Here is a 56,653-nt window from a genome sequence, read left to right as displayed (position 1 = left end):
ACTGGCATGCACAAAGGTAGGTCTCATAGCACAGATTAAACAGAGACAGACAAAAAAAAAAAAAGATAGATAGACAGATACCTAGATAGACGTGTGACAGTAAGGCAGATAGATGGGCGAATTTTTCTGCACTGAGTGTCACACGTATCCATGGAAACTGTCACAGCACCTCTCGTCTTCATCTCTTGTTAGCGCTGCAATGAGAGATCATGGAGACAGGCAAGCAAACGCAGTCACTGCACGTACACTGTGAACCAAAATGCTTTTGTGCGGCAGTATGCTTGTGGCAAAACAAAACAAAACAAAAAAAACTATGGGATGCCTATTTAAAAATGTACTGAGATTGCTGAGGTTTGTAAACATGTTTGTTTTGTTTTTTTTACAACAGGAAGAACTGTATACAGGTGTGATTAAAAGGTTTTAAATATCTTGTATATATAGTTAAAAACCTTTAATTATACTACTGATTAGGCTTTAAATAGGTTCTAACGGTAATTAACTTTGAATACCACAGATACCCCCCTCCCTCTCTCTCTCTCTCTCTCACACACACACACACACACACACACACACATGCACACGCTGACTGACCTGGGGTCCTGTGTGCTATGAACCAGATTAGCCTGTATGCTCCAATCAGTGTAATGGGCCTGTAAGCCGCGGTGACACAAGGGAAAGAATCTGTTGTTTTGAGAATCCCCACGGCCTCAGTAAGCCCCTCTTAAAAGCAATGAGATGGACCATAAGTTGCACGTGTGTCTACGTGGGTGTGTGTTGTGTACTTTCCTGTGTGCCAGTGTATACGTCTTTTCGTTCCTTGTATTTTTTCATCTTATGGAATTACGTTAAGTCATTACAAATTCTTCAGATGTACACTTGTTTATTTACTCTGAACCTACTTTAGTCTGTCTTGTCTGTCTGTCTGTCTGTCTGTCTGAGATGTCACTGGGATGCTAACCTGCTGCTAATCTCGTTGTCTTAGTGCTGGTGACAGGTGTAGTACACGGCTCTGGCCAGCCAGCTCTACTACCTACCCTTCCCTCACACATACAGACACAGGTACAGCACATAGGAAAAAGAAGGGAGTGTATTTGGAGTGATCGTGAGGCATGCATAGTGGTTGGTATAGGGCAGGAACCTGACAGTGACGAGCCTGTAAGCCCTTGTTAGACCTGCGCACACGTCTTTGGTGCTGTCATGTGTGCTGACTCGTGCCGTGCCGTTCTGAAATGTGCCGTGCCATCGTGGAGTGTCCTTCTCTGCTCTAGAGTACATCATTATGGTGTTGTCAAGTATAGTTACTGTACAGTGCATGATTATCCGTATTTTTAATTGTTTCACACAGTTATCCTTATTCAGAATAGCCGACGAGTAATCAGGGAAGGCATTGGAAAAGGAAACATTTATGTGGTTTATGGCAGTGTGTGTGTCTGTATGACAGTTTGTGTGTTCGTAGCAGGGTAATACAGAGACAGAGATAGAGAATGACAAATATGAGCGCCATTCACTGACCTTTTCCACCGTTATTCCTCTCCCCCTCTTTTCCTCTTTCTCTGCCTCGTTCTGTCTGGCAGGATGTGCATTTCTGACGTACTGTGCGAGAGAGTCGGCACTGAAAGCCCAGAGCGCTCTTCATGAGCAGAAAACACTACCAGGGGTAAGTGCACATCACAGACATAAACACAAACATCCCTAGACAGTACACACTTCACACTTATGCAACAGCACACACAAAATTGCACGTACGTTCATATTGCAGAGCCCACCCTCCTATCTACATGCAGGCGCTGCCATCCACCTTTGATACGCACACACAAGTCGGCTCACATCAGTGTGTGATTTGAGGTTCAGCTCCCATTAGTAACATTGTGACATAACTCAGCAGTCAGCAGGTGTCTCACTGCTCAGGACAAACACTCCTTCTCACTGCAGACGCATTAGTTACTCCCCGAGCATCATCATCTCCATTTCTTTCTCACTCTGTCCATCTCTCTGTCAGTCCCTCCATTTGCCTGCGGTGATAGCTCCCGCCTAGAGAATGTCTGTGTAATTAATGTGGCCATTCCCCTTTGTCTCATCCCAGTCTCCCTACAGTCTCTCTAGTGAGATATTGCGCGCTACTCCTGTGCTGGGGTAGGACAATGTTCATTATGGATGGGGCACTGTGCGAGAGCGGTGTCTGTCTCATAGACTGTACCTCTCTGTCACTCCCTCTCTTTCCTCTTTCTCTCTGACCTGGTTTCCGCTGCAGTCAAAAACGGATTTTACAGTATCTGTTTTGGAACAATTTGCATTTGCACAACTGTTCAGCTCAGACTGCGTGCTCTGAAAATGTAGGGTTTTTTAGTAAATAACATCTTCCTAAGCCTTATCAGAATTCAGATTTGCAGCAGTTATAATAACAGAATAGTAAGTGTACCTCTGCCAGCTCTGAACCTTTCTCTGTCTCATTCTTTCTTTGTCGCCTTGCAACTGATCAGAGTTTCAGTTCCTGCACCTTCTCTGCGAGCTGGAGTGGTGATAAGATCTCAGTGAGAAAATTGTTGAAGGAGAGCATGAAGAAAAGGCACTGGGGGAGGGGAAATGTTCTAACACACACAAGCACAAATCCCTGCATACATATTGTGGTCTTCTTTTTCGTGTAACAGGGGAATGCCTCTGCATTCACACTGACACAGCCACCTACGAAAAGACGACATGTTAATATTGACATTAATCCAATTAGGGACTTCTAAGGAGTCTGACCTTTCTGCATAAAATCACCTTTCCGCCTACTGCTGTGTCTCCCTTTTCTCTCTTGTGTTGCCCTTTGTCCTTTGACTCATCCTATAACCTTCTCCTCTGTTTTACTTCATTCTTTAATGTTTGTGACATCAATATTAGGCTCATTGCAGAAGGGAAAAACTATCCATCGCTTTACAAATGGATAGTTGCATTAAATTCCCAGAAAAATTGTGATAAATATTCTGTGCACACAAAGGAAACATTTGCAGAGTGGATACTTATTAGCGGTGGAGATTTACTAAAGAGCCAGCGTACAACAATCAGAAGCACCACTCCCTTGAGGAAAAGTCCTAAGACAAGGGTGTGGCTGGTTGATGAAATGCGTTTCATGCAAGTGGATTTTCTCAGTTTGGAGCATCTCGCTTTCCACTTTTTTTTTTTTTTTTGAAAATTATAACATTAAACCATTCTGTCTTGTTCGAGTCTTCAGAGTAAAATATAAACCTTATTCTACCATGTTTGTGTGAGCACAGTGAAGTGATTCATGAGTAACAGTAAATGGGAGCTATGTACAGGGCTTGCCACCAACACTTTCTTTTACTCAAAATACTCTCAGGTGTTTCATTTGCAGTAAAAATCTTGTGAATGATACGTTGTCTTGAGTTTGAAAGAGTTTGGTATAATTTTTAAAGCCTGAATCAATTATTTTGGTGACTATAACTTGGCTTAAAGGCCACTACATAGTCCAGTACCTTTATTTGCCCCCTATCTTTGCTAAGGTTAAGCTCTACTATCACCTTCCCCTAACCAGCTATACCTTTTCTCTATCCTGTGTGTCTCCCTTCTCCTTCCTCCCCCTTTCTGCCTATTTTGCCTTCATTGACAGGACTTAAAAATGACTTAAGTAGATTTCTTCATCTCTCACACATATTCCAATTGTCCCAGCCTTTTCTCTCCCTAAGAAATGCTTTTTCATCTCTTTCCTGTTCTTGCTTCTCTTTTCCCCAACCCTCTGTACGTGCTTCCTCACACCACTTTATCTCCTTTTTCTCCTCAAATCCCCTCTGTCGTGTGTCCCCTTACGTCTTCCAGTTTCTCTGCACCAGTAGAATATTACAGAATCTTCTCTTGACTACTTTCAACTCTTACATTTCATATTAACCCTCTCTCATCCCCCCTTTCCTTCACTGCTGTCTCTTACTCATTTTTTTTTTCTCTCACTGCACACTAGCGCTTCCTCTTTGGATTCTCATTTCACAGTCATTTATGGTAACCCTTCTAAGCCCCCCTCTCAAACGCTGTCCCTCTCTCTTTCTCTATCTCCCTCCTTCACACCCTCCCTCTCGCAGTTCCCCTCGTCTCATTTCCCCTCCTCTTGATTAGTTGACCCTTTTGACCGTTTCACCCCCCCCCCCCCCCCCATCTCCTCCTTCCCCTTCTCCTCTTCTTCCCTTGCTCTACTTGTTAAGCCGCATGATGAGTTTATCACAAACTCATTTCCATAGTCAGATCCCAGGCTCACTGTGGGGCAAGAGGTGGGTGCATGTGCGTATTTGTGTGTGTGCAGGGTAGTCTTGCTTGAGTAGGATTTGAATCCTGGGATCACTCTAATAAATTGCAGGCAGTGGTAGAACCTCATACAACTTTAATGGAACTGAAGCACCACACACTCATAAACATGGGTTTCTTTTATATGCATGGCCAAGCAATTAAAGATTTGGTGACAAGTCAAATGTTACGGACTTTTACTGCTCCTATGTGTCACTCACTGGTGGGTGAGCTCCAGCTAGCCGGTTGCACAATGAAACGAAGAAAACACATTCTGAGAAATTATTTCAAATCTCCTCGCGAGCTTCAGCAGTGGCAAAAGACTGTCAGATTGGAAACTGAAAAAAAAAAGTACAGAGGGATTGAGAGAGAGAGAGAGCGAGAGATGAACAGATGGCCTTATCAGAGTGTCCTGCGCCTTGTGTTTAATTTGGACACAGACAGGGAGAAAGAGAAGCAAAGAGGAAATATGGCATGAGGAAAGAGAGAGAGTTACACCATTAGTCATGGTTGAAGAATTTTAACAGTGTAATCACTAGTAAATCTCACTGTATTAGATGTGTTATACAAATTCTCCCTGGACTACATCTAGGAGAAAGAGTTCCTGTTTAGCTGTGAGATATTTGTGGTTATTTATACTTGAAAGTTTAATTACCTAGTGTATGCAGGGATTTTTACCAGATTGAAATAATGGAGAAATGCATATGCCTCTCATTCAGGCATTCATTTTTAATTATTTTAGGAGTATTTCATCTTTACCACTGTCAGAGAGGCCATGTGATATAGAAGCTCATGTTTATGCTAATAATGATTATACCTAATACCTACACAAATGGCAGTGGTACATTCTTCCAACTGGCAGTCTGCTGGCTGCTGGTTTTTGTGTCTCGTTAGTCCAGAGAAATTGTGGCAGTAGGGTGACAGCGTGTGTCTGAGGTCAGAGGTCAGGGCTCAGCTTCGAGCAAACAAATGCAAGGGGGGCTGGTCTCTGAGCTGTAAAACTTTCCTTCCAGGAGATCCATTAGAAGGACATGACATCCCCCGTGAGTGTTTGGACAGCAACAATTGAGCACAATGCATTGAATAAAACAGCAGCATATTCTATCAACCTAAATAATTATCATGGATCAAACCTGTTTATCAGTAACTACATATTCAGTAACATAATGCTGCCTTGTTAGTAGCTTTAATACTATGTTTCTTCACATCTCAAGCTTCTATCATTGATGAGTTGAAAGGTTGTATTGTAATCTGTAATCTGTAGACAGATGGATAACTGGGAAAGATTTTGCTTACATGCTCACAAAGACCTTTTAAATGTACATGTCACCACACGTGCTCATGCAAACAGGAAAGAGTTATCCCGCATACAACACTGCCCTTGCCTCATCTCCATCCCGCATACAACACTGCCCTCCCTCTTTCTCTTTTCATCAGGCCACATTTCCCTCTCAGCCTGGTTAGATTTTAACCTCATATCTCCCTCTGCTTACTATCTTTTTCTCTATCTCTCTATCCCGAGCCTCCTGCTGCCGTATTTCCTACCCTATCTTTCCTCTTATCTGCTTCTTTTGTTCTTTGCTGTCGATATCTCTCCCTCCATTTAATCTGCACTCTCTTCTATTTGTGTTTATCGCTCCCTTCATCTTCGTACTACCTGAAACACAACTGTTTGTACACACACATACATGAACACACACTTGTACACACACACATGCGTACACACACACCACACACACACACACACACACACACACACATCTGTTTGGTCACGCTGGCATCCGCAGATCTCAGTGTAGGTGAAATTAAAGTGTGATAAGCAGCTTACCAGGTGTGTGTTGTCATGCTTCACTGCTCTCCAGGCAGCACTCTGCTCCCTGTTCTTTGATTAGAGCCAAACTGAAGCTATCACACACACACACACACACACACACACACACACACACACACACACACACACACACGCATATATTGTAGTTCCTGAGATACGCTGTATGCCTAATGAATTATTAAAAAGGCAGAAGAAGCACCACAGGACAAGTAGTTAACAATAAGTGATACAGCAGAGGATCGATACCACTATTAAAAAAATATTAAAAGTTTGTAGCTGTGTTATTGATTAAACACATATGGTTTGACAATGTTCTTAAGCTGATCAATCAAAATACCGCAGTTCTAAGGATACCTCTGGATCATGCAAACACAACAGGAGATGTGCCTAGAGTGCATGTATTTGTGTTCCAAGCTGAAAAAGCGACACTTTATGTGCGTTCAGTATGGACTTGCATGACTATTGATGCTGCTTCTTTTCAGGTAGCGTTACTCAACTTCATGGTTTTAGTTTGCATGATGAGACTGGGACAATAGGCACTATCTTCCCACGTGTCCATCATCCAGTACCTGTAGTTTATGGTTATCAGATCCATTCGGGGAGTGTGTCTGTTGTGTATGTTATGTGTGTGTTTCCATGTGGAATCTAAGAGACCTGGCAGGCAACCTCCCTATGGGGCAAAGCTATGATGAGCAATTATCCACTAGGGCGACTTTGTAGGCTAATTTAGCATATTTATGTGGTCAGCAGCACTGTTTACTATTCCCCTTCACTGCTTACTGCTGCACTTTCAATTTAGAACAGACCCCAGATCCTTCTCTCCATCTCTTCCTCCTCTGCCTCTATCTCTCCCCTCCTGATGGGGTTTGTGATGTGTATCACTCCCCCCTCCCTCATGCTGTTTCTCTATTTTTATCCCCACTGTGTGTGGGATGGAAAGGGAGTAGAGGGACAGGTGTAGAATCGAGTGTGTGTTTGTGTTGTGTGCAAGAAGTAGAGAGAAAGAGGAGGAGCCAGAGAGAATGATACAGAGGAGGCATGTGGAGCGGAGGGGCGTTTGTGTGGGGTGGTGTTCGGCTAATACTGAGAAGGATTTAGCTTGTTTGTTTAAAATAAAGGTCTTGGTGTGTCTGTGCTTGCGATGTATGTGTGTGCGTGTATGAGTGTGAGCATGTGGGTACATTTGTGCATGTGACACGGAGAGAGAAAGAGTGCCTGCCTCATATTTCACCACAAAATTGAGGCAGAATCTAATCATAGCCTCATAAAAGCCTGACCCTGGAGAGCGCCTGCCTCTTTAAGGCCTAACACACATGCACACACGCATGCACGCACACACACACACACACACACACACACAGGCAGAGAGAGGAACATTTATGTCCTGGCCAGTTTTAAGAATTATGTTTGTGTGGACACATGATTACCAGGGTGTGTGATTGTTCACTGCCAAATCAGTGTCTCTCAGATGCTACGCTCTAAAGTAGCCCAAAGTCCATATCACACACCATCTGCTTTGTAAATCCTGCCAGCTTCCGCGGGGTCTGGTTTCCACAATCATCAAGTGAAAAGAACTGTCTAGTTGCAATTATCAGTCATCAATATTGCAGATGCTGCGCTGATGTGTGTTTTGTTGCTTGGTTGAACTTAAAGTTTGCTTCAAACTTTGAGAAACACATAGCATAGACAGCTTTAGTTTTCCCAATTAAATCGTGGATCCAACCACTGGCTCACTGAAAGCTACACCCTTGTTGAATTCAGAAATATACTGACTTACTGCAAAACTGGAAATACAATTGCGAGCACACTAGAGAAGTATCTTTCACTTTTGTTTGTGTTTTCAACTTTTTTTTCAAGGAAGAAATGTTCTAGAAAGAAGGGTATGCCAAAAAATCACTTAACCCGTGACCTTAACAGACGCCCAGATCCAAGCGTTGTACTTGGAAAGGGCTTTGATCATTGAGCAGTGTCACTGATGTCCAGTGCCAGATAATATAGCAAACATCTCTCCCTCTTTACATCAGCTACTATATCAGTCACTCTGTCATTCCATATTCAAGCACAACCAAAACTTTATTGTGCATCTTCCTGTATTGTGGGAGCTCTCAAAGTATGTACTACTACTCTTAGAGTCTATGCATGTTTTACAAATATTTAATTGAGAAACGAGGCAGATGTAGTCAGATTCAGTCCTTCTATGGGCAGACTTAACCAATGGAAAGAACAAAAAGACCCAGGTTATGTTTCAGTTGGTCCTGGACTCAGGCAATACATTTAATTAGATTGTTTTAACTATAGGAAACATTTTTTGCAATTTAACTATTATTTACATGAAATTTACATCCATTCCACATTTAGGAGTTCACATTAAGGCCCAACACACACACACAGGCAATGCTCAACATACATTTTAAAATGAAGAATGCCACTGGCATTAGTTGGCATCTATTGTTCTGTCCATCATTCAAACTATCAATCTAAAACCTGCAGCCTGCAATCCAGACACCTTGTCTGAGCATGTAATATTTATGTGTCTGCGCTGAGATCGACATATAGAACAGGCCCATGCAAGGCAGCTGAATGAATGTGTGAATTTGTGTGAATGAAAAGAGGGGGGCTGAGAGAAGTGGAGGAGGGCCATGAAGAGGTTTGGCATGAATAGGACCGTATAGTCAGGGAGGGGGTAGGGTGAGACAGGGGAGGAGTAGAGGAGGTCGGGTTAGAGAGAAGGAGGAAACAAGACAAAAGTTTTTCATAATGAGCGTGGAGGAAGGGGCAGGCGGGTGGTGTGTGGAAGAAAGGGGTTTTTCTGGGTGGTGGAGGAGTGGGAGGGAGTCAGGGCGCACTTCTGTCAATTTAAACAGAGACATCTGTCAGAGGGGGCCGCTGGTGTGTGTGTGTCTGCATATGTGTGTATATTATTAGGCAAGCGAGGGGATGACAGGACTTTAGTTGCACCTGGGGTGTGACCTCTGCTCCGAGGTTCCCTCTCTAACCACACTTCAACCTGCTATCTAAATAAAGGCCTTTTCACTCTGACCACAGGGCAAAGCTACAGCTTTATACCACTAAATTAGACTGGCGTAGATCACCACACTTCACAATGCTCTGTTCAGCAGCAGAAGACTGTGAGAATGGACAACAGGGCTTATCACTCTGTGAGCTTGTTAATGTGTGACAGGAGGCAAAGTGAACTGAACAATCCCAGGTTTTGTTCAGTTCATGAGGATTTTTGAGATTTTAAGCTACTGGATATAAGAGTGTCTACACTTGTAATCATCACTAATTGACATTTATACACTCACCAGCCAAAACACAGCTAGGCAAAGGTACATGCATTGTAATATAACAGTCCTCCACTCAAGAGCTCATTCAGTTCTTATAAACAAATGCCAAATCTGACCTTCATGAACCTAAGATTTAGTGGAGGTCTGTTATATTATATATATTTATTAGTGTACATCACAGTAGTGTGTAATGAACTGGCAGGTGACTGCAGATCATCATTTGTAGGAACACGTTGTTCAAAAGATTCCAGTTTGGATTTAAATTGGATTAAAATCGATAAACTTGAAATGTATCCTCTAAATTTATACACCATAGACTGATGTACTGTGGCATGGACTACTGTAATTTATTTCTATCTTTACAGTGTTTTCGATCTTAATACTTAAATGACATATTTTCTCCATTCCAAGTCACTTTTTTCTGATCCGATATAAAATCTTAAAAAAGACAAATTTAACTGAACAAAATAGATAAGCATCACTTTGCTAGATTAAGACATTGCAGTAATCTTACATTTTTTGTCTTAAATTGAACTATCACTCAAATAGTCAAACGTTAAACTCAGTACATTATACATTTTACAACTGATCAATAGGCCTCAATAGCTTCTGCTGTGAAATAGAAGCAAGTCATTTAAGATAAAATGAAGAAAAAACACCTACTAAAAACGTAGAAGTTAATATTAAAGTATTTCTCCAGTTTGGCTGTTATAGAATATACAGGCCATGTGCATATCTGTCTTGCCTACTAGGATCGTGACACTTTAACTATCTGAGCATTCATAAAATGTGTCACTGGCTCTGTGTTGAATGTAATCTCAATGAATATGAGGTTTTTATAATCATGAGTTTGTATGGCTTTGAGCAGCCTTTTTAATTCACCAGCTCATTTCCCAAAGGACTTACACTCCCTAAAATAGAAAGAAGGTCCAAGTGCATAGGTCTAAGAGTTATCCGCTATAGTGCTGTTGGATTATGTTGGACTAAATCCAAAGGATCAAATTTCAGTGAGTGCTCCACTGCTGCGTGCAGAATGTTCTCATTGGGGTTTGACAAAAACAGCATACTATTATAGGGATCAACAGGGAAGTTAGTTCTGCTTTATGCATGCTTTGATGCCATTACTATGGAGGGTGATGAAGAAAAAAGAGAGGGAGAGAGAAGAGAGTTGCTAATCCATGCTCCAATAAGGAGGCTGATGAAGGGTTAACTGCTAGATAAGGAGGGCAGGCTTCTCAGGTGTGAAGAATGGAATGAGAGAGAGAAACAGGAGAAGGAGGGATGGGAGCAGGGGGATGGGCTGCTCAGGAGCTTGTATTATGGTTGCAGGCCCCCGTTGCCTGGCAACCGAGCTGAGCAAGATGCCAAGTTGCTAGGTAACCTGGGGGATGCAAAGCCTAACGTGGTGTGATAGAGAGATGGAAGCAAGATGGGGTGGAGTTATGCTGCTGGGCTGCTCCACCTTTCCGCTAACTCTTTCTGTGTCTCGCATTATAATGTTTTCATCCAGCTGTGAATGAGAGGCATGAACTCACTTTCATCAGGGAGCCTAGGTGTTATATTTACATTAACACGGTAACATTGTTAAACATGAAAAGCAATCCTAAGAGATGATACGCAATAATGCTGAGTGATGAACGAGTGATAATGTGATTTAATACACATTTTACTTATCATGATATGTAGTATCTTTCTGCCTTTTAATGGAGAGAGTATGAATTAGATACTGAAACTGGGCCTAATTTATATTCATTATTTATATCCACTTACCAGATCATCAAATGCACTATTGAAAATGAATGCATTCTAATATAACTTGAATGAACATGAATTACGGTATTCAGCATTTGTTTAAAATAAATAAGAGACCTGTTAATTCGTTTTGGAGGCTGTGTGTTTGTAGTACTATTGCACTGTATTGTGCTACAATTGAATTATCACCTTTCTGTTGCTGGCTCAACTTAAACTGAACATTATGACAGTCATGAAAAGGGATTTAGAGCAGGACTGGTGTGTTAGAATGTATTTGTTTTTACCAGCGTCCCTAATGAATTGGCAAGTGAATGTATTTCCATTAGGAAGAAAGTGTAGCTATACAGGAAGAGAGAGGGGAATTGAAATTAATTTAAACTGGAATGAAATGTTCGACATTGTAGTTATTCTGAATGTGCTTGTATGGTGAGACTGAAACCAGACATGCATTTATATATTTATTTATTTATTTGACATTTCTGCTTTAAAAATGACTCAAGCTTTTGCTAAAATAAATGCAATGATTTTCCACTCATTGAATGATGAGCCAGTTAGAAGTGTTTGAAATTCAAAATACATATATCCATTTTAGATAAAGTAAAATTCACTTAGATAAATTATGGCACAAAGCAAAGTAATGTCCAGCTCTGCATTAAACAAAGTCATTGAGTTTGAACAGGTTTCTGCCAAATCAACAAAAGGGTTTGGTAAACTGATGATGAGGAGAGAGAGAGTGCGGGAGAAGCGAGAGGAGCAATACGAGTGCAGTGAACAAGATATAGACAGAAGGGGAGCGAGAGAAAGGATAGGAAAAGATAAAAAAGCTGTGAAGCCCGTGTCATCAGTCAGGGTATGGAGGGATTATGGAACTGAGAGTAGAAAGAAGGGAATCGAGGATTGGCGAGAGGAAGAGGCAGAAATAATGCTAGATCGTGGAGAAGGGATAAAAATAGTTTTCCTTTCTTGTGCACTCTGGAAAATGGGCATCTGAAATTGTGTGGATGGAGTGTTCCAGCGGGAGATTGGAGGGGGAAGGGTGTGTGAGGGAGAGAGATATGAAGGGAGAGTGTTTGTGTGCCTGTACATATAAACACGCACACACTCGCATGTTGTCATGCTGTGCACTGTAATCAGTTTTATATTACTGTTTGCCAGAACATTTCATTCTTGTTGTGGCGTATTGGCCTACAGTGATTTGATGAAAAATAATAATCAAAACAACATTTATTCTAGTTTAATAGTGCATGTACACACATTTACATAGTCACACGACCCCCTTCCCTCATTCCCTCATAACATGGCGCAATGGTTTATTCCGCTGATTTTGTGTGGATGGGGGAGGGGGTAGAATACGATTTGATTGGATAATCCAAGGATTTAATATCCCCTAATCCTGGCACAATCCTCTCTGCTTTACTGCAGGGAGTAAGATTAACTGTATGCGTGTAGTATGTGTTTGTTTCTCTGTGCGCAAAAGGGCGGATGCTCTGGGAGAGAGGAAAAGTCTACTGTACTCTGTATGCACATGTGAGTGACATGTACTGTGTGTCCGCGCGTATATAGGCACTGTAACTATAGCATGCAAACGGAGCAGTGTTTGCATGCAGGGTTTGTTCATGCGTGTATGAGCGAACGTGCCTCCACTGAATGCCCATGCAGGCTCTCACACACGATCATATATCACATATCTCGCTGTCATGCATCGCCTCATTTATGAATGCACTTTCCTCACAGGTACAGAAACTCTGCCTTTCGGCGCGGGCTTCTTAGTATGCAGCAGGGTGTATCAAACCACCCTCCAGTTTGAAGCCAGCTCCTTGTACGTGCGCACGTTTGCAGATGGTTACTGTTAATTAAGCCTTAATTGGAACGTGAGTAATTAGAGGATAATTTGACTTGAAAGCCGCGCGTGGCTGTTCATGTGTGTTTCATTAAAGGAGAGAAAGACAGCGTGGACTAGCAGGGACTATACTTTGCATTTTTCTTTGAGGTTCAAGGGAATTTTTAATTACTCTAATATACTACATACTACTATACTACTATACTAATATAGATTTATTTCCCACACCTTCTCGCACGCATTTAGTCATATCATATGTCTTAATTTTTCTCATGAATTTTCTGTCTTGTTGTCATACATTTCTACTTGGCGCTAATTTTTCCCTTGTTTATTTTATGACAACTCACAGGGAGATATAAATGTGCCGAGGAAGATACTATAAAACCACCAAACCGTCCTCCTGCACAAATTCTTTGTTTACCCAAAGAGCACAGCAGTCACCCTTGGCAACCAGCATCCTTGTTTACCTACCCAGTGTGCCGTCATACAATTACCATGACAACGAGCTGGTTGCCATGCCAATTTTCCGATGCCATTGTGTTGTCTTTGTGGCAGCCGTGTGCACCTCTCACCTCCTGCTTTTCTCCATCTCTTCTGATTCCTCCTCTCGCGTTTTTCTATACATCGTGTCAAAGTTGTAGTACATGATTTCTTTAAAATATCCAAAGGTTAAAACACTTAAAACAAAGACATATACTCATAAAAGATTAAGTAGTTGTGATTTAAAAGCCTTAGTTTGGAAACATTTAGCATTTCTGTTCATTTTGTTTTATGGTGAGCAAGGATGAGCTTGAATGGGCCTAATGAAGCAAAAGATGGAAGAGGTGATGGATGGATACAAGTATAGACAAAGGGTTAGTGGACACAAATCTTGCTACAATCAGCCTGCTCTACAACACAATCCGAAATCAATGGACAAGACGGGACTGATCGATGAGTTGGTAGCGCAAGATTGATGGCAGCGTGGATGGACAGCAATAACACCAGGACTGGGTTATGATGGATGGATGGATGGATGGATGGATGGATGGATGGATGGATGAATAGTGTGACTCCAAGGTTACAGAAGACTGTGAGGGCGTAGTGTGTGTATTTCCTGAGAGTTTACGTTTAAGCGGACAGCTTGCGTCGATAAAGGTGTGAGGTTAAAAATGTATATCATTCCTTCCTCTACAGACCCAGACCTTGTGTTTGTGACTGCCTGTGTTTTATGTGAAAGTGGGTACAGAAGTGTCTGCATGTGTGTGTGTGCTTGTGTCTCAGACTGTGTGTGTGATGGCCTTGCCTTAGATCAATAGCTTTGTGGTGACAGCTAAGAGCTGATTAATCAAATGTATGGATCAGTCTCTCTCTGCTCTGCCCTCTCCTCAATTACCAGCTTCATTACATTGCCTTAACACCCCACTGGGACCTTCCTCCATTCTTCCATCTCATCCTTTTACCCTCTTTCTCCACCCTCCTCCTCCTTCCCTGTCCATCCCATCCTCTTTCTCATGCTCTGTTTTTCCCTCTGACTTTTTCCTCCCCATCTTTCAAAAACTGTTTTGCCCTTGAGATGTTAATTAGTACATGTTGTTGTGGCAGACTGAGGAACTTTAAATCTGAGCCTGACTCATTGTTTATTTAAAAATATTGTTGCTTTGATTTGTTTTGCCATATTTCAATGAGTTGGATTGGAAAATTGGAGAGTTCACTCCACTAGCATGATTTTATTTTTGTTTTTGTGTATTAATGTCATCTCTTTATTCAATCTTTGCCTCTGCTCTTCTCTATCCTCCTCTCATCCCTCCACCACTCCTCTGGATCCATCCCTTTTCTCTTCTCTCATCCTTGCACGTCTTTCCTCTTTTCACCGCCATCGTTCTGCAGCCCTCCCCCACCCCGTCCCCTTGGCATTAACACTATCTCATTGCCTCAGTGCTATGACTAAGCACTGTGTGTATGTGTTGTATGTTTTTTGTGGCTGTGTGTGCCCTCATGTATATGCGTGACACACCTGTGTGCCTCTAGATAGTATGATGTTCAGAATATATGATTGCATACATTAGGACTCTAGGCAGTGGATCTCTGTAGTCGTGACATTTTATAGATAGAGCAAGTCACGACTGAATCACGCCCTGCTCCTCCCTCCCGTCTTTGTCTTTCTACTCTTTTTGAATCATCCTCTCAGGGGCAGCTCTGCTTTCATCCTCCCACTCTACCTCACTCTTCATGTAATACGTCTTTTTCCAGTGTTGCCATTTCCCCAGTTTCCTTTTGGCCTTCCACCTGCCCTTTCAGTCGGTCGAAATCAGTCGGGGTCCCCCAGGTGGCTCTCGCTCTACCTCCCATTCTCCATCCTTTTATTTTTAGCTGACCGCGTCTGTTCCCTTTACACACTTGTCATTTCACCTCACTATAATATCTCTATTCCCCTGCTCTCTCCCCCCCTTGCGGTCCCCCTTCTCTGTATCTCATCCGACTCTTGTCCGTCATCTAATCCGTAGTTCTTCTGTAATCCAGATCAGGTGGCCTGCATTCTTAATCTTGTCACTTCTCAATCCCTCCCAGCACTCCTCTGTGTGTGTCTATGTGAGTGAGAGAGAAGTCAGAGGTGGTAAGACAGAGAGCAGTCTGGGACTGAGTTCAGATACACCTGTCACCTGCTAACCTTGATTTATCAATGACTGACGTAACACGCATGGACACATTTGTCATTATAAGCCACTTAACGAAAATCTTTTGACGAAAACAACATGTTTGTTGACCGATGTCTTTACTCTTGAAGTAGTTTTCTGCTGGTTTCCCATTTCATTTGTCACCAATAGGCTGCAGTTGAAAATCATCAAAGATTTACATAATTGCTGATAAATGTGCATTATCCTTATAAATAAATAAAAGAAATTAAATATATTTCTGAAAAAAGCAATGAGAATTTTGACTGTGAGTGAAATCAGTTGATTTTCACAAGAAAATAAAGCTGTCCTGTAGCGAGGCGAATAGAGAGGCTTGTTTACGTTGACCATCTGTGTTAATTCTCCTGCTTGTTTGTCCCTCAGATGAATCGGCCAATCCAGGTGAAACCGGCTGACAGCGAGGGCAGAGGAGGTGAGACACACACTTCAATGCATATACAAATGTCTTTTCATCTTTGTTAGGACACTGATGTAATTCATTGCCTATCCCTTGACAAATCACCGCAACTAAATGTCAAACCTTTACCCTCAACCAAAGCCTTTCTAACCTGACAATAAAATCAAATCCTAACCTTATAATAATCCTTTAAATTTGCAAGGAGAGGCCCTCACAATGCACAAATGCCTTGTTTCAGTGGGTTTAAACCAAAAACTGTCCACATATGAAGACAGTGTGTCAGATAGAAGAGCAGGAATTAATATGGATCAGATAGAGGTGGAAAATAGTCAGCTGAGGGCTTGTACATTCTCTGAAGTCAATACTGCTCCCTGGTGGACATAAATCATAGCTGCAATACACAAAGTCTTTCTGTTTCCTTTTAGTCTACTGAAATAAAGGGAAATTTCTTCTCTTTCTTCCTCTCAGAGGACAGGAAATTATTTGTGGGCATGCTGGGAAAGCAACAGAGTGATGAGGACGTCAGAAGGCTGTTTGAGCCTTTTGGCAGCATAGATGAGTGTACTGTGTTGAGAGGACCTGATGGCACCAGCAAAGGTAAAATGGAGACAAATAAGGTACCACAAACTACCTCAGTTCATTTAATAGTGCTTTGTAATTTAATGACTCTTTTTTTTTGTCGCAGGGTGCGCTTTTGTAAAATTCCAAGGACATGCTGAAGCCCAAGCTGCCATCAACAGCTTGCACGGGAGCCGCACAATGCCTGTACGTTTTATTGTTTCATGCATATGATTACAAATGCCAAAAAGTGGACAGTAAAACACAGATGCACACAAAGCATACACACACAAACTCTTCATGGTCTAGCAAAGGCGTATGCATAAGTGACACAAGAAAGTAGTAGTAGAAATATTCTGTAGGTAATAATGTCATGTAAATTTACATTTGCATTGGTGCTTGGCAGCCACTATGCGCTGGGATAAGCTTGGCTTCCATGTGACTCATAGAGAACTAACTGGACAGAGAAAACCCTAGTCCTCTTAACACATAACATTACTTGCAATTCAAACATCTGTCCTCATCTCTCCTCACAGGGAGCGTCGTCCAGTCTGGTGGTGAAGTTTGCAGACACGGAGAAGGAGCGGGGGCTGAGGAGGATGCAGCAGGTGGCCTCCCAGCTTGGCATATTCAGCCCCATGACCCTCAACTTCCCCGCTTACAATGCCTACACACAGGCCGTCAATGCACAGGCAAGCCCGAATACACACTCACTGTACTATACACACGCATATATACAGCACACACCAAGTTTGTAAGGGGAGTGCAGTGCTTATGAAAGGATGTAATAAGTTTGAAGAGGCTATCAGTGGTCTAATTGGGGCTAATGTTATTACCCAGACAACAGAACATACGTCATCTGGCATTAGCTTTCCCGCAACACACAACCATTAACCCACTGACTCAGGACATAATGGCCTTGTAATTAGATCTCTATTCATCTGTTCCTCCATCACTCCCTCTGCCTGTCCCTTCCACTCATTTTTCTTCCTCTTCCTCTCTCTCTCCCTTTTCCCCATATATATTTTACTGTCTCCTTGTCTTCTCTCTCTCTGCCTCACTTTCCTTCAATTTCTCTTTCTCTCTCCTCCTCTTCTATTCCTTCCTGTTTCCTTCCTTGTCTACAGCTTGTCCAACAGCAGGCCCTGGTTGCCCAGTCAGCGTACTTGTCTCCTGTGGCAACAGTTGCTGCCGTACAGATGCAGCAGATGGCGGCACTCAATGCCAACGGAATCATTGCCACACCCATTACACCCATCACACCGTCCTCGGGTAGGCTCTCTCACATGGCGTGCATACTCAACAGCGCATTTGAATTTTTGCTAGAGCTGCTATATTGTGTGCAATAGACTATATTATATATTATTTAACTGTTATAGCAAATCTTGAAAGTATTTTCAGTAAAACTCCTAATTACTTCTAATAAGGGTTTGAAGTTTTATACATTTTTTATGTTTTGCATATGAATAGCCAGATGATTGCATAATAATGCAGTGACAATTTAGGGCTAGAAATATAGACACAGGAGGTATAGTGAAAGATTTCAATGACGAACTTTGTTTGTAGGCACAAACACCCCACCAACTATGGCAGCAACACCTGTGCCTGCTCTCCCTCCACCAATAGGAGTGAATGGTTACAGCAGCGTCCAAGCTACTACCAATGGACAACAACCAGAAACACTATACACCAATGGCGTCCACCCATATCAAGGTATTTTAAATCAAACAAGTATACATGTATAATTGTGGAATGGAAACACAACTCAAATAGAATTTGTGCTCATATTGCTTGTATGTTGTCATGCTTACTGGTTTTATTTGATTGTCTTCAGCTCAGAGTCCAGCAGCATTGGATCCCCTACAGCAGGCCTATGCAGGCATGCAGCACTACACAGGTTAGTATATGGAGAAATGAATGCACTGCCCAACTATCGTTTTGATCTGAGTAGGAATCTCTAGCATTGATCTGACAAATATTTATTACATATACTGTATGTACTAGTAAATGCAATGCATAAAAATGCATCAATGATACAAGTTCAATATTAAAGTCTGTACAACAGACAACTCAGGCAGGAGGTCAAATCAAGGTGTATGCTTGAGTGCAAGGAAAGCAGTGATGATGAAATGAGGATGAAATGTTTCAAGGGCAATTTGACCGAATTAATTTTGTTATGATTTATCTCATTCCATTGTGACACACGCGGCAGTAATGTAATACTGCTGATAACTTTACACAATCTGCATACCTGATTCATACTGTAATGTGTGCATACCAGACTCAGATCAACAGTGTCCTTGTTTGTCAGACTTGCTCCACGCTGTAGTTACAGTTAATAGTTTTCACCTTCAGCAGAGACGTTTCAGCTTCAACAAAGTAACTCTATTGGATGCTCCTATGTTGCCACCTGTTGTTTTTACCCAATGAGAATTTGTTACTGTCTGTCTCTCCCAATAGCAGCGTACCCTGCTGCTTACGGATTGGTTGGGCAGCCGTTCCCCCAGCAGCCAACACTGGTTGCCCAGCAACACCAGCAGCCCCAGCAACAGCAGCAGAGAGAAGGTGATATGACTTCCTATCTGACTGGGGCCACACCCCTCTCTCCAACTTTCCCCAGTGATCTTATTTAAAGTCGATTATCACTAGGTTTTCACAACCCAGTTTACCACTCTGGCTAATGTGTGTGTTTGTGTGGCTGTGTCCATGTGTGCCTCAGGTCCAGAGGGGTGTAATATCTTCATCTACCACCTGCCTCAGGAGTTCAGTGACTCAGAGATGCTGCAAATGTTCCTGCCCTTTGGCAATGTCATCTCAGCTAAGGTGTTTGTGGACCGTGCCACCAACCAGAGCAAATGCTTCGGTGAGACACATACACAGACGGGGGGAGAAAGAGGGAGAGAAAGGGGAGAGTAGGTGTATCAGAGCGAGGGAAGGACAAGCGGAGGATAAAACACTGTGTTAATTTCTCTGTGTATACTAAGGTGACAAAAAGGTAATGTTGGTTCTTTGTTGTCTTTTTCAGGATTTGTGAGTTTTGACAACCCAGCTAGCGCTCAGGCAGCCATCCAAGCCATGAATGGATTCCAGATCGGCATGAAAAGACTGAAAGTGCAGCTCAAAAGGCCAAAAGATGCCAACCGCCCGTACTGAGTGACAGCTGAGAGGAGGAAGAACAAATAAATAGAGGTGAGGTAGGGGTGAGGAGGTGATCAGTGACATGACCTGAAAAAGAAGAGAGGTGTAATATGTTTGGGCAGCAGATGGATGGAAGTAGGTTAGTGAGGAAAAAAAAAAAAAAAAACAGGGACATGGTAAATGTAGATTTGACAGTACAATGCTAACTGATGGTAGGTTAAAGGGAAAAGCTTAACATGACATTTCAGTGAATGTGCATTGGGTTATTCATATACAAAACAACTTAATCATTTCAGGAAAAGTGAAAATACTAAAATATTGTTTTCCTTTTTATTTTCTTTCACAATTTTATTTATTTTTCTTTCCTGCTGTTTTGATCTTTTCCTGAAACGGCAACTTACCTCACCCAAGATCCTTCCGTCCAATCATAATTCTCGAGGACCCCATCGCTATGGCAATGGTTGCCTAGTGACCGATAAAGCCCTGACCCCCCCTTCCTCTCGCATTGTTGTAAGTTGATTGGTTGGCCTGTGTTTGGGTTGCTGTGGCGATTGATTGCCTGTGTTGGTTGCCCTTGGCAATTTTTGTTCTGTCACCTCGAGCAACCAGCCATGCGTTGACCTGCATGTCCTGTTGCTGTAGTGACCACAGACTGTGTTTGGTGCATTGTGACTTTATTTTGTATTGACCTGTGCACATACTGATCAATAACTGTCAATAGGCAGGACTGCACTCAGAATCAACTGATTTTGATTGGATATTTGATACTTAATCATTTAATAGTCCTTTGATAAATTCAGTATTTTTTGCAGCTTTGTTTTTGATCAGTTTCTGTAGTGTTCTGTTTGGTGTCATTATTATTTGAACAAATTGTTTGGGTAAAGTAGTGAGCGTGCGCATCTATGTGTACATATGTGTCTGTGTTACACTGTTAGTGTGTAATACAGGAGAGCATAATCCTTGTTGTATTGTTGTGTTCATAGAGAGGTGTTCAGAGGTTTCAGTAGTGGACTGGTTGAGAAATGTAGAGCAGCAATACAGTTTACTGCAAACTATCAGTAAATCCTTCTGATGGAAAAAATAATATTCTTATTATTTTATGCAACATTCGCTGGCAGGCCATGTTGGAAAAGAGGCCATGACATTGTTACACAGTACAATTTGCAAATTATGGCAACACAGGCAAGGCGAGAGAAAGATAAGGATATTACTGACAAAACCACACTGTAGTTTTGGGCGAGCATGCATTTGGTGAGCTGTACTATGATAGTTTATAATCCCGGATTGTGATTTATTACACTGTTTGATGTGGCACTTTAGTTTTTTGCTCCTTTATTTTTCTCTATTTTATTTTTTTTCACATTTTTTTTTTTTTATCACTGCTTTGTGGTGTCTCCTCTCCTCTCCTCTTCACCACCTCCTTCCTGCTCCTCCTCCAGTCTCCTTATTTTCTCCTCCTTGTTCCCCCCCTTTCTGTCAGATTATTTCTTCACTTCTCATCATCCCCTGCCTCCTTTCTATTCCTCTAGCTCGTGTTTTGAGGTAAAGGGTATGTGGTTGTCATGGTGGAAAAACAAGTGCCTCTTGCTTATTGGAGAACAGCCTTCAATTATAGGAATTCTGGGAGAAATGTAACAAAGAGGAAGTAAATTTAATACTCCCCTTAAACTCTAACCTTTACCAAGGAGAGGGAAATGTGTAGCTGCTGTCAGGTCAGTGTGTGGGAGCACCATCAAATGGCAGCACACATTATAAATAAAGTATTCTGTGTCTATTTCTGGACAAACATTTACAGAACAAATCCTTGTGGATAATAAGAAGGCCTTCTAATATCTATAAAGAGACTGATAATATATATCTTTGAAGCGTTAAAACCTGCAGCCCCTTCATTAAAATTATCACCCAGAATTTCTATACTGCAAATGCCAGAGAGTGATGCATGTTGGTAGAAGTGTTTGCTTGCCATGATCTGAGGCACACGAGTGCAGCACATGCTAATCAAAACACAAACATAAAAGCCATATTCTGGAGCTTAAACACACACACACACACACACACTTACACTCAGACACACAATCTCACCCCCAGACACACACTGTCACCACGCACTCTTACCCCCAGACATGCACTGCCACTCACACAAGGACATATTAAAAAAATGATCTTCACTGTATTGAGCTGCATGATCCAGGCACTGTGTGTGTATATGTAAAAGCACCATGATTGATTTACTGCAATTGAAAGACACAATTTTACAACTGTGAATGATGCCTTCTTGTTTTAACTCACCAAACAACAGACAAAGCCAAGAGCATCCTAAGGTGCAGATTGTTGCAAGACGTGTGACAGTAGTTCCAGTCATGCCTACAGAGGAGTCTTTTTGGATTGGAAGGGCATGTTTGACAAAATGTGAAGACCATGCAGAAACACGGACCTCCAGTGTATTTATTACTCTAACAGATCCTCCCTCCTTCTCTTTCTGTCCCTCTGTCCTTCTTCATGCACTGTATCTTTCCCTCTACCCTCCAACTCTCCGTCCCTTCACAGGTGACCATTCAGAGTCCAGCCGAGGTGGAATCCCAGGGTTCATTGTGCTTTCAGACTGTCTGCTACCTGTGAGCGTCCGCGGAGTGCAGCCACACATACACACACTCACACAAATATACAAGCACTCCAAAATCTGAACCTCGAACGGTACAAAGCGGATATGTACATAAAAGTGCACAAACACACACACGGATATACACAGTTCAAACGAGTCAGTAATCTTACCCATACAGTTGTGAACTTGGTTTGACCATAGTCTGTGTGGAACAGGGTGTTAAGTACAGCTGAGACAACTCAGACCAGGTGTTGTTGGAGGGAACTGATGAAATCTGATGATATATCATTTCAATAGACTTGTCTATACTATGTCTATTACATGACAAATATAGAGGGACTGATGTTTCGTAATAAAAAAAGAAAGAAAATACAAAAAAGACAACTAAATGAGTAGGTTAGAGAGACTTTGGAGAGGATCCTAATGACCTGTAAATAGTTTAGTTTACAAAGAGCAGCATTTAAAAAAAACAAGAAAAAATGCAAAAAGAATACTACTTTAGATAAACACTGAACAGGACACAGCGACATAATTATTATTATTATTATTATTATCATTATTATTATTATTATTATTATTATTACCACTAGTAACATTGTCATCTTAATAAAAGGATATTACATTCCAAATTGTAAAATGGGAAATCACTAACCTATTTTAAATTTCTACTTAGATTTTAGGTGAAACACAGGGGAGGGGCGGGATTGCACTTTTCTTCGGGAGGTTTTAATATTTGAGCTATTTTTTATTTATTTACTAATTTATCGATTATTTTGTTTATTGGGAGAAGGGGTTTGAGTGGGTTGCAATATTTTGATTTTAGAATTTTCTAGAGAAAAAAAAACTTTCGAGGGCCTGTTTCTGTCAGACTCTTGCAATCGAGTAATTATAATGTATGTATTAATTATTACAGCGATTATATTTATTTCTAATTTATTGAATCCTGTTTTTGATCCACTCTCTTTTTAAGTTTAAATAAAAAGTATCATACTAAATGTCCTATTGTGAGTCATTACGTGTGTATGTGTTTGTATGCATGTGGTAGGAGAAGAAACAGAGCGACAGAATTTCTTTAAACGATGTTTCTTTCAAAATGTAGGTGTGAAAGATTCAACAGGAAAGTGCACATACATCATGTAACCAGAAGGGGGCATTATTAGAGAATCTAATCTGAAAGACAAAACATTTTCATACACATCAAGCTGCCAAGCTTGTTATCTCCTGTGTTCATTTATGGGAGTAGGCTTTTTATCTATTGGCAGAATTAAACACTGTATTTGTTTTGTCTTTAAGTAAACTGTTCCACTAACCTCTTCTCCTTTTTAATCTTGATGAGCTGACCTCTGCTTAATTTGACCAATTTAATTATTTGACGGTTGCATGCTAAATCATGACCAGAAATTAATGATACTGAGCTTGATGACTACACTATTCAGTATTTAAATAACAGGAGTCAGCAAGAAATGCACAAGAGTATTTAATCTGTTAGTGGGCCAAGAAGACAAACACTTTGGCAAATAGACCCCATCAAAGTGAAATGTCTGGTTGACATGAATAACCCAGGTCTGGTTACAGATTCATGCATTTATTTATTTTATTTTTAGATAAATATGACATCAAGCACGGTCCAGAGAGCTGCTCGTCACCATTCACTGAACGAGCAGTGGCAGCCTTGCTGACCTCATCCATCTGACCCTGCCTCACCATATCTGGGGCAAACACTTTGACAGGCTGGACGTTAGTCGAACCTTAATGACATTATATCATATGTCAGCCTGTAACCCCTCACATGCTTCTTTTATACTTCATGTGTCACAGGGAAAATAGTTCTGACCGTAAGTATAGGTAGAAAGTAAATAGAAATGATGGTATACAAAAGGCAAACATTTAGAGCAGAGGTTTGTGTTTTTAAGTGATTTAGTAATATATATATACTTGCCAGTTCACTAGTGAAAATGAATGCATTCTAATTTAAAAGTCCATCACTAAATATGAGTTTCATGAAGGTTATGGTATTCAGCATTTATCTAATATAATGTTTTCATTTTGTGGTTCGTAGTACTATTAAATTGCGTAGTGTTGTACCGACACATGTTTCTATTATTGTGACAACACCGTTTTAGTCAGCGGGCAGTGTTTAATTTAATACAGTTTAACAGCACCACATACTACATCCTCCAAAATGATCATACAGTTGAGATTTAGTGCAGGACTGTTATAACAGAGCGTCTTCGCTTTAACTAGTTTAAACGAGGTAAACATTAATATTGCATGGAAAAAAAGAATAGACAAGACTGGCTATGATTTAAGATATTAATGATAATTTTTAGATTAAGGTGAACTTTTAAAGTCAACAGTAATAATACTAGTTAGCAAATAACAATGAGGGCAAAGGTCACGCCAAAGTTTATATGGGAAAATAATCCAAGAAGAGAAGGATGTCCATTAATAATATTTGATATGAAACAGCATTATATTACATCAGAAAAGTATGAAAATGAATGTCTTTTTGATTAAAAGTATAATCTATGCACCACTGTGAAACTTTTCCTCAGAGCAGGAAACAAAATGCGGATGTGTGTGTGTCAGCCAAATTCACGTCATCCGCGTCCCTCCCTCTCCGTTATCCCCCCCCCCCCCCCCCCCCCCCCCCCCCTCACTCCTCCCTCCGTCTGCTGCTCTCTCTCCGCTCCCCTGCCCGCCCGACCTGCGCCTCTATCCGGCCAGACACCCGCAGAGACCCCGCCGACTCCCGGGACACACACACACACACACATACTCTCGGTGGGGGGGTAAAATTAGCTGGGGCACGACGAGAGAGAGAAAGGAGCATTTGAGGGGAGCAAAACTGCCAGTCGCATTGCAGCATCTCACATATTATCCAGCCTGTAGCTTACTTTTTAGTTTTTTGTTTTTTGTTTTCCCCTCCGGAAGAAAACACATTTTTGTTTGAGCTCCTTGGAAACATGTAAAAATCCGTCCGGATACTGAACCTGGACAAACTGCGCCCATCTGAGAACAACCAGCGGACTGGACACACTCAACGGGACCGTTAGGTTTTTCCCCCCAGCTATCTACTGTAGGTGGAACCGGGCGACGTTGTGGAGGAAGACAAAGGCGCTGCTTTTTGCTCGGAAAGCCGCTATTTTCGCTTCACTACGGGGTAAAAATACCAAAGTAAGTACCATTTCACTTTCATGTCGGCAAGCAGACATTGGTCGTTAATGTGCGCGTGAGAGTTTGCGGCAGACGCACGCTCCGCATCCTCAGACGTCATTACGCATTCATGGAGGACTCGTTTAATTAAATAAAACAGGCTGCTTTGGGGCTTTTTGGAAAAGAACATGGGAAAAATAACGATTTACATATAATTTGTAAATGAAAATATGGTAACAATGTTTTAACCTTTGTCGTCTAACATGAGGACATGAGGGCAGCCTGGCTCGAGGCTCAGTGGTGGGTCTAAAAATCTTAAGTTTTGCTAACTGGCAGCAGATAGTGCTACATTATCTCTGTGTTGCTAGACAACAGATACACAACACAAACATTAAATATATGACACATTTTACATGACACATAATTTTTTTTCAAAAAAACGCAGTGATTTGCTCCAGTGTGGGACCCCTCCTCCTCCTGCCACCACTGTGGTCTTCACTGAGCTTCTCTGCTACTTCCCTTTAAGGCTAAAGCTAATTTGATCACCACAGTGTAAACAAAACACCAAACAGGAATTGACACGAATAAGGTGCCATAACCACAGGAAGTCCCAATAGAAATATTACAAGAAACAGTGTTGCTGTTTTGTTTGTAACTTGCTAAAATTATTACCAACAGCACTCACTCGTACTCAAACTTATATTACTTTGTATCAAAATGTCAAATTAATTATACAAGACTTGGTTTGTCTTCTGTAATCAGTTGTTTTCAATCAATGCTTCAGTCCTAGACCAAAATATACTCAGATGCTAAGTGGTATCTGTGATTATCAATTTGAAATTAAAGGAATAAAACCCCTCTTATTCACACAATCTTGTATCCAGGATAAAAATCACATTTGTTTTACAGACGTCTGGAGAAAAACACATTATGTGCCGCAGTTTTTGGTTTATTTCTCCGTAACCTGGACAAAGAATAACTTTAGCTACCGTCTGTCAATGATTACAGTTTTTGTATCTTCAGATTAGTTCAGTAAGTAATCAGTAATTCAGTTGTATCTCAGTGCTCGTTGGGCTTACATTCAACAGAAGAGTAGGCTGACATAAACCCTGCTGGGCCAAGCTAATTGCCCAGAGCAAGGGAACTGTACTTATTCAAAGGGAAAGACTGGCCTGCACCCAGTCATGAGAAGAAAATCAGCATGACAATATTACCCTCACACCTTCTGAACAGCTCTATTCAAAACAGTCTGCTGAGTGACTGAATCTCTCCATCAATAATTCATCAGTGTTACAGATCAGTGTGAAAGGTATTGAAGTTGAGTTTCTTGTGATCTCTATCTCGAACACAGCTGATAATAGCAATGAAACAGTTCAGTGTTTGTTGTAGGGATCATCTGACGTTTTCTTCCATTTACAGAATAAGCTATAGTTAAAGGATCCTGGTCTATTGTGACAGTGTATTTTCATTAAATTGCAATACACTGTTTTCCGTCATCTACTTCCCCAAATAATCTGTAAAATGTGACAAATTTCTATGAGTCACCTTGAAAATCCTCTGGCTCAGAGCGTCCAAGGCATGACCGGAGTTACAGCTACGAACTCCAGAAATGCCACATCAGACAATACGTTCATTCAAGATTTCCTTGTTTTTACTGTGATCTGTAAACTGTGGCTGTGTGTTGGACCACAAGAAATATCAGATGTCAGTCCAGATGATTGATACTCTTGTATTTATTCCACATCTGCACCAGATTACGTGTGAGCAGTGTTTGCCCCACACATTTTGCCCTTGTTAGTATTGAAATTACATTTAAACAGTATTTAAACTAGTGATGCAACTTACAGTTCTTATCAATATCAGCTGGTTAACATTGAAACATTAATAAATAATTTTAGTTGACGGTGAGTTCAGAGCCCAAATACATTCAGTTGTTGTCTTCAGCATAGTAAAGAGAAATCATGAAATATTCGCATTAGAGAAGCAGGCATGAATTAATGTTGACTCAACCATCCTCTGTGACTAACACAATACCTGCTTCTGAATTGTCTTTTGACCAAATGATCTTTTCAGTTCTAATGTATACCTTCATTAAATAAAAATAAGAAGAGAGATTTACCAGTGAAAGGATAAATCAGTCAAAGTAAATAACTAGATAAAGCCTGAGTCGTTCTTGCAGAAGGAGTCTTCAATCATATCAACAGAGATATTTCCTATACCAGGCTTACCGTGTGAATATTTATTGTGGGTATAATTAGATAGATGTGATAATTCTCCAATAGCAGTTCTAATGTGTCTAAGCTGCATTATCAATAAAAAATTAGAAGTTTTCTTGGATTAAATACAACTCATTGACACAACAATCTGAGTTTGTGTGCCTGTTTAAACTGTAGCGCTAAACATCTTAAACATTCATTCAGTTCATGCAATAAAGTACTCTTTCTGAAATTCAATATGAAAAAAATGTGATATCCACGGCTGTGATTTAATTTAGCTTATCAGCTTCCCTTTCACTCTGGTCTCATGACTTTTGGTGAAATTAGCATGAAGTCAACGTGTTGTTCTGTTGCTTGACTTATGCCAAAAAAACTCAGCGTTGACCTGCCGTACTGTGAAGCTGCCTGCAGTAGAAGCGGTCCGATCTCTTTGTGTCTCGTGGTTATTTGTAAAAGCTGTGGTTTGAATGAATCATCCAGAAAACATCTTAAGGATGGATCGATGTGAGTAAATGGGTATTTGTACTAACATAGATGACACGTTATGAGTGACTCAAAGTCAGAGCACATGGCCAGTATCTTATGACTTATGCTGTCTGGACGACTCAGTCACCTGCCATCCAGATAGACTAAAGTGTTGGCTGACTGTAAATATAATGGAGAGTAGATATCAAAGCTGGAGGTCCTTCTCTACGGTGGCAGCGTGTTTACATTCCCCACATATTCCTGGAATGTGTACCAGGTTACAGTCTGGTGTGTTTGGGTTTTCCTTTGAGGCTTGTTCCCTTACTTTCTTCGGATTTTGAGAAGCTTCACCACGTGTTTGTGAACTCGGGACTCAGGTTAAAGCTCTTAGGAGGCACATCGGTAACAGCTGGAGTGATGCTCTACCAGCTGCGAGCGAGATTTGTGTTTACAATCGCCACATGCTTGTAATGTATATTTATAGTGAGTAAGAGAGAAAGAGAGAGAGAGGGAGAGACAAAGAGGAACTTCCTTTCTCCCTCCCCTAAAGGAGGCATCCTTTATTTTTATTGGACCTTCGGAATGGTCAGAGTCTGGTCATATGATCTTGTGGGCCAATGGCATGTGGTGTTAGGAAAACTGTGGGGGGAAAAAGTGCTTTAACATGCTGAATTCTCTGGATGATCTCAACCCTAGTAACCCTAAGTATATCCTGTTGTATCCACTCAGCATTTTGCTGCAAACACATGCAATAAAGATATTGTATTTGTTCAGTTACACGCCTTCCCCCCCTGATTGTTTGCTTTTGGATGTGTGAATCTAATCATAGCAGATATATTTATTACACCGTCTGCCCTTTGAACCAGCTGTACTATTGCTCAGAAGCTCATTTGGTTATCTGTTTTCAGTTAGATTAGGCAGCCCTTTTGGAGCCAGACATGCACACAAGCATGCTATTCAGCAGAGATCTGGCAGGACACAGTAAGAGAAGTGAGATGTTGTGCTACTGAAGTGGAAGAGCTTGCAAAATGGCCAGGAAAAATATGTCACCCCTCCCATCCACCACCACCACCTGGGTTAGAGGGGAGAGAGAGAGAAGGGATAGCCCAATACTCAGCCAGCGGTGCTGTTACAACAGGAAACAGGCCATGACTAACATGACACGATGTGGAAAAGAAGAGACTCACTCAACCATGACGCTCTTCATGAACAGTGTCAGCAGCTACAACTGTCTGCTTTGTCTTTAGCGCTGATCTGAATTAGCTGTGTTGTTTAAAGACCCATTCAGGGACAGAGATACTGAAGATAAAGGAATTAACAAACAGGGTACCACCTAAAATGTGTTAGTTAAACCAAAAGACTCAGATCAGACAGTTTGCTAATTCAATCACAAGAACTGCTGATTGCAGACTTTTGTTGACACAAGTTTTTAATGTTGTATGTTTTGGGCAGGACTGTCTGATGATGACCTGTTTTAAGCTTATTTAATCTGAAATATCGCTAGCCTAAACACCAATTTGTTTTTAAATTAAGACTGTTCAGTTATGGTCTCGTCTAAGGAAAAAAAGAGTTCTGAATGACTCATAGTAAGAAGTGACGTGTTCACTTGGAACTCTGTATCAGTATTAATTAATATGGATAACCATGTGTAGTTAAGGTCATATATTTTAAAGACTGCCACGAGAGTGAGAGCATTACACGTGGTTTTTTGCTCTTTGGGCCAAAGAGGGAATCCTTCCTGATTACTGGCAGGGATCAGCAGGGTGGGGAAGGGAGTGGAAGTGGAGCGGTTACAGGGCTTTGGTATTTGCAGCTGCAGTGGGAGGGGAGTTGCTGTAAATCTGCAAGGGGAATCCGGAGATGGAGCGCGTGGGGGCACCTCCCCTGCTCTGCACATATGGACGAATTATGACTCATACCCCTCGGATGCTCCCTTGCCGCCAACCCCTTCCCTCTCTGGTTCTCTCTCTCTGCCACTCCCTTGCAGTTAGCAGCAGAAATACTCATCTCTGTGCCCTCTGAGTATGAACCAACTCTCACAGCTGCCTTCAACACTGATGATGAAAGCGTGAAGGAAAAAATTTGCTCAGTTGTTGGTCTGATGTCTCCTCCCTCACTCAGGCCTCTGGAGCTCTCTGCATACTTCTGGTGCTCTGTTATATGCATTAGGGAGAACGTACAAACAGGCTCCATCTGCTAATTCTCTAAATTACATGGTGGCAAACATTCCCAGTCACAGATGTCTTCCTATGCTTAGCCAGGCCGGTAGAGAAAAGGCCTATAAGTAAGCCTATAGACTCCTTATGCTTTCAGATTTTGAACAATGTTCCCATTTTTAAGGGCACACACTCTGCTTCGAGATGATCTCGTTTCGAAATGTTTCGACTTCATCTTTAAAGCCTAATAAAAATATAAATGTGGAGCTGACCTCTTGTGTGTCCCGTGTTTCAGGATGCTGTCGGGGCTGAGTGAGTGGTTCTGGCAGGAGCGACTGTGGTTTCCGGAGGGCCTCGGCTGGGCTGACCTGGAGGATCGGGAGGGTCGAGTATACGCCAAAGCCCGCGACCTGTGGGTGGCGCTTCCAATCGCCCTAATATTCCTCATTATCCGCCAGATCTTTGAAAGGTCGGTTCATTCATCACTATGTCTTCCTGTGCATCAGTGCTCTCCTGTGTCGAATCCAAACATGATCCACTTAATTTTGCCCCTTAGCTGCTGCCTCCTCCTCCCTTTGTACTATAAGCTGTCCACCTGACTCTCCTCATTCTGCTTAGATAATTTCATTGATCTTTTCTCAACAGTTGCATTCTGTCTTTCCTGTGTTGTGCCCGCATTTATAACAAGTTAATATTCCTGTCTTTTAAGTGGCCGATATTGTTTTTCTAATTAGCACAGTGTTGCTGTGTCCAGTAGTTTATGATTTTGTAAATTTGAATATCACTGCAGTAAAATTACGTTTTATTGCCAATGCCAAGAGGCTCTCTTACGCTTTATTGCACCTACTCACAGTGTTGTAAATTGCAAGTAGGCCAACTGGAAGGTTGTTAAACATGATAAGACAAACTGTTTCATCCCATTTAATCCCTGAATGTTTAAGTATTTAAGTCTGACCTATACTTGTTGCTAAAGGCAGTTGCTGACAAAATCTGTTCTAGGTCCTCGGTGTCTCTTATTATGTATATAATGACTTCATTTATCCTTTAAGATTAAATTAAGAGTTCACTTGGCTGCGTCAAATTTTTCTCAATTAACTTCTAATCTCAACAACTCTTGTGACTGCAGGACGGTGGCTACACCCCTGGCCTCTCTACTTGGGGTGAAGGAGACGGTGCGGCTTAAAGTCCCACACAATCCCACACTGGAGTCCTACTACTGTAACATTACCAAAAACCCCACACAGGTAGATTTCCGCACACATCCACACACAATGTCAGAGTGCTGCGTTACATGCCGGGAAATACTAAACTCTGACTTCTCTGTGCTGGCCCCAGTCTTCAGTAGCGAGCCTTTGCAAGCAGACCGGCTACTCGGAAAGACAAGTGCAGCGATGGTTCAGGAGACGGAGGAACCAAGACAGGCCGAGTTTGCTCAAGAAGTTTCGAGAGGCCAGGTAAACGCACCCATACACTTTTAGACTTATAGTCACTCGCGTAGAGCTATGGAGCACAGCTGCGTTCCTTACGTTCCTCCGGCTATATGAGCTCATTTCTGAGGTCAAAAGTAGCCCTCTATTTTTAACATGAACATTACATTACAATTCCACTCTTTCGCTACCATGCCTGCTGCCCCTGCTCTCACACACACACAAATCAATCCACATGCTCTTGAACACAAGGCCTCGGCAACAGGGGCTCTGTCACCACTGCTGGTTATTTTTATGTACGAACATTACTGTAACAGAAGCAGAGTTAAACCAGCAGCATGATTGCCTGTTATTACAAGGCTACTGAGACTAGCTAATGTCACCTTGTAGGATTCACACTTTGGTAGCAAATGAGTAATGGACAGATATGCACTGATATGCGTGTAGACTCTTATGGTCATTATTTCATCTAACGTGTTTGGTTCTATAGTTTCGTTGTCATGGAGATTGGTCTTGTGTGATGACAGATACAATGAAAGCCTTTTGCGTGACTTTAAGGGTCAGTTTATTTAAATTACAAGAAGAGACTAGAAAAAAAATCTGGTAAAATCGGTTGCAATGGAAGCTTTATTCTTGACTGATAAATGCACTACAAAGTCCTGGCTGTTCTGGAGCTTTTGTATCTCACACAGTCCTCCTCAGATGCAGTACTAAGAGCAGATAGACTGTTGAAGATAAGCGCTTTTTTATGAGGTAGCTCCCTGGTTTCCAAATGATTGCAGCTCACGCCCCATGACCGCAATGTCCCTGGTGTGATTACAGTCAAGGACCTGTGTTGCATATCTGTGTCACCTTGTGTTCATGTCTTGCCTCGGCCTCCATAAAAAAACAAAAACAAACAAACATACAAACATATTTTTTCAATAACAAGTGGGCAAGCTCATCTGCCGTTTTTACAACCTGACAATATCATTGATCACCAGTCAGCCACAACATTAAAACCACCAACCAGTGAAGTGAATAGCATTGATGATCTCATTACAATGTAATTGTCTTCTGCGAACCTGGCTCCTGGGATTTACTTGGATGTGATACGCATCACAACCTGAACATTATTGCAAACCAAGAATAACCCTATGAAAACGACTAGTGGGTGTTCCTTGCATCATGGTGCTATGTGTTTTATCATCCACATAAGTGACATACAGAGACCCGGCCATCCATACGATCTAAAAGGAGGTGTGATAAATCAGACCAGACCTTCTTCCATTGGTGCAGCGTCTAGTTCTGATGCTCATGTGTCTATTGTAGGTGCTTTCAGCAATGGACGGCGGTCAGCATGTACGCCATGACTGGTCTGCGGCTACTCAGCCCTGTACAAAACAAACTGTGATGCGCTGTGTGTTCTGACAGCGGTTTGTCTGTTGGATGGGACCACACAAGCATCAGTGAGCCTTGGTTGTCGGTTCATTGCTTTTCCTTCCTCCGGCCACTTTTGGTAGGTGCTGATCACTGTGGACCAGAGACACCCCATAAGAGCTGCAGTTTCTGAGTCCATTTTCCTGCTTCTAACGCATCAGCTTTGAGGACAAAATGTTCACTTGCTGTTTAATATATCCCACCCACTGACCGGTGCCATGATAACCGGATAATCTGTGTTATTCATTCCCTTGACCAGTATTTACAACCAGTTGGTCATAATGTTATGGCTGATCAGTGTATATTAATGATGACACTATCTCTGGAAGTTCCTGATAAAATTTGTAGATGTCATTTTTAATGTATTTTAACATCTGTTATTCAGCTCAATTCACTTCTAAGGTGTTGCATAAATCTCAGAAATATTTCAAATTCCTTGTTATTTTGGTCAAATGATCCTTTGGACTGAAATTACATTGAGCTAGTTCCTAGTGATGTTGTGCATGTGACATGTCTAAGGTTTTGTGCCGACGTACATGTGACTGCATGTTTGTCACTCCTTGTTTATGGTGTGTCTTTCACTGAGCGTGCTACAGCATAACAGCATTTTTGTTGTGAATCAGTCTATTGTCTATGTGCAGACAACAAGCTTTCTGTCTCTCCCTCATTTCGCCCACTGGTGTCACACTCTCACTGCTCTTCTGTCTCCTCCTCCTGTATCCATCTTTCTGTGTCACTGCTCCTGCATTTTAAGTATAATCCTCTCACTACACCTGTATGAGCAGGGGCAATCACCTCCCACAGAATATTAAGAGGGAGGACGCTGCGTGATAGCTCTCATTGTCTGTCAGCGCATGCTTGGCTATGTGTTTTTGTCCTGATCCTGATTTGCCATTCTCAGCGTAGTTCACCAGATTTTTCCAGGCAGTCCCTGCAGCCTGGCATCTCTCTCCAACTTGTGTGTTTGTGACTATGAGTGAGAATTTGTCTGTGATGCCTTTACGTGTCTGCTGCTAGAAAATGTTGTCCGTTGTCCTTTTCCCCATTGACTGAGTAGAAAGTGTGTTTGTATGTGTGTGTTCTCTTGCAGTTGGAGATTTACCTTTTACCTTCTTGCTTTCATTGCTGGCCTGGCCGCCCTGATCGATGTGAGTACTGCCACGTTGACCTCGACCACCTCTTCTCCTCCTCCTCCTCCTCCCGTCTCTTTATTTATACACTCTCGTTTTTCACCTGCCCTGCTATCGTAGTTTGGCGGTTTCCATGGTAGTCGGTCTTTCTTGCTGTGACAACTTCACCTATTGCACTGTCAGAGGGGAAGCACTGACTCATCCCTATGCTGAGTCAGATGGTGTAAATACACCTGTTTGACTTCTGCTGTCTCATTCTCGTTGCAGAAACCTTGGCTGTATGACCTGAAGGAGATGTGGCAAGGCTTTCCCGTGCTGGTACGTCTCCCTGATGGATAAGTACAATTAATGCACCTGTTTATTAAATTCTGTTCTAGTTCTGATTCTAGTTCCACAACTAATAGCCCTAGGTGGTAATAAATGTTTCCCCGTCCTGCTCTAGACAGTAGTATTACACAACACTGAGAAAATACTAGTGAGGCAGTGGATTGTTGTCTCAGGAGACTTTAATGGAGTTTCAAACAGCAGCATCAGTCTGACGGAAGCTCAGAGACAAAATAATTGGTGTAAACGTAAATTAGTCTATTGTTTTTTGATTGGTTGATCCATCAGTCCATCTGTCCACATGATTTGGGACCAGGTTATGTTAAATGATTAATCATATAACTTAAGCAGGGAGTTGTAGACTACTGGTTAGAGAGCAGCTTTGGGGTTGTAAGGTCACTGCTGACAAAATGCAGAGAAGAATTTGTCCATGATGGAAACTGAATCACATTATACGCAATTTTTAAAATTCTGATGAACGCTGCAGAAACCATCCATCCATCCATCCATCCATCCATCCATCCATCCATCCATCCATCTTCTGTACCCGCTTATTCCTGTTAAGGGTCGCGGGGGTCTGCTGGAGCCTATCCCAGCTGTCATCGGGCGAGAGGCGATGTACACCATGGACAGGTCGCCAGTCTATCGCAGGGCCCGCTGCAGAAACCCTATTTCAAAATTCACAAACGTCCTTCCCAAGAGTTATCGACACAGTAGAAGTGATGATTAGTTGATTTATTGGACAGCTGGTTTATCAGTTCAGTCAACAATCACGGGTTCCAGCCTCTCAAGTGTCAATATGTCCTGACTCTCTCAGCCCTTTGTGATTATTACCTCTTTATATTTAGGTCTGAAGGGACGAACACAAAAAAACAACATCAAAGAACTACAGGCAATGAAGGCCAACTGTGACGTTGCCGCATGCTGTCTGGGTCTGGGTCAAAAAGTTGAACTTGAACACACTGCAAATCAGCAGCATCAGACCTGCAGTGAACCCTGTTGCTGCTGTCAAGAGAAGCTCAGAGACACTACATTTTTGTTGTAAATGTAGACTTTTTTAAGTCTACATTAATCCATCCATCCAGATAATTTTTGCCCAAGTCACATTAACTGATTCATTATATTACAAGTAATTTGTGTCCTAATTTGGGAAGTAATAATAAAAATCAGATGTGGGTTTTAGGCTGTACTGTCTCCACTGGCTTGCTGTCAATATTTGCTCAGTGTGACCGTGAAAAAGAAATGTAATCACATTGTACTGATGCAGTAGAAGCGATTATTTGATGAATTTAGACAGCTTGTTTTGTCATTTTATCACGCAAATGCCAAAACAACCACATGCTTCAATCTTTCAGATGTCAAGTTGTTCTGTTTCTCTCGGCCCTTTGTGATTTTCAACTGATTATCTTTGGGTTTCGGACTCATAGCCAAACAAAACTTGTGGTTTGTCATGTGATAACTCTGAACTCCTAAAGAACATTTGTTGCTCGTTTAAGTGTCAAACTTTTAATCAATTCCTTTGGAGAATATTTGGAAGGTTAATCAATAATTTAAATAACTATAATAAGTTACAGCTGCAGCTCCTTGTATGGATTTGCACAAAATGGTGTATTGACTTTTCAATTAAAGACCTGCTTCCTCTCCCTCAGACTCTCCTGCCGTCCCAGTATTGGTACTACATGATTGAGCTGGGTTTCTATGGCTCTCTGCTCTTCAGTGTGGCTTCTGATGTCAAACGTAAAGTAAGTGAATTCATCTCAGAAACCTTTGAATGAATAGGGTTCAAGTTCAAGCATTTCAAACCTATCATCTTATGTTTATGTTACTACATCACAATCAACCATACATGTGAGAAGGAGGACGAGGTCTTACTATCAGATCAGTTGGACATCTATAGCATGGACTATGGGTGGACATTAGACTGTTGTTACACGTGTATGAGTGTGTGTGTTTGTGTGTTGGACTTTGCTCACCCTGATCAGCTGAGTAGCACAGTGGGGGAAACTCTTGCCAAAGAGGCACAGTGTGTTTCTCCAACACAAAGTCTAACCCAGATACTCGTTAAGCAGGATTTGTCGCCATGCACACAAACCCACTTCAACCATGCAACACACAATTATGTTTTCCCTTTTTCATTTTCGCAACATAAGTAACATGTTTCTCTCTCCCCCCCCCTCCCCCCCCCCCCCCCCCCCCCCCCCTTACATCTCGTTCTGTTTAGGACTTCAAGGAGCAAATAGTTCACCATGTAGCGACCATCCTCCTCATCAGCTTCTCCTGGTGTGTTAACTACATCCGTGCTGGAACTCTCATCATGCTGGTGCACGACTCCTCTGATTACTTCCTCGAGGTAAAGACTTAGACAGACTTTATTTGTCATTTAGATTTACATCAAAATGAAATTTCGGTGGAATGGCTCAGAGCACAGCAGGAATACTGACAGAAAAAATATAAGCAAAATAGAATAAATATACATATAAAAACTTTTGTATAAAAAGACAAATGGAGGATAAATATATTGCACAGTTTAATTACAGGGTAATATTAGGGTGTATTAGTTCGCCTAACACACAACCAACTGTCATGTAGCCGGTGTGTGCTCCTGGTAAAGTGACACGTCAGCTGTTTCAAGCGTTTGTGTTGATGGCACTTATCTTTACCACTAACACTTTAGAGTATGCTGCATCTCTATTGAGTCTACTGTTGACAATGCGTTGATCCCACACTGCCACCTTGTGGAGGTGGGACTTAAACTCACTTGCCAAAACATTAGGCAACCTGGAGAAAATAAATATGTTATAACAGTTTTGTACAGAAATCCCTCTTAGTGACCGTTGTAATGTTCAGTTTATGTTGACACAGAGTAAGGCAGACGGTAATTCAACTGTATGATCATTTTAGAAGATGTAGTTATGGTACTGTTGGACTGACAAAATAACAGAAACCTGTGTCGGCACATTTGAATCAACAGCTATTTTAAGCAAATGCTGAATACCATAACCTTCACGATGCTAACACTTAATGCAAGGCTGTTAGAACAGGATGCATCATGTTTCACTAGGGCACTTAATGAATAGACAAGTGAGTGTGGACCAATCAGGTCATAGATAGAGGCAAACCACAACTATCACTTTTAGTAACTATGCAACTGTGTTATCCACTTGTCTGCAGATTTCTCGTTCAATCATTATTTTTCCTCTCTTCTTCTGGCAGTCTGCAAAGATGTTCAACTATGCTGGGTGGCGAAATGCCTGTAACTACATCTTCATTGTGTTTGCTGCAGTCTTCATCATCACCCGCCTTGTTATCTTCCCTTTCTGGTACAGACACACACATGCATTTTTAACAATCATTTTAAACACTGTATCCTATCATTGGACGTTATTATCTTGCTGTGTGCCATGTGACCTTGTCGTTAATCCTTGCTGTCCCTGTTGCAGGATTATTTACTGTACGTGGGTGTACCCAGTCACAATCTACGAACCCTTCTTTGGCTACTACTTTTTCAACGGACTGTTGATGACTCTGCAGTGTCTACATATCTTCTGGGCTGTTCTAATCATACGTATAGCAGTCCGCTTCCTCACCAACAATGTAAGCTAACACAAAAGTAATGTTCACCTCATAAATACTACGAAAGGTGTTTTTGTTTTCTGAATACAACATATGTTTATTTGCTGCTGCAACGCTGTAGTTGAACCATTTATCATGGAGTGTAGATTTATGAGTAAATGCGGTACAGAGGTGATGCATCGGTGGAAGTAAAAGTGCTGACCAGGTGTTAAAAACTGTTACAAAAGTAGAGACCTCAAAGGGGTTGAGGGGAAATTTTGGCTGTGGAGGAGGAGGAGGAGTTGAGCGACAACACTAAGAGCAGCGGTTAAACCTCTTCAGGGTTCAGTGAACACAACACTGACATATCACCACATTATAAAGTTACTGTGGCAAACGTTTGTTAATACACAACTACGCAAGTTCTGTTTCTAGTTTTCAAAGAAATCATATTTTTCTGTCTTTCAGCTCTGTTTTGGTCACCACCTGCTTCTCTTTAGCCGCTAAATTCTCCACTATGTTCACCTCACTGTCTGTCTGTTGTTTGGAAAGAGCGGTAAAAATGAACCCTGAGCTAAAAATTGTACAAAGCTGTTCTCTGTGGATATGCCACTATAGGTTTATGCATATATTGTCAATATCATTAGACTGCCTTGAATGTAGATTAATACAAAAGCAGCTCATTCAGTCCAGGCTCGTTCTGACACTGACCAGATCAGATCAGTTTGAGCGGAAGGTCTCCTTGATTGGTGGCACGTTTCTAAACAGACTCTCTCTCTCTCTCTCTCTCTCTCTCTCTCTCTCTCTCTCTCTCTCTCATTTTTCAGGAAAAAGTGGACGATGAAAGGAGCGATAAAGATGAAACGGACGAATCAGAAGAGGAGGAAGAGGAAGATAAGGCGGACGTTAAAAAACACATGAAGAAAAATGGGCCGGTGCAGAACGGTCACACAGTTCACAACAACAACCATAGCAAGACGGAGTGAAAGCAAATAAGTGTCAGGACAAAAGAATGTGAGAAGGACTCATATCCCTCAGTAGGGAGTCAGGAGGGAGGGATGAAGAGAGAGAGAGAAAGAAGAAGAAGGGATGTGGGTAAAGGAGGGGCCAAGTGATTCCCTAACACCAAGAACAGCAAGTATCTGAGGAAATTTGACACTGTTACTTTTACGCAAATACATACACATAATCACTTTTTAGAGGGCACAGCAGACGGTGCACACTACATGATGTGACACGGCAAGTGTTGCTTTGTCATGAGAAAAAAAAAAGTATCATTGCCTTTGTTTCACGTTAGTCCCAAAAATTCTTTAATAAGACAGGGGAGGAAATGGAGAGCAAGGCAAAGAGGGGAGAGGGGAGTGATTGCTGCTTCCATGTAAGCTTTCATGTTCTAACTGTGTGCCTTAGAGCCAGCTAATGGCTGTTTAAAAGCCATTTTAAAGCTTTCTGTTTTAAAATGATGTCGCTTTATTCAGTTTATTATTTTTTTTGTTTACTAAAAGAACAAAACAAGGTTAAAGTGGGTTTTATAAAGGTGAGAAAATAGGGCATTTATTTCCCTAGTTTTCTGTCTATGCAACTACATAACTGTTCAGCTATTGCATCGTCTTTGCACAAACGTACAGTGTCTCTTATGTAAAGTAATAACTTGCAGTAGGACTTAGATCCTCTGCTCTCCAATGTGGCCTGTGCCATTTTTAAAGTATCTGGATCTAGTTTTGTAAGCCTCAAGATTATTATTTTTTTTTGTTTGTTTGTTTAATTTCTGTTCCGTTTTAATCCAGCTGAGCTCAGTTTGTAAGATTCCTGCTTCCAACAATCATTTTAGCTGTGTAAGCAGCGAGCAGTAGCCAGAAATGAAGAGGAAGCTTCATTTCCCATTAAAGAGAAATCACAGCTGAATGTGTTTTTTTTCTTCTTTTCAACTCGGTTTATGTCACCCACTGAAACGCGTTGATGACTCATTCATTGCGAAGGTGGGTTGCTCTGTCGAAATCCAGGAGTTTTATTAAGGAGGCTGTGACGGGCCAGTTTCCCAATTTCCACATTTTACAACTATGGGCCAAATTTCTTCAGTTGACTGCCTGATAGCATGGGTTATGTTTGTTAACCTGGCTGAGAGTTCAAATGTTGATCTAATCAATGATTTTAGGTATGATTATGTGTATGAAATGAGTTTACATGTATGTTCTTTAATCTTTTTTGAAAGAAATTTGTTTCTGTGTTTCAGCTTTGATGAATCCATGAAATGATGAGTGTTCCAGTTTTGTGTGTCATGCTTTAAAGCTTTTGTATGTCAAGTGCCTTACCTGTAATGTATGGGAAGCTCTCCTGTCTCCATATCCTCTCCTTTTCTTTCCTGTTTCCACCTCACAACACAGAGCCAGATCTAAGACTAGAACTTCTCCCTCCTCTCTGTTTCGTTCGTCTTTATGGACGATCTTATTTTCCTTTTAAACTCACCCTCATTCCACCGCCACGTTCTTTTCAACTAACCCGACCAACCAGCAACCTCTCTTCCCCATTGATACAGAAGAAATAGCTGTGTCCTAATTACAGTGTTATTTTTTTTATTTTGTATTTTTTTTTTTTTTGTTTAATGATGCCTAAGTATTGTTAATGATGATAAATGAATCACAATGACAGCAGTTTGGTGTTGTTATTCATCACGTCTGCAAAGACAGCACACACATTACACTGACATAAGGCAATTGAGATATGGAGTCCGACCTCTAAAGACTTCTTCATAAAATACAATTTTCATACAGTTAGAATTTTCATTTCATTTCAGAGGGATATACTGTACTTTCTACTCAATTGCATTTATGTCACAGCTGTAGTTTGTGGTTACAAAACATGTCAGATCCAAATATACAATCATCTGGTAAAATTTAGAGTGCTGCTATAGATTAAATAACAATACAGTATACAGAGAAGTTATAATTTGCTCTTTCTTAACTAGCTGCTGTACGACATGAAAGCCCATTTTACTTTCACTTTTAAGTACATTTTACTACAACTGCTAATGCAACTAAAGAAAAATAAGTTCTACTACGTTTCAGCAGGAAATTTGACAGTTGTTGTTATTTGTTTCAATTTCAATTTCAATTTCAATTTTATTTATATAGCGTCAATAACAATACAAATCGTCTCAAGACGCTTTACAAAAACCCGGCCTGAAACCCCCAGAGCAAGCCTGAAGGCAACGGTGGCAAGGAAAAACTCCCTTTTAACAGGAAGAAACCTCGAGCAGAACCCAGCTCATATGGAGGGACCCATCTGCCTAAGGCCAGCCGGGTACAGACAGAAGAAAGAGAGAAGAGAACAGCAAGATAAACATACATCTGTCATAGATACACATATCTGACTAAAGCGTACATGTGGAATCTTATGATACAAACTGATGATGTTACATGACAGTTTGAAAATGTATTTCTATTTCAATAAACAATAGAAGGAAAACGCCCGGTTTAGGAGTTACACTCGGTTCTACACTGACCATTTGTGCCAGTAAAATGCTGCTTACACTGTATACAAAAGAACATTTGTTTTTATAAAAAGTTTATAAAAATAAAAACTTTTACATTTGACATCTTCCTCTTGATACATCTATTGTTTCCTTAGGAAATGTTTTACAAGATGATACTTTTCCCATTCAGAGGAGGGGTTTCACAACTTAAAACGTAAAACTTAAAAAGTAGCCTGCGTTTGATTTGGAGATATCTCACTGAAGGAAAAATGTCTCGTGTGTGATACTGTATGTGTATAATGAGATTCGTGTTAGTTATTAAACCATCAAAGAGTCGTACAGTGTCATATTTGCATGATTTACACCTGTCGTGCCAAACTCATTGACTTGTAGGCCAAACTGAGGGGCCTTTGTTTAACTGTGCAGACCTGCAGATCTGTGCCAGGGGGCGGAGGCAGAGAAAAACACGGATTTCCCAACATGTCGCGTCATTGGTATCTGGCTGTTTGTTGTCCAATAAGGAGAAGAGGAGAGAATACACTGTAGCCTGTACACCGCTAGCTCTAAACGCCATCTTAAATAGACAGGGGGGGTTTAAACGGAGAGAAACCAGGAAAACAGGCACCGCAGGCGGCAACCCGTTATTTTAGTCCGAGTTTTAAATCGTCGGCTCACTCTGGAGTAGTGTTAGTCATGGCTTTGAGATTTTATAACATAAAGTAAAAGCGCGGACGCGAGGAAATCGACAAGACACTGATTAGCATTTAGCTAGCAAGGGGGAGGGGCTGGGGTTTTCACGATTTTTTTTTTTTTTCTCCGAAGTTATTTGTTTATGTTATTCCACACAGACATGTCCTCTTCAAATCCAGGTAGGACCAAGTAGAAGTCACGGCGACAATTTAGTCGCACAATACTACGCAAATGTTGATCTGTTTTTAGCGTCCTCTCGAGGCTAGCTGAAGCGGACACTTTCCTAAAGATAGCGTGACAGCTTCTGCTAAGTTAGCATAATGGTAAAGCTAATGCTACTACAGCTAGCTGGTTATTGCATAAGCTGCAGTTATGCTAACTAGCACCAACTTGCTAACTAGCTCTTGGCTATAATAGTACTTGGCTAACGACTGAGATACTTCTAACGTGGTAATTTTGTGAGACTAAATGAGCTAAAAAGAGAAACCGAATCTAAATTGGCTAACTGACAGGCTGCTGTTTGCTAACTTCTTTTTTGTTGCTGTGCTACATGTTATGCTAGGCTACATGTAGCTTCAAGGTTCGTTCAAACTGTCTACAAATTAACGGTAGTTAATGTGGTGTTTTCTGTTCATGCTGTGAACTGAAACATACCACTAGCTGTGTGCGTCAATCTGATCTTTCAAGTACAGTCTCCAGTTTCTTTTTCATGACTTCAGGCACAATAGGAAGTCACCTGTCAACTCGGCTACATTGACTCTCTATTGCTCTGTGTTATTAATAGAGTTACCAGACCCAAGTCTGGGTATGGGGGCAAGTGGGGCCCAAGCAGGTGCCGGGGCTGTTGTACCAAAAGGGCCCAACAAAAGACGAGCTGCGTAAGTGTGTGTGTGTGTTATATGTCAGGAGTGTCTGGTGTCTTTTTCTGCTGACTGGTTTACTTTTGATTTTAACAGTCGTGTGATATTTAAGTGTAGCTACTTTTGTGTCTCTCCTCTTCTTATTACAGGCCAGACTTTGATGATGACGATGTTGAGGAAAGCAAGCTGTTCAGGTAAATGTACCTCAATTTAATATGGTATAAATCAGAATGGGGTGCAGTATTAAGTGTTTGAATCCCCTGGGATGCTGAGATAACAAGCTCTTTTCTGTGTTTTTATCCAGATGTGACGACGACTCATCAGGACCCAACAATGACAAAGAGCGCTTTGCTAGGTAGGAGGGTAAATTAGAAGAAATGGATGGATGTGGAGGGAGCATAGGGGAGCAGTAATATTGATTCAGTGGTTTCCTCAGTGCTGCTCGCCCTCTTTTTCTTCTTTTTTTTTTCTTTTTAGTCCTACTTTTTTTTTTTTTTTTTACTTTAGTGGTGATTTTTGCGCCTGTCTTTGAGCGGGTTGGTTTCGTTTCCAGGTTTTTGGAAGAAGATCAGAGTTTTGCAGATAAGGAAAAACTAGCCAGGTATGGCCTTGTACCACTGTGGAAGGCTCTTTCTCCTGCTTGTTACCTTATCAATATTGAATGCACTGATCAAATACTATCCTGTCCTGCTGGGATCCCAGCACCTTGCCAATGTGACAGCACAAAAATTACCATATGTTTTGCCGCTCTGCGTGTCTGTTTTGATGCCTGTCAGAATGGTATGCTTCTATGCCCATGGCAGCTCAGGTCGTAGCACCACTATGTTTTGTGTCACTAACGGCTACGTTGTATGTGTCAGTGAGACCTCTTCCACTTTGGTAATCCCTTCCTCTTGAGCAACTGTCTTCTCTGTCTATTTTGTCTCCCCCCCACTCAGGACAACTGAAGGGTCTTTCTCTTTCTGCACTTGCTCTCTTTTGTCACACAAGCTGGCCTTGAAAAGACCAGATTCTCTTGCTTTCTCACTCTTATTTTTGTTTACTCGTTATTATTTTATACCCCCATTGCTTCTCTCACCTTCTCTCATTCCAACCTCTTCTTCGAGATTGGCATACTTAACATTGAAACATTAATTCTAAACACTGCTCCATGTTGTCCACCTGCCCATCTGTTTCTCCCCATCTCGAACCCTCCTTTCCTCTCCACCTCTGCCTCCCTCGTTTCCTTACTCCAGGGAGAACCACAGTGAGATTGAGAGGCGGAGGCGAAACAAGATGACTGCCTACATCACAGAGTTGTCAGACATGGTGCCCACTTGCAGTGCACTGGCGCGGAAACCAGACAAACTAACCATCCTGCGAATGGCAGTGTCCCATATGAAGTCTTTGAGAGGAGGTGGCAATACAAATACAGATGGATCATACAAACCTTCATTTCTCACTGACCAGGTATGAGTAACAGAGAAAATGTAGGAAATGAGGAAAGATCAGATGTGAAAAACTTAGAAAGGGTTCACACCACACACTCCGTGGGAACGATTAAAGTCGCTCCCAAGCCATGGTTAGGATTGTCAACAACAAAATCAATAAATATACAGATTTAAAGTGGGTCACACAATAACACTATAATTAAAAATAGAATAAAGGAGAAGTGAACACCCTTTTAAAATTGCAAGTTTATTTTCTAACAGTTTGGCTAAAGGGCAGTTGCTGTTTTCCCCGAGTATCTTTGGTAACTAGTTGCCGTGAAAATGGATGTTGACCTTTATTTGACCAGTCTTAATTCAAGGACATTGGTCAGCCTGCAAATTGTTTAGTAACAAACTATGAATATGCCTTGACTTGAGTCTTAAGTGAACCTTCCTAGCTTTATAAACTCCTGATTAAGTTAGAAGAAGCAGCAAATAACTCCCTCATGTAGGTTTGTGTTTATATAGACTCGTCCTCACTGCTTATTCTTTGATGCTCAATGTCCATAGGAGCTGAAGCACCTCATCCTTGAAGCAGCCGACGGTTTCCTGTTTGTGGTGTCATGTGAGACTGGCCGCATTGTTTACGTCTCCGACTCCCTGACCCCTGTCCTCAACCAGTCACAGTCTGAATGGCTCGGCTCCTCCCTCTATGACCAACTCCACCCAGACGACACAGAAAAGCTCAGGGAGCAGCTCTCCACTGCAGAGAATAACAATACAGGTATAAAGTGGTAATGTGTCACATTAATAAGGAAAGAAGTATGTCTCCTTTGAGAAACATCATATGTGCATTGTTTGCCTTGTAAAGGGAGGATGTTGGACTTGAAGACAGGAACAGTGAAGAAGGAGAGTCAACAGTCATCAGCTAGAATGACAATGGGAGCCCGTCGATCATTCATCTGCAGAATGAGGTGTGAATCATACTCATAGAGTTATTTAGCCACTTTATTATTTATATCAATATATCTGTGCCAGGATGCTTAAGTTGTTCACATTGTGGTCTGTTTGCAGATGTGGCACATGTCCAGTGGAACCAATGTCGATGAACAGACTGAACTTCCTTAGAAACAGAAACAGGTGAGTTCTTTGTAGTATTAGAAGAATAAACATACTTGAAATACAGGGAAAATTATCCACTGGCACATTAATGAGACTAAATGGTTTTTAATTTATTTTGCATGTTCTTGCTTCACTTCAGGAACGGTTTGGGTGCACCTAAGGAAGGGGAGCCTCAGTATGTAGTGGTCCACTGTACAGGATACATTAAGTCCTGGCCCCCAGCAGGTAATATACACAGCCTTCTTGTTACACTTCATCAAATGTCTACAATCTGTAAGATGCAAAATAACACAAGCCCTTGATGGATAAATTTGATCACTTACACTTCCTCGTGTTTTTGTTTGTGTTTCAGGAGTATCACTAACAGATGATGAAGCAGACAACACTCAGGGGAGTCGCTATTGTCTAGTTGCCATTGGGAGATTACAGGTATGATGATTTTGAATTAGTTGTGAAACCTTGTTATTGTTTATAACGTCTGAGTAACGTCTTTTTTTTGTTTTTGTTTTTTTGTTCTAGTTATTTGTTTGCAAAATTGACCAGATGCAACTAGATATGTAAAATATAAATGAATCTCATTCATACGTATTGTGGATTTTAAAGTATCCAAGTGGTTCTGTCCAATTAAACATATTTGTCATGACATGAATCTCTTTACATGACATTTAAAGAAATATTTTGTTCTTCTACTCCAGGTTACTTGTTGCCCAGGTGACACGGGCCCCAACAGTATCAGTGTTCCAGTGGAGTTCATCTCCCGCCATAACTGCCAGGGCACATTCACCTTTGTGGACCACCGCTGCATGGCCGCCGTCGGCTATCAGCCCCAGGTACGCATGGTCACAGTTCCAGCTGCCGGACAGCCTTTCCTCATAAGGCTTTAGTTACTGTCAATGTATTTTAGACTAATGGAGGTTGTATTATCTTCTGTGTGTTTCAGGATTTGCTGGGAAAGAATATCCTAGAGTTCGCCCACCCAGAAGACCAGGGCTTACTGAGAGACAGCTTCCAACAGGTGAACTGTGAATATGTGCTGCTCTTTGAAAATGAATCTTTAGGTCTTTTGGTGTCTTGTGTTTGCACTTTGTCATATGTGGTTTACATGTTGAAAGAGTACTCCATCAGTTTAGCAATGCAGTCACATAACATTGGGCAATTTAAAAATGGTTAAAATTGATGCCGTCATCCACAATGCAAAGATTCTGGTGTATTAGCTGCTAATGTAGCTTCTATCTTCTGGCACCCTGTACATATGAGCATGGATTACAGAGGTTTTTTTCCTTTTTTTTTTTCTCTAATGCCACAACTCCAGATGTTTTTCATTTACAAACTTGTAGTTTGGAGCCACAACAGACAAAAGACATCAGATGGCATGCAGGACCTCTGGAACCACAAAAAGACTTCATATGTGTTTTTTTTTTCTTGTGTGTCTCATTAGTACTCCTTAAGATCCGTAAAAGAAACTATGTGAAAAATTGTTGAGGTTCTCCTTTAGGTAACCTGATTCTAAATTAAATAATTTAGTAAGAATAAAACTGACTGTAAAAGTGGAAAGAGTTTACAAAGCTAAACTATTGCCTGATTTGAAAATGAAGATATTTTTGTGCTGCAAAGTCTGTCTGCACCACCAGTTTTTAAGCTGTAAACACTGTGGTTTAATTACCTGTACAACCTGATACCTCTTTTTGTGACTGTGCACGTAAATCTACCGGTCATTGATTATGAAAACAACACAATATGATTGTTTGGCATGTTGTGCGTGTGTTCTCAGGTGGTGAAGCTGAAGGGCCAGGTTCTGTCAGTGATGTTTCGGTTCCGCTCCAAATCGAGAGAGTGGATCTGGATGAGGACCAGCTCCTTCACTTTCCAGAACCCATTTTCAGAGGAGATTGAGTACATCATCTGTACCAATGTCAATGTCAAGTGAGTCACACATTCAAATACAGCATGTAATGAAACCAATCATGTGCTGAAATGTGACTGTTGTGAAACAACTCTGTCTGGATATTTAACCAAGCCCCTCAACTCTTAGTTCCTATTAAAGCCCTACCACAAGTCCTTTTGAGTGTTTCGATTGACCAAACACTGACCGCTCTCTCCCAAAACTTCTTCTCTGCACTCTGCAATCAATGATTGTGGGGCAGTAGAAACTCAACCCAGGACCCCCTCACCCCCATCTCCTCCCCAGGGGCTTCGATGCCCCCGTCCATGGGTCAGATCAGCCCAAATGGCCCACCTGTAGTACTCAGCCCTGGGCAGATAGCCACCAGGTGAGATCAGGCCTGATCTGATTATACTCCCCCCTGCATGGGAGAACAAGGACTGCTTCTTCATGGGAGACTGCTGCTGTTTTCTAGCAAGCTCTACAGCCCTGTTTTGTTTTCTGGGTGATTTTCCTTTCTTCATTTTTTCCGTGTTGGAATAGCAGTGATAAAAAATGCATGTGTTATCATTCTTTCCATGTAGGTAGCATTATAAACAGCTTATAGATGCACTTTTAACATAGGTGGTGTAGCATGTTAGCAGTGTGTACCTTTAACACTTTTCTCTTCTTCTGTTGCCATGGTGACGGTGGCGGGTTGAGTGCTGTTTTCTCTGCAGGTGTTTGGGATTTCTCACTCAACAGCGGAGGGCATGGAAATGGAAATTAGTCTATTTTTGTCAGACTTAAAATCAACACTCTGTGTCTCTCATTTATTTTTTCAGACAGTTACAGCAGCAGCAGCAGGCAGACATGGAGGGAGGTGGAACAAGAGATGGCCTGTATGAGGCTGGGCAAATCACCCTCCCACAGGTTAGGCCACACATGCATTTAAAGGCACATGAATGTACATGTGCAGCTTGATTGAAGCATAGATTATCCCTGTTTCTCTTTCTTGCTTTCGTGACCGATGACAGCTTTTTTTTTTATGGAATCAGGGGCAGGATGTTGATTGCTTACTCCCCAGGAAAACACGTCCGGACTTTGGGAAAGTTCCATTATCACAACTTCCTCATGTCTGATTGTTGTTCATACTCAATACTTGGTTATTGTAGGAGGTTAAAGTAGAGATATTCTGACGAAAATTAAAACGGATGTGTTTTCATCCAGATCCATGACTAAAAAATGCAACTAAATCACTAATATTGATTACATACCAGACCATAACTGAATTATACCAGTGATGATGTAAAAATTGATTTGCACAGTAACAGAAATGGTATTCTCAGAAGTGTTGCTACTAGGGATGATTGCACCAGCTGGACATTAAAAAAAAAAAAAAGTTTGGCAGAAGCCCTACGTCAGTCCCAGCTACTTCCAGCCTTGTGATAATAATTTTCACCAGTTGCACCATCTAAAGCTACGACACAGTCAAGATGCTTGCATCACAGGAAGTGCATCGCAAACAACCTAAGAATTTGCTGAAAAGAAAGTTCTCAATAAGTTCTGTCTCCATTCATATATGCAGAGGATTGGCCACTGATCTTGAAGCCCGTATATTGGATGTGCCATTGTATCAGTGTTTTATTTTCACAATGAAAACTGGTCAAGACTTTTCACTTTACTCTTGCAGTCCAGCTGATGCAACCGCCTGAAATTGTTTCTGAGTCGATTCCCCCCACCCTAGCCCATGTGAAATGCACCACTGATGTTATGATATACTTATGAAGTATTCTAAAAATAAGTCATTGAGGAAGTATATTTTATTGGACAGTAAGCCTACATGTTTTTCACTGCCTGACAGTACGACTTTATTCATTGACAGCTAACTATTATGGCTGGATTTGTGCACTCGAAGCAAAGAAGTCAAAGAGGACGATTGAGATCATAATGTGTATATGAGTGACCATCAGTATGTGATGATGCACAATGCTTTATAAGCAAAAAGAGAAAAAAACATGAACCATGCAACACTGTGCACACACAATGTGCTACTAATATTTAAAGGCACATTTTAAGCAGAGGTTCTAACTCAACTCTGAAAACTGAGCCAAGTTGGAATGCAGAGCCTTTTTTTCCCTGTATCGATTAATACACGCTCCATAATGAAATGCAAATAGTGTGTCATCAGTCTCAGTTCTTACAAGTCTCTTAACATGCCATTTGGATGCCAGCCTACAAAAGCTTAAAAGGAAAACATGCAACAATTAACCTAACAGATACTTAAGTTACCTTGAATGTTGCATTGGAAACACATTAGCCTCAGACAGTAGGTGTAATTCTAGTCACAAAAGAAAACGTATATCTCAAATTACACACAACGCTTCCATAATCGGTGCCAACAGCAGGAAGATAAAAGGTTAATGTTTGTTTGTCACAGTGGTGACAGAATAGAGGCTGAAAACATGTCTGTTAAACGGAAACCCCTTTGTTTAGTTACTGTTGTATTGTTGTGGTTTTTACGTTGTTATCCCAGTTCCACTATTGTTTTCAGTGAAAATATGTGCTGCATGTATAATTTAGTAGCTTCAGCTGAGGTTTGAGTGTATAAATATAGTTTTAAAGAAATTAGTTAATTGACCATCAAAATTCTTTTCCATCAATTTTCTGTCCATCTGTTAAATCGACTAATTGTTTCAGCACGGTGAATTTTCCCTGTGTGGTTCATAATGTCGTCAGCCCGTATTGGATACAAGAAATCATTGTCGTTGTTATTGGTTGACATTTACTAGTGTTTGATTTGCCTCATGTTTCAGTTTACTTTTTGTATCAAGTAGCTTGATAGGCATGCCTTCTTCTCACTTCATCATAGTGATGTACCAAATTCAAGCCGTTACAATTTATGTTGGTCATGATAGATCATTACAGTATGAGTCAGGTCAGTTCTTCACCAATGAAACACTTGCAGAGTTTGATTCCTTGCTGTTTCTGTTGGTGTTTAGATGCCGGTGCAACCAGTCACAGCAGCTGGGCCGGACCTCAGCAAGAGCATTGAGAAGCCAGAGCTCTACCCCTCCCTCTTCCAAGGGCCAGATCAGACCAAGGGTATGCCCTCCACATCTACTCCATCCACTCAGATCTACGCCCAAGCCAACAACTTCACTGCTGGCCGTCCCAATGATACATACAGGTAGGCAGTGTGTTGTGTATACACATATCATGTGTTTACAACTACACCAGATTTTTTCCCTTAGCCTCTGTGAAGTCTGCTCAGACTTTTTTTTTTTACTGGCACATGGAAAACACATCAGATTTATTTTGGAGCTCATTCAGAAAAAATGTATTCAGTTACTCGAGGCAATAACAGCGAAAAATGTTTTCTCATGAACAAGAATCATTTGTGTGTGCCTGAAGTTCTTGTAATCTTGATATCTGACTAAAATATGTTGTCACCTCGGGATAACCACGATTTTTACCAGCCACAAACAGTAATGTAAATGAATTAAGATGTGGAGATAATGGGATTGTGATCTCACTGTAGTTATAATAGATAAACATGTTTATGTAACGCTCCAGCTGGTTTGCATATCCATGAAGTTTACTTCTTATATTGGCTCTTGGAAGTACACGGTCTGTGAATTATTGGCAACAACAACACATGGAAAAACTCCCAGTTGAGAATCTGCCAATGTGTGAAGTCCCCATGAAAAGAAGAACAAAGGCTTAAAGCAGGTGCAGGTGCTGCCTGACCGCCTTTGTCCCAGCTTATAAACAGCCAGGTCATGGTGCTCTCGCTTTTTTCTGCAGACCGGTTAGTATGACTCCACAGATGGCACAGCCAGCACACTCGGCAGGGCAAATGCTGGTCCAGATGTCTCGTCAGAATGGAGTCCCGCAGTCAGTTACCCCGTCCAGCACCAGCAGCCCGCTTCATGGAGGACCAGCTGGAGGTTGGCCTGGCCCTGGAACTGGAGCCAGACCACAATTCAACAACCAGGTAAGCCCATACAACAGGATTCATGGTCAGATTTTGCCTGTCTATTGTTGTACATGGTCATTATTCATTCATAAAGGATGCAAATGCTACATATAATGGTATTTTCATGTGTCTATCCTAGTTATTGATAACAAGTCTGACACTACGGTTAGTACTAGACAATAAATGGAGTCACTCTTTCTGTTCTAACCAGCAGGTGGCTCCCCAGGCAGCAAAGACCATGTCGCCACAGTTTTCCCCCATGGGAGGATTTGGAGGTGGCTCTTCCAACTCTTTTGGCCAGATGCCAACAGGTGCTGCTCCCACCCCCACCAACGGTGCAAACTACCCGCAAATGAATGCTCGTGCCAGCCTCAACACCAACGGTTATGGTAGGCCATGTGCTCATCTGTGTTAATTTTTGTCTTGGTGCCGTACTGGTTCATATCCTCACTCTCCCATATCCTCTGTGCTCCGTCCCAGATGGCTCTCAGTCTGGGGCACAGTTTCCCTCTCGAGCAGCGGAGGCGGTGTGGCCTCAGTGGCAAGGACAGCAGCATTCACAGAGTAATGCAGAGCAGCATCCTCATGCTCAGGGCAACCAGCAAGACATGTTTCCTGTGAGTACTACAAACTTTCTTAAATGCTGTTTTACTCTACTATTCTGAGTCGCTTAAACTAAATCTGTCTCTTGTATCTGACTCAGGATGTGTTGTCTATGTTGGACCAGCCGAACAACTTCAACAGTGATGACTTTGAGATTCCCATGTACCCGCCATTTAACGAGTGACCTCGTCAATACTTGTCTGCTGCTCCACCTTTGTCGTCTTGACTGATTTTAGCCCTCACAGATTCCTGTATTTAGCTCTTCTGCTCCTCTCTTCTTCCTGCTTCTGAGAGTGACACTCCTCTCTTGCTTTGCATGGCTTAAGTTGCACAGCTGTGAGCCAGTTAGAGATGGAGCGATGTGTTTGACTTCAGATATAAAGTGGAAGAAAATCAAGAATTTGCTACTGACTAAAAGATTATTGTTCTAACAATGTTTCAGACATTTAAGAGACTTCTCTAGCTAGCACTGCCCAAAGCTCAACAACCTATGTTGTAGATATGTGATATAAGGTATATATATATATATATATATATATATACATACATATATATATATATTCAAATATATTAAAACGCACAATCACAAAACCACCACTTGAATAGACTGCACAAAAATATGTCTACACTTTGGTAAACATACACCAGAAGTAAACACACACACACAAAGGCCTTTTATTCTAATATGTTTGTGGTTTTTCTCAGGCAATGATTAAGAGTGTACTTTGTTGTTTTACCCTTTAGTGTGTAGACTAATTGCTCCAGTTGCTGATATGAACTCTCGGGATATTGCAAAGATACAAGGATTTTGTGATTTATTTTTTTTTGTTATTCTCAGCTGTTGCACGCTAACCTCACTCTCAGTTATCCTCCACAGCATGCCTCTGCATGAATCAACAGCTTTCATGGAGCGATTCTTTGTCGTCTAGTTTTATACTGAGTACAGTTTTACATTCATTGTTGGCTTCTCCTATGAATTCAGTTTGTTTTTCCTCTTGAGAAACGTGTTTGTTTTTTCTATTGAATGATGTACTTCTACAACACATTGTTATAGTGGCTACATTCTGTTTTTCAAGGTGCCCTTCGGGAATATATACAATCAGTTTTTCTTTGCCTACATATATTCAGGATGCATGTGTGTTTGTTAGTAAACTGGATGCATACAGTATCATTATCAGCTAAAAGCTCAAAGGTTTCTGCCTTGCTTGATTTATTTCTTTCAGCTGCCCTCATTATTCTTTAAGTTCAGGCTTTTTGTATCCCTTTTATAACGGAAATATAAAAATAAAAAAAATAGTCAGCAATAATTAACAAGCAGGATTTCTGTACTTTTAAAGCCATCCTTTTGAGGTCGTTATGAATGTTTTCCTTGAATATTGTTATTTTAAAATGGAGAGACATGCTAGTAATGTTTGATTTAACTGAAATGTACTTTGTTTTATCTCTTGACCTATCCATCGCCCTTGTCTGATTGGTGTTTTATTAACGGTTTGATCAGGGTTTTCAGGATTAAAATGGAATCCACAGAGCTAAAGACGAAAGGACCTATAAGTGAGAATGTTTTTTAGTGTGTTGTCCTTCTGTTTGTGACATTTGGACAGACTCTTTGCCAACAAGGTTTTGTTTTTGTTGAGTTTTTATTATAGAAGAACGTGGCGGGGACAAAAATTATTTTAACTATTAACGTGTGGAATTTTAAAGTTGAGACCCCTCTTTGTTATCAGTTTTCCATTGTCTGTGTGTAACATTCACGCATGTGATGACAGATTATGAACTTGTATGTAACACCCATGTAGATAACTGTTCAGATTTCATCTTCCAGAGGATGGTATGTTGGTGTCTGTGTTGTCTTGCTGATAACCTCTTTGGTTGCTCTCTATCCAGGTTTTTTTTTTTCCTCTCAGAAACACAAAATATATAATTATACTGTATATGAAATTTAAATGAGAGAAAGAAATGTTTGGTTTTTGTATTAAATTGTTATATTGTCAAAAATTAAGGTGTTGGATTGTAATTTCAACCGCACACTCTGTCATTTAATCCTTAATCACGAAGCCACATAAACATCCCAGTGTCGTTCTTGATTGTTGTTTGTTTTAACCGTGCACTCTGCTGATCACACTCATGCAAGAGTCATGGCTGTTTTAGTTACATCCGTGCATGTATTCACTTCCTCTGAGCAGTTTAATGTTCTTCTCTGGTGAAGAAACTGAAGCCAACTTTGCTTTGACCGGAGTGTATTGGTTTTCTTTTCTCTTTCTGTGCATCGTTGAAGACTCTTGAGATCTGTGAGTATCTCCTGAGATCAGTTTCCGCCTCGGGCCGTGCCGTCTCTCTTTCACAGCCTGGGGGTGAAAACAGATGGAATTAATGCTACAACTGGTCTGAGAAAGGTATACTGTGTCAGCTGGGCCCTCTCTAGTTAGCACTTGGGGACACGGTGTGCTGTAAATCTTATTTTTTTTTCTGGTATTCTTTAACACACACACAGACCTTCCTTTCAATTAAAATTCACGGTTATTTGCATAGAGTCACTTTACTTGTGTGTGTGTCTCTGTTAGTGGCATCAGAATACAAGCAATCTGCATTTTTTTTGGTTCAGGATCAGTTTCCAAACCCTCTCAAGTGGATTGCCGTTAAGGCGTCATATCCTCTTTCTCCTCCTCAACCCTTTCTTTACTTCATCTTGATCATTTTGTTCTCAAATGTTTCCACCAACTTCAGGCTATAGGACAATCAAAACTTCATGAGCGTGTGAAGGGGAATATGTCAAGGGAAGTGATTGGTTCAGTATAGACTGAGCAATGTAACCTGCACACTATACTTAAAGTGCTTGAGTCATTTGTGTGCTACATCTTTCTGTCATGTTGTCATGTGTCTCTTCCTTGTACTGACCAGGGATCTTGTGACTCCCGTTAAGGTGTCATCTCCTGTGAAGGTCTGGTCTCCTGAAGCAATGCCTGGGTGTTCTAATCTCAGGAACGGCCTGATCGTTACCAAACCCCTTATTAAATATTCATGGAGAACACAGGTGCCAAATGGGCTCTGTGTGTCCATCAGTCCGTCTCACCTTTGGAAGGAGGACAGTAGGTGTCAGTGCTTGGTGGAAACAGATTAAGAAAGACGAAAACGGAAGAAGCGTGGCTCGATACACACACACTGATAGTGTGAGCATCAGTGGAATATAGATTTGAATAACTACTTTGATGGAAGTCAACAGCTGAGACGAAAGCTGTGAAGTAGAAGTAGATTTGTCAGCATGGACCCTCCAGTCCTCCCCGTGGCCAACCTGGATGTGGATGTGGATCTCGGGTTTGCCCTCTTCTTCTTCTTCCTCCTCTGCTTCTTCTTGCTGGTGACTATTGTCCGCTGTGCTCAGATGGTGCTGGACCCTTACAGTGCTATCTCTGTTACTACATACCAGGAGGGGCAAACAGAGGACTGATGGAGACCAGAGACGGAAAAAGAAAATTCCACAAGCCAAAAAAAATATTTTGAGACATTTCTTGTGACTGAGTCAGGCTGGGGAAGCATTTTTTTGTTGTTTTTGTTTTTACTTGAATATATTTTCTATCTTACTGATTTTTTTTGTGAGTTGTCTACAAGCAGCATCTGCGCCTTCCAGTGATGTAAGTATACATGAAAGAGGACAAAGTATACCTGTTTAGTGTTGAGCTTTTTCAAAAGACACGACTAAAATAATTCATTCATACACATATTCATACACAGTCCCACAATGCAAAGTGGTCAAACATCAGCTAGCTTTTATACCAGCAGTGTTTCACAGTGGTGTTTATATGATCAACATAAGTCCATGTATTGATATTTTCTATTTCAGAACCTTCCAAAAAATGCCGTTTAATCTTTTCAGCTGGTAGTGGGGACAAATTTAACAACTCACACAAAACATACAGCTGATCTTCTGCGTTGAACCACAGAAAACAAAAAGGCTTAAGTGTGATCCGTTCATCATACCACAATGTACACTGTGTAAAGTTCACATGAACAAAATCCAGTCCCCTCCTTCCCACACTAATAGAGCCCATATGTTTCAAACTTCTCAATGCAAAACAGATGTCCGGTCCTTTCCTCCCATTTCTGCCACACGATGTTTTGGAGCTTTCGCACAAACTCTCGTGCAAGTTGCTGGTTACTGAATGAATTATGTAACCCTCATCTAGTCTGCAATTCATCAGTGTTGGTTCTTTTTTATATATGTAGACAGAATCCACAGAATTAAAGAACATCAGAACAATACATCGTCCACAATAGTAACTACTGTTTAATAGTATTAAACCTGTCAAAAAAAAACCACTTTTTTTCTCACTTAGATGCAAATTTTCTGTTCACAAAACCTTCTTAATTTACTAGAAAAATTAACACTGCAATCCAATACAACCAGTTACTTAAACAGCTTGAAAAAACTACCATGTAAAATACACTGCCTGGCCTTAATTTCA

At 41.2% G+C, this 56,653-nt stretch overlaps 3 protein-coding genes across 8 annotated transcripts; all 3 read left to right on the top strand.

Moving 5' to 3' along the window:
• Window positions 1–16,020: 16,020 nt before the first annotated feature.
• On the top strand, window positions 16,021–19,765 carry celf3b (cugbp, Elav-like family member 3b; the record flags this gene model as incomplete). 3 transcript variants are annotated; one of them, XM_084556580.1, is made up of 10 exons in its annotated part: window positions 16,021–16,069; window positions 16,523–16,651; window positions 16,740–16,819; window positions 17,149–17,292; window positions 17,740–17,884; window positions 18,179–18,325; window positions 18,447–18,509; window positions 19,076–19,177; window positions 19,332–19,475; window positions 19,638–19,765. In XM_084556580.1, the coding sequence occupies 10 exons, from the start codon at window positions 16,021–16,023 to the stop codon at window positions 19,763–19,765; spliced, it is 1,131 nt and encodes a 376-aa protein (XP_084412706.1). The 3 variants fall into 3 exon arrangements, with proteins under 3 accessions (XP_084412706.1, XP_084412705.1, XP_084412707.1); XM_084556579.1 differs by having other exon boundaries at window positions 19,073–19,177; XM_084556581.1 differs by lacking the exon at window positions 18,179–18,325 and having other exon boundaries at window positions 19,073–19,177.
• Window positions 19,766–25,117: 5,352 nt separating this feature from the next.
• On the top strand, window positions 25,118–41,036 carry cers2b (ceramide synthase 2b). 2 transcript variants are annotated; one of them, XM_084556849.1, is made up of 11 exons: window positions 25,118–25,529; window positions 30,641–30,814; window positions 31,472–31,589; window positions 31,681–31,799; window positions 34,282–34,339; window positions 34,589–34,639; window positions 36,295–36,387; window positions 36,876–36,995; window positions 37,859–37,965; window positions 38,086–38,239; window positions 39,025–41,036. In XM_084556849.1, the coding sequence occupies exons 2-11, from the start codon at window positions 30,642–30,644 to the stop codon at window positions 39,181–39,183; spliced, it is 1,152 nt and encodes a 383-aa protein (XP_084412975.1). In that variant the 5' UTR covers window positions 25,118–25,529; window position 30,641; the 3' UTR covers window positions 39,184–41,036. The 2 variants fall into 2 exon arrangements, with proteins under 2 accessions (XP_084412975.1, XP_084412974.1); XM_084556848.1 differs by having other exon boundaries at window positions 36,867–36,995.
• Window positions 41,037–41,468: 432 nt separating this feature from the next.
• On the top strand, window positions 41,469–54,192 carry arnt (aryl hydrocarbon receptor nuclear translocator). 3 transcript variants are annotated; one of them, XM_084557726.1, is made up of 20 exons: window positions 41,469–42,538; window positions 43,144–43,237; window positions 43,369–43,413; window positions 43,524–43,574; window positions 44,455–44,668; window positions 45,199–45,412; window positions 45,500–45,602; window positions 45,703–45,768; window positions 45,890–45,975; window positions 46,103–46,179; window positions 46,446–46,580; window positions 46,691–46,765; window positions 47,522–47,673; window positions 47,898–48,020; window positions 48,457–48,544; window positions 50,614–50,801; window positions 51,419–51,608; window positions 51,805–51,979; window positions 52,071–52,207; window positions 52,294–54,192. In XM_084557726.1, exons 1-20 carry the CDS (start codon window positions 42,502–42,504, stop codon window positions 52,375–52,377), a joined length of 2,334 nt encoding a protein of 777 aa, XP_084413852.1. In that variant the 5' UTR covers window positions 41,469–42,501; the 3' UTR covers window positions 52,378–54,192. The 3 variants fall into 3 exon arrangements, with proteins under 3 accessions (XP_084413852.1, XP_084413851.1, XP_084413853.1); XM_084557725.1 differs by having other exon boundaries at window positions 51,802–51,979; XM_084557727.1 differs by lacking the exon at window positions 47,898–48,020 and having other exon boundaries at window positions 51,802–51,979.
• The last annotated feature ends 2,461 nt before the right edge of the window (window positions 54,193–56,653 follow it).

This window comes from Chelon labrosus (genome assembly GCF_963514085.1).
Source record: "Chelon labrosus genome assembly, chromosome: 12".
NCBI classification, from domain to species: Eukaryota; Metazoa; Chordata; class Actinopteri; order Mugiliformes; family Mugilidae; genus Chelon; species Chelon labrosus.
The sequence above is the reverse complement of the archived record's forward strand: the minus strand, read 5'-3'. Positions and strand labels throughout refer to the sequence as shown.

What these genes read in the sequence shown, in the direction of transcription:
- arnt (XM_084557725.1), top strand. Translation starts at nt 42,502, where the DNA reads ATGTTATTCCACACAGACATGTCCTCTTCAAATCCAG. An exon ending in TGCAGAGAATAACAATACAG is followed by an intron (nt 45,413 to 45,499) that starts GTATAAAGTGGT and finishes TGCCTTGTAAAG; the next exon opens with GGAGGATGTTGGACTTGAAG. An exon ending in TGAGAGACAGCTTCCAACAG is followed by an intron (nt 46,766 to 47,521) that starts GTGAACTGTGAA and finishes GTGTGTTCTCAG; the next exon opens with GTGGTGAAGCTGAAGGGCCA.
- cers2b (XM_084556848.1), top strand. Translation starts at nt 30,642, where the DNA reads ATGCTGTCGGGGCTGAGTGAGTGGTTCTGGCAGGAGCGACTGTGGTTT. An exon ending in GCCTGGCCGCCCTGATCGAT is followed by an intron (nt 34,340 to 34,588) that starts GTGAGTACTGCC and finishes TTCTCGTTGCAG; the next exon opens with AAACCTTGGCTGTATGACCT. An exon ending in CTTGTTATCTTCCCTTTCTG is followed by an intron (nt 37,966 to 38,085) that starts GTACAGACACAC and finishes TCCCTGTTGCAG; the next exon opens with GATTATTTACTGTACGTGGG.